Source organism: Salmo trutta, unplaced genomic scaffold (genome assembly GCF_901001165.1).
Source record: "Salmo trutta unplaced genomic scaffold, fSalTru1.1, whole genome shotgun sequence".
Taxonomy (NCBI): Eukaryota; Metazoa; Chordata; class Actinopteri; order Salmoniformes; family Salmonidae; genus Salmo; species Salmo trutta.
In genome coordinates, this window is record NW_021822722.1 from 7,523 (window position 1) to 72,350 (window position 64,828).

Here is a 64,828-nt window from a genome sequence, read left to right on the forward strand (position 1 = left end):
AAACATCTCACTTCGGTGCCTTTATCTCTCTCTCCGTCAGGCCTTCATCCGCCTTTACCTCGCCCACCACAAGGAGGAGCGCATCGACGTGCTGCAGCTGGCCCAAGAACCCTTCCTCATGCCCCCCTTCCGCAAGGCCCTGGCCACCGGTCCTGGGCCGTTGGCATCGGGCTCCACGCCCTCCACCTCCAGCGCATACACAGCAGTGCCTCGAACTGAGGCGCCCAACACCATCCCAGAGGGACCCTGTGGGGGCCACATTACTCAAACGCCCTCCCTTCTAGATAGGGGGATGGGGGAAGGAGGATGGAGGGGGTAAAAACAGACTAAAGGATGGAGGAGGAATATCTGAAGTGCCCTCCCTATCCTCACCCCTCCTAAGACATGAAGGGGCAGTGCCAGTCTATGGCTTGTCTGTAAGACCCAATGGCTGTACATGTACACACCCCTGCCACAATGAAGAGAAAGACCTTGCTTGGCCTGTCCAGTGGGCTGCATCACAGGGTCATAGGAAAACGGACTGAAGTCACAGTATGTTGTGTGTGTGCATACCTGTTTTCAGGAAAACCAAACAGCTCAAATCAAATTGTATTTGTCACATATATGTGTTTAGCAGATGTTATTGCGGGTGTAGTGAAATGCTTGTAAGCTAGAAGCATTGCAGCCCTATCTGTCGGCACCATTTTCTTACGTATCCATTCCATTTGATATTTTGAGAGAAAGGCTTTTTTATAAATTATTGCTTGAGTTGTATCATAAGTTGAACTCTATATATTTCCCAATAATAGAATCAATTGCCCCCCTCCCTCTTTTTGAAGGGCACAAATGAAGGGGGAGTTTCTATTTTTGATGACCAAAGTTGAAGGCATGCCTGGCTGATACAAAAATGTTACGTTTTACACACGTCTAACTGTCAAGTGAAAGAAAGAAATAATTTTCACTAGGATCATCACTTTTAACTGATTTGATCAGATTTAAATATTTTCTTGGATATTGGACTGGGAGTTTACTTTGTTATTTGGATGGTTGTCCATCTTTTTTTCATGAGGCTTTCCCCCAAAATGGAGAGGGAGAGACTTAATAGAAATGCATATAAACCATTTAACCGACTTTTGGTATAACTTTGTGGTTCGTTAGCAAGGAGTTACGTCAAAGATAATTCTCATTCATTGCAAATTGTGCAGTGTAACATTCTAAATTCCAACATGACTTAAATAATAGCAAAGTTATTTTAGTATATTGTGAAACATGATTTCACGCTTGAGCATAGGTGTGTTGTTTACCAGAGAAAAGCAGAATAGCTATGGTAATACTCAAATATACACAGCCATACAGAGCTAGCTACATGCTACGTACAAGGCTAGAAACACAATGACTGCCTGAAGAGCCAATCTAAAAGTGCCTTCAGAAAGTATTCACACCACTTGACTTTTTCCACATTTTGTTGTATGGATTAAATTGAGTTTCACTGGCCTACACACAATCCCCCATAATGTGAAAGTGGAATTATGTTTATAGAGATTTTTACAAATTAATGAATTGAAAGTATTGTGTAAATACGTATTCAATCCCTTTGTTATGGCAAGCATGATGTTCAGGAGTAAAAATGTGCTTAACAAGTCACAAATTGCATGGACTCATCTGATAAGTGTTTAACAGGATTTTTGAATTACGACCTCATCTCTGTACCCGGCCCATACAGATAATTGTAAGGTCCCTCAGATGAGCAGTGAATTTCAAACACAGATTCAACCACAAACACCAGGGAGGTTTTCCCAAGCCTCGCAAAGCAGTGCACCTATTGGTAGGTGGGTAACAAAACAAACATACGTTGAATATCCCTTTGAGCATGGTGAAGTTGATAATTACACTTTGGATGGTGTATCAATATACCCAGTCAGTACCAAGACATTGGTGTCCTTCCTAACTCAGTTGCCGAAGAGGAAGGAAAACGCTCAAGGATTTCACCATGAGGTCAATGGTCACTACTATTGATATTTTTGAAACTTTTACTTTTACTTCACTACATTCCTAAAGAAAATAATGTACTTTTTACGCCATACATTTTCCCTGACAGCCAAAAGTACTACTTACATTTTGTCAGGAAAATGGTCCAATTCACGCACTTATCAAGAGAACATCCCTGGTCATCCCTACAGCCTCTGATCTAGCGGACTCACTAAACACAAATGCTTTGTTTGTAAATTAATGTCAGAGTGTTGTAGTGTGCTCCTGGCTATCCGTAAATAAAACAATAAAATATAAATTGTGCTGGCTGGTTTGCATAATATAAGGAATTTGAAATTATTAATACTTTTACTTTTGAAACTTAAGTATATTTTAAACCAAATACTTTTAGACTTTTGCTCATGTAGTATTTTACTGGGTGACTTCCAGTTTACCTGAGTCATTTTCTATTAAGGTATCTTTACTTTTACTCAAGTATGACGTTTCAGTACTTTTCCCACACTGCTCTCCAGCAACTAAGTTAGGAATGACGCCTGTATTTTGTAGTGACGGTGTATTGATACACCATCTAAAGTGTCATTAATAACTTCACCATGCTCAAAGGAATATTCAATGTCTGCTTTTCCTATTTTTACCCATCTAACAATAGGTGCCCTTCTTTGCGAGGCATTGGAACCCTCCCTGGTCTTTGTGCTTGAATTTGTGCTTGAAATTCAGCTGCTCGACTGAGGGACCTTACAGATTCATTAATTATCTGAATTAATGAATAAAATGAAGAGCAGGTTACAGAGTTGTTGATTGTCCACTGTCAACATTCTGGAACTCTTGATGTCATAATCGACTCTTCTATTACATCATGTTGGGTCCATATCTTATGTATCTTTGACAGTGAACAGTAAACCCAAATCACTTTTACAAAGCACAGCTGACCAGTTAGTAGTTTGACTTGTAATTTGTACTGCCTACTTTTGAAAGACAATTTCTTTCATCAAAATGGCACAGCTCGCCCAGAAAGGTGGGCTGTGCAACATGAAGATGTTATTTTTGGCTGTTATTTTCTGTCTCCTATCGCCTGCTGCTACAAATGTGTTGGCTTCTTCGTCTTCGGACCAGAAGACTTTGATGCCAGTGAAGGACCACTCTGTTCGGAACAACCCTGACGCTACAAAAGAGACCAATTTTAAGACATTGCTGGAACAACTTGAGAGTTTACGGGTGAAAGACGATTCTTCTCCAGGTAATGTGGGCCAGTTGACAAAAGGATATTCCTCAAAAATTGCCAAGTACCCCTCGGAGCTTGTGGAGCCCCTGATTTCTGTTCCAGAGCACAAGCCTTTGATGCCAGTGAAGGACCACCCTGTTCAGGACATCCCCAATGTTGCAAAACTGACCAAAATGGTGCAAGTGGACCAGATGCTGGAACAACTTGAGAGGGTGAAAGATGATACTTTCACAGGTAAAGCTAAAGTCCCCCAGAAGATTGTGGAGAAACTTATTCCTTATCTACTGGCTTACAAGCAAACAGCATTACATGGTGACGATGACGTCTTCAAAGAAAATGTTCAGGCTTCAGCTCCAAAAGCTCAGAAGAGCACCCTGAAGATCAAACCCAGAGTCAACATATTGACCGACCCTTCTTACTCCGAGCCACTTGTGAAGGTGAACCTGATTTTGGGGATCTTTTTCTATGGCTTCATCGTAATAGTGGTTCTCTATGATGCTGTGAGAATCTCCAAGGAGGCTAGAAGGAGATCTGATGCTATGGCCGCTGCCAGGCTGAAGAAAAGACAACCAGCCACCGATGAACCACAGACACTGGTGTCCAGAGTTCGGGAGAGCATATCTTCACACTTTGGTTTGAAACAGGCCTCATCCACACCACAGTGTGCCCACATTTCTGACAATTCGGCAAAAGAGTTGCACAAGTCAAAGGAGTCAACCTCCACCAAGGACAAATCTGAAACGGTAAAGAGACCCGGAAAGAGTGCCGTCAGCCTGAGAGAGTGTGAGCCACCTCTGCCTAGCATCCCAGAGAACTTTCTTGTGCCTGACTCTGAGCCTGCCATCCAGGTGGCATTGAACCCATTCGACACCAAGCTAGCCGAAGTTGTATCTCACAATACTGAGGCATCCAACTACGAGGCAACCGAGAAGCCCTGCTACACACATTCCGGACTCACTGAGGTTTGTGTCGATTAAGACTGAGGACTACTTCTTAAACCAAGTGACATTGAATAAAAGCAGCAGATATTGAATCACCAAATGAGATCACATGGAGACTGCCACCTTTGAAGACTTATTTTTTCTGTTTGTAAATGAATATAATTACTTTAGAATAGTAATAAAAATATATTGCATTTAAAATGTATGTTTTAAGTCATTTTTGGGTATTTTGATTTGTTGTTGTACATGAATAAGAACCATTATTTAATTGATAAAATAGATTTTTTGGAGAAAAAAATAGTTTAACAAATGATTCTTCTGTACTGTTGTATAGTTTTTTGCCAGTAGTTCTGAATATAGCCCTCACAAGCCCAAAGTGTCCCTGAAAATGTTGTGCTATGTCAGATATGTGCAGATACAGTGCCTTCAGAATGTATTCATACCACTTGACTCAATTCACATTTTGTTGTGTTACAGCCTGAATTCAAAATGGATTAAATATATTTTTTTCTCACTCATCTACACATAAGACCCCATAATGATAATGTGAAAACATGTTTTTTTGAAATTTTTGCACATTTATTGAAAATAAAATATACAATATCTAATTTACATAAGTATTCACACCCCTAAGTCAATACATGTTATTATCCCCTTTGGCAGCAATTACAGCTGTGGGTCTTTCTGGGTAAGCCTCTCAGTGTTTTGTACACCTCGATTGTACGATATTTGCCCATTATTATAAAAAAAGTCTTCAAGCTCTGTCAAATTGATTGTTGATCATTGATAGACAACCATTGTGAAGTCTTGCCATATATTTATTTTATTCTTTATTTTTATTTGACCCATGTCATAGTGGTTAATAAGTCAGTATTTGTGAATTGGGTTGTGTTTTTCTGTGGATTCATGTTTATTGTATTGCTATTGAACTTTGACCATTGAAATCTGAGAGACCCTCAGATTAAGATAGAGTTGGGTGCACCCTAGTAAACTATAGGCAGGATATTTGGCCGGTATCTAAGTCTATTGTACTGTTGATGTATTTCATTCATATTGAGCTCATTGTACAAATTTCACATATCAATATTTCCTCAAGGTGATTAATTTTTTTTCTAAGTATTTTTATTTACAAAATACACGCCGGCATTATTTTTCTAAATTATTCAGTTATGTGGTTTTCATTTCTCCCTACTGCTCCAGTAGTGAACCTAACTGGTCCAATAGAGTTTAAGCTTAAACATAGTGTTTAGAGTGTTTAGCAATTGTTACATAAGCAACTCCAGTATAGATTTGGCCTTGTGTTGTAGGTTATTGTCCTGCTGAAAGGTGAATTAATCTCCCAGTGTCTAACGGAACCAGGTTTTTCTCTAGGATTTTGCCTGTGCTTAGCTCCATTCCCTTTCTTTTTTATCCTGAAAAACTCCCCAGTCCTTAACTATTACAAGCATACCCATAACATGATGCAGCCACCACTATGCTTGAAAATATGGAGCGTGGTACTCAGTAATGTGCTGTATTGGATTTGCCCCAAATATAACGCTTGTATTAGGGACAAAAAGTTAATTGCTTTGCCACATTTTTTGCAGTATTACTTCAGTGCCTTGTTGCAAACAGGATGCATGTTCTGGAATATTTTTTATTCTGTACTGTCTTCCTTCTTTTCACTCTGTCAATTAGGTTAGTATTGTGGAGTAACTACAATGTTGTTGATCCATCCTCCATCACAGCCATTCAACTCTGTAACTGTTTTAAAGTCACCATTGGCCTCATGGTGAAATTCCTGAGCAGTTTACTTCCTCTCCAGCAGTGGTGTAAAGTAGTTAAGTAAAACTACTTTAAAGTACTACTTAAGGAGTTTTTGTGGGTATCTGTACATTACATGAGTAGTGTGTCCAAATGTTTATCTGGTTCTGTGTGTGTGTATCTACCTATCTATCTGTCTATTGGGGGATTGGAAATGATGCAGACAATTACATTGATGGAAGCCACAATCTATATGCGATATTAAAGCTGATCTACCCCCTAAAAAACAAATAAACATCTCACTTCGGTGCCTTTATCTCTCTCTCCGTCAGGCCTTCATCCGCCTTTACCTCGCCCACCACAAGGAGGAGCGCATCGACGTGCTGCAGCTGGCCCAAGAACCCTTCCTCATGCCCCCCTTCCGCAAGGCCCTGGCCACCGGTCCTGGGCCGTTGGCATCGGGCTCCACGCCCTCCACCTCCAGCGCATACACAGCAGTGCCTCGAACTGAGGCGCCCAACACCATCCCAGAGGGACCCTGTGGGGGCCACATTACTCAAACGCCCTCCCTTCTAGATAGGGGGATGGGGGAAGGAGGATGGAGGGGGTAAAAACAGACTAAAGGATGGAGGAGGAATATCTGAAGTGCCCTCCCTATCCTCACCCCTCCTAAGACATGAAGGGGCAGTGCCAGTCTATGGCTTGTCTGTAAGACCCAATGGCTGTACATGTACACACCCCTGCCACAATGAAGAGAAAGACCTTGCTTGGCCTGTCCAGTGGGCTGCATCACAGGGTCATAGGAAAACGGACTGAAGTCACAGTATGTTGTGTGTGTGCATACCTGTTTTCAGGAAAACCAAACAGCTCAAATCAAATTGTATTTGTCACATATATGTGTTTAGCAGATGTTATTGCGGGTGTAGTGAAATGCTTGTAAGCTAGAAGCATTGCAGCCCTATCTGTCGGCACCATTTTCTTACGTATCCATTCCATTTGATATTTTGAGAGAAAGGCTTTTTTATAAATTATTGCTTGAGTTGTATCATAAGTTGAACTCTATATATTTCCCAATAATAGAATCAATTGCCCCCCTCCCTCTTTTTGAAGGGCACAAATGAAGGGGGAGTTTCTATTTTTGATGACCAAAGTTGAAGGCATGCCTGGCTGATACAAAAATGTTACGTTTTACACACGTCTAACTGTCAAGTGAAAGAAAGAAATAATTTTCACTAGGATCATCACTTTTAACTGATTTGATCAGATTTAAATATTTTCTTGGATATTGGACTGGGAGTTTACTTTGTTATTTGGATGGTTGTCCATCTTTTTTTCATGAGGCTTTCCCCCAAAATGGAGAGGGAGAGACTTAATAGAAATGCATATAAACCATTTAACCGACTTTTGGTATAACTTTGTGGTTCGTTAGCAAGGAGTTACGTCAAAGATAATTCTCATTCATTGCAAATTGTGCAGTGTAACATTCTAAATTCCAACATGACTTAAATAATAGCAAAGTTATTTTAGTATATTGTGAAACATGATTTCACGCTTGAGCATAGGTGTGTTGTTTACCAGAGAAAAGCAGAATAGCTATGGTAATACTCAAATATACACAGCCATACAGAGCTAGCTACATGCTACGTACAAGGCTAGAAACACAATGACTGCCTGAAGAGCCAATCTAAAAGTGCCTTCAGAAAGTATTCACACCACTTGACTTTTTCCACATTTTGTTGTATGGATTAAATTGAGTTTCACTGGCCTACACACAATCCCCCATAATGTGAAAGTGGAATTATGTTTATAGAGATTTTTACAAATTAATGAATTGAAAGTATTGTGTAAATACGTATTCAATCCCTTTGTTATGGCAAGCATGATGTTCAGGAGTAAAAATGTGCTTAACAAGTCACAAATTGCATGGACTCATCTGATAAGTGTTTAACAGGATTTTTGAATTACGACCTCATCTCTGTACCCGGCCCATACAGATAATTGTAAGGTCCCTCAGATGAGCAGTGAATTTCAAACACAGATTCAACCACAAACACCAGGGAGGTTTTCCCAAGCCTCGCAAAGCAGTGCACCTATTGGTAGGTGGGTAACAAAACAAACATACGTTGAATATCCCTTTGAGCATGGTGAAGTTGATAATTACACTTTGGATGGTGTATCAATATACCCAGTCAGTACCAAGACATTGGTGTCCTTCCTAACTCAGTTGCCGAAGAGGAAGGAAAACGCTCAAGGATTTCACCATGAGGTCAATGGTCACTACTATTGATATTTTTGAAACTTTTACTTTTACTTCACTACATTCCTAAAGAAAATAATGTACTTTTTACGCCATACATTTTCCCTGACAGCCAAAAGTACTACTTACATTTTGTCAGGAAAATGGTCCAATTCACGCACTTATCAAGAGAACATCCCTGGTCATCCCTACAGCCTCTGATCTAGCGGACTCACTAAACACAAATGCTTTGTTTGTAAATTAATGTCAGAGTGTTGTAGTGTGCTCCTGGCTATCCGTAAATAAAACAATAAAATATAAATTGTGCTGGCTGGTTTGCATAATATAAGGAATTTGAAATTATTAATACTTTTACTTTTGAAACTTAAGTATATTTTAAACCAAATACTTTTAGACTTTTGCTCATGTAGTATTTTACTGGGTGACTTCCAGTTTACCTGAGTCATTTTCTATTAAGGTATCTTTACTTTTACTCAAGTATGACGTTTCAGTACTTTTCCCACACTGCTCTCCAGCAACTAAGTTAGGAATGACGCCTGTATTTTGTAGTGACGGTGTATTGATACACCATCTAAAGTGTCATTAATAACTTCACCATGCTCAAAGGAATATTCAATGTCTGCTTTTCCTATTTTTACCCATCTAACAATAGGTGCCCTTCTTTGCGAGGCATTGGAACCCTCCCTGGTCTTTGTGCTTGAATTTGTGCTTGAAATTCGCTGCTCGACTGAGGGACCTTACAGATTCATTAATTATCTGAATTAATGAATAAAATGAAGAGCAGGTTACAGAGTTGTTGATTGTCCACTGTCAACATTCTGGAACTCTTGATGTCATAATCGACTCTTCTATTACATCATGTTGGGTCCATATCTTATGTATCTTTGACAGTGAACAGTAAACCCAAATCACTTTTACAAAGCACAGCTGACCAGTTAGTAGTTTGACTTGTAATTTGTACTGCCTACTTTTGAAAGACAATTTCTTTCATCAAAATGGCACAGCTCGCCCAGAAAGGTGGGCTGTGCAACATGAAGATGTTATTTTTGGCTGTTATTTTCTGTCTCCTATCGCCTGCTGCTACAAATGTGTTGGCTTCTTCGTCTTCGGACCAGAAGACTTTGATGCCAGTGAAGGACCACTCTGTTCGGAACAACCCTGACGCTACAAAAGAGACCAATTTTAAGACATTGCTGGAACAACTTGAGAGTTTACGGGTGAAAGACGATTCTTCTCCAGGTAATGTGGGCCAGTTGACAAAAGGATATTCCTCAAAAATTGCCAAGTACCCCTCGGAGCTTGTGGAGCCCCTGATTTCTGTTCCAGAGCACAAGCCTTTGATGCCAGTGAAGGACCACCCTGTTCAGGACATCCCCAATGTTGCAAAACTGACCAAAATGGTGCAAGTGGACCAGATGCTGGAACAACTTGAGAGGGTGAAAGATGATACTTTCACAGGTAAAGCTAAAGTCCCCCAGAAGATTGTGGAGAAACTTATTCCTTATCTACTGGCTTACAAGCAAACAGCATTACATGGTGACGATGACGTCTTCAAAGAAAATGTTCAGGCTTCAGCTCCAAAAGCTCAGAAGAGCACCCTGAAGATCAAACCCAGAGTCAACATATTGACCGACCCTTCTTACTCCGAGCCACTTGTGAAGGTGAACCTGATTTTGGGGATCTTTTTCTATGGCTTCATCGTAATAGTGGTTCTCTATGATGCTGTGAGAATCTCCAAGGAGGCTAGAAGGAGATCTGATGCTATGGCCGCTGCCAGGCTGAAGAAAAGACAACCAGCCACCGATGAACCACAGACACTGGTGTCCAGAGTTCGGGAGAGCATATCTTCACACTTTGGTTTGAAACAGGCCTCATCCACACCACAGTGTGCCCACATTTCTGACAATTCGGCAAAAGAGTTGCACAAGTCAAAGGAGTCAACCTCCACCAAGGACAAATCTGAAACGGTAAAGAGACCCGGAAAGAGTGCCGTCAGCCTGAGAGAGTGTGAGCCACCTCTGCCTAGCATCCCAGAGAACTTTCTTGTGCCTGACTCTGAGCCTGCCATCCAGGTGGCATTGAACCCATTCGACACCAAGCTAGCCGAAGTTGTATCTCACAATACTGAGGCATCCAACTACGAGGCAACCGAGAAGCCCTGCTACACACATTCCGGACTCACTGAGGTTTGTGTCGATTAAGACCGAGGACTACTTCTTAAACCAAGTGACATTGAATAAAAGCAGCAGATATTGAATCACCAAATGAGATCACATGGAGACTGCCACCTTTGAAGACTTATTTTTTCTGTTTGTAAATGAATATAATTACTTTAGAATAGTAATAAAAATATATTGCATTTAAAATGTATGTTTTAAGTCATTTTTGGGTATTTTGATTTGTTGTTGTACATGAATAAGAACCATTATTTAATTGATAAAATAGATTTTTTGGAGAAAAAAATAGTTTAACAAATGATTCTTCTGTACTGTTGTATAGTTTTTTGCCAGTAGTTCTGAATATAGCCCTCACAAGCCCAAAGTGTCCCTGAAAATGTTGTGCTATGTCAGATATGTGCAGATACAGTGCCTTCAGAATGTATTCATACCACTTGACTCAATTCACATTTTGTTGTGTTACAGCCTGAATTCAAAATGGATTAAATATATTTTTTTCTCACTCATCTACACATAAGACCCCATAATGATAATGTGAAAACATGTTTTTTTGAAATTTTTGCACATTTATTGAAAATAAAATATACAATATCTAATTTACATAAGTATTCACACCCCTAAGTCAATACATGTTATTATCCCCTTTGGCAGCAATTACAGCTGTGGGTCTTTCTGGGTAAGCCTCTCAGTGTTTTGTACACCTCGATTGTACGATATTTGCCCATTATTATAAAAAAAGTCTTCAAGCTCTGTCAAATTGATTGTTGATCATTGATAGACAACCATTGTGAAGTCTTGCCATATATTTATTTTATTCTTTATTTTTATTTGACCCATGTCATAGTGGTTAATAAGTCAGTATTTGTGAATTGGGTTGTGTTTTTCTGTGGATTCATGTTTATTGTATTGCTATTGAACTTTGACCATTGAAATCTGAGAGACCCTCAGATTAAGATAGAGTTGGGTGCACCCTAGTAAACTATAGGCAGGATATTTGGCCGGTATCTAAGTCTATTGTACTGTTGATGTATTTCATTCATATTGAGCTCATTGTACAAATTTCACATATCAATATTTCCTCAAGGTGATTAATTTTTTTTCTAAGTATTTTTATTTACAAAATACACGCCGGCATTATTTTTCTAAATTATTCAGTTATGTGGTTTTCATTTCTCCCTACTGCTCCAGTAGTGAACCTAACTGGTCCAATAGAGTTTAAGCTTAAACATAGTGTTTAGAGTGTTTAGCAATTGTTACATAAGCAACTCCAGTATAGATTTGGCCTTGTGTTGTAGGTTATTGTCCTGCTGAAAGGTGAATTAATCTCCCAGTGTCTAACGGAACCAGGTTTTTCTCTAGGATTTTGCCTGTGCTTAGCTCCATTCCCTTTCTTTTTTATCCTGAAAAACTCCCCAGTCCTTAACTATTACAAGCATACCCATAACATGATGCAGCCACCACTATGCTTGAAAATATGGAGCGTGGTACTCAGTAATGTGCTGTATTGGATTTGCCCCAAATATAACGCTTGTATTAGGGACAAAAAGTGGCTCAGTGCTAGTAAATGACACTCAACCTGTCTTCATCATAAGGGAGGTTTCTGAGTCAAAGGTGAACAAGGTGATTATCTCACTAAAGAACTCTAAAGCCAAAGATGTGTTTGGGCTGGACTCTACCTTTCTTTTTTTTTCAATTTAAAGTTGTCTTGTTTTTCAATCAATCAACAAAACTCATTCCACATTCACAGATGTGACAGACTTCAAAAAAAAAAAATAACTAACAATAATAATACAAATATAATAAACATAATAAAAAATAATGATTAAAAAAAAAATATATATATATATATATATATAAAAAAAAAAACTTGCAGCAGCACTATCAAGGTTCTTATTAGCTATTTCCAGCCTTAGCTGAGATGACGAACAAATAAGTAGTTTTTACAGCACCTTAACACAACATGTATCTGCTCATTTCCCTAATCACCCCATTCACTCTGTCCAATTTGAAAAATAGTTCAGTAGTGGAGACCAGAGTCTATCAAACTTGGACTGTCTCTTGCAGAGGTCATAAGTGAGCTTTTCAATAGGGAGAAAGTCAACAATCTGGTCAATCCACATTTTAAATGTAGGAGAAGTTTTAGAGGCCCACAATAGAAGAATACATTTCTTAGCAAAGTATGTAATAGTCATAAAATAAATTCTCTGTCAGGATCAAGAACAAAGTCCTGCTGGGCATTAAGAAGATAGAGAGACGGGGTCAGATCAAACTGTACACCTAGTATTTTCTGTGCAGCAGTATGTATAGATTGCCAAAATCTGGCAATCGCTCTACAGCTCCAAAATACATGCATATACAGTGAGGGAAAAAAGTATTTGATCCCCTGCTGATTTTGTACGTTTGCCCACTGACAAAGAAATGATCAGTCTATAATTTTAAATGGTAGGTTTATTTGAACAGTGAGAGACAGAACAACAATAAAAAAATCCAGAAAAAAGCATGGCAAAAATGTTAGAAATTGATTTGCATTTTAATGAGGGAAATAAATATTTGACCCCCTCTCAATCAGAAAGATTTCTGGCTCCCAGGTGTCTTTTATACAGGTAACGATCTGAGATTAGGAGCACACTCTTAAATGGAGTGCTCCTAATCTCAGTTTGTTACCTGTATAAAAGACACCTGTCCACAGAAGCAATCAATCAAATCAGATTCCAAACTCTCCACCATGGCCAAAATTTTTGACATGCATTTTTCTGGATTTTTTGTTGTTGTTATTCTGTCTCTCACTGTTCAAATAAACCTACCATTAAAATGATAGACTGATCATTTCTTTGTCAGTGGGCAAACATACAAAATCAGCAAGGGATCAAATACTTTTTTCCCTCACTGTAGGTATTCTTAGTTGATCCGGCTTTCTAACAGTAGAGAGGTTAAACCTGTTCTTAGCCTCTACGGGCCACGGGGGCAGTATTGAGAATTTTGAAAGAAATATGTGCCCATTTTTAACTGCCTCCTACACCAACTCAGAAGCTAGGATATGCATATTATTAACACATTCGGATAGAAAACACTCTGAATTTTCTAAAACAGTTTGAATGGTGTCTGTAAGTATAACAAAACTCATATTGCAGGCAAAAACCTGTGAAAAATAGATTAAAAAAAAATGAGAATTTTGTGACTGTACTATTTAGTGTCATTGTTTTAAAGATACCACAGTGAGAAAGGATTCAGTTCGCAACTCCTACTGCTTCCACTAGATGTCAACGATCTTTAGAAAGTTGTTGGAAGCATCTGTCATGAATACAGACCGAATTAGAAAGCTTACAAGTTGACACGTCATCACTTCATTTTTTGCGCCTGTGCATGAATCTGAGAAGAGTGCCTTTGTCATTATCGTTTATTCTAGACACTTGATAGGTTGTGTGAAAATATTACTGATGTTTACTGATGTTTCACGTTAAAAATGGAACAAAAGATTAGTGCTAAACAACGTTTGACATGTTTAAACAAACGTAAATAGATTATTTACTAGGTTTTCTTTAGCTTTTCGACGTGACTTTACACTGCCCACCTCATTTTGTGGGAGCCTACTGAACGCTAAATATTTGGACATAAATTATGAACTTTGTCAAAAGAAACCACATTTGTTCTGGACCTGGGATCTCTGGCAGCGCCTTCTGATGGAGATAATCAAAGGTAAGGGGATATTTAGAATGTTATTATCGATATTAGATGATGCTAATGCTAACGGTATAGCTTAGCTTAGCATATAGCTTATTGTTGTTAGCATAGTACCCAGTTTATGCAAAATGTGATTTCCCAGTAAAGTTATTTTGAGATCTGGCCATTCGGTAGCAATTACGAGATGATAATATATTATTCTTTGAATGACAATATTATAATTTACCAATGTTTTCGAATAGCAATTCCGTGATTTGTAATGCTGGATTCACTGGGTGCATTCGAGCCGAAAAAAAATCTGAATTTCACCGCGACTGTAAATGCTGTTTTTGGATATAAATATGAACTTGATGGAACTAAAAATGCATGTATTGTATAACATAATGTCCTATGAGTGTCATCTGATGCAGATTGTCAAAGGTAAGTGCATAATTCTAGCTAGTTTTCTGTCTGTTGATGCCCTTCTTTGAATTGGCTAAACATTACACGCAGCTATTGTCAATGTACTCTCCTCACATAACCTAACTTTATGCATTCTCCGTAATGCCTCTGAAAATCGGACAGCGTGGTTAGATTTAGGAGATATATCTTTCAAATGGAGGAAAATAGTTGATTATTTGATTTTTTGAAATGATTACTCTTGCAGTTTTGAATTCCCCGCCATGGTCACATGACAATGAATCCCAATACCGGGATAAGATCGGGATAAGATCCTCAACAGGTTTTAAAGAAAGCTTTCTGGCTTTAAGTGTCAGATTATGATCAGATAGCCCAGTAACCATATTGAATGATTTAGTCACTCTCTCTGGTTTATTACTGAACACCAAATCAATCTGTGTTTTAGAGCAACAAGTCACCCTGGTTGGCCCTTTAACTAGCTGTGTAAGGTCAAAGGTATTAGTGATCCGTTTGAGGGTTTTCCTACAAGACTTGTCTTCATAATTAATGTTAAAATCTCCCATTAAACTGACCTCTTTCCCAAAATCACATTCCCTAAGCATGTTATTAAACTGATCAAAAACACACTTTTGGTGGAAGGTGGTCTATACATTCCAATTAGGGTAAAATACATTTGGGGAGACAGTGTAACATTCAGGCCAATACATTCTAGTTCATTATCACATGACCACTCAATTTGTTTATATCGGATATGTTCTTTAATGTAAATCATCAGACCCCCTCCTCTTCCTTCAGTCCTGTCTCTCCTGAAAACATTGTAGCCAGGCACAATCAAAGCAGCATACGGATAGTTTTTATGGAGCCATGTCTCTGAAAGGCAGAGGAAGTCAAGGTTAGAGTCTGTGAGAAGATGTTGAATTTGATCACTTTTTGGAATGACATTACGAATGTTCAAGTGCCCCCCTAGTAGTCCCTTGGGCTTAGCTCGTGGATCCCTGATGACTCGAGTGATTGACAAATTGAAAAAAGTACAATTTTCTGTTTTCTGACGGCTGGGTTTAGGCCATTTTCATTAGGGGCAGTTCGGTAGCACAATTAACTATCCCTCCCGCAATGCACTGGATGCGGGGAACTAATTAAATCAGCTTGCATACCAGAAGCAGAGTCAGGGATCGCATATAGCGACTTGGGTATGTTTGAAGAGTCAAATTCCATCCTGGAGTCGAGAGAAACCATGGGACCATAGCACTCACCCACTTCCTCAGCGGCGACGATCAGTGGACGAGGCCATCCACTGCTTTCCACTCTGGTGAGTATCGCTGGCTCGGTGATGTTAGGCCCAGGTTTGTGTTGCACATCCCCGGAGAACAGGAAGGTAGTGAACAGGTAGTTTAACAGTTTCCGATAAATGGTTGGACTTGTGTTTGTTACGCCTAAGCGGTTCAGTGGAATAGAGAGCGAGGTAGACTTGGCCATTATTCAGAACATTATGGTATGCTGTGCACTGTCCGTTCCCGTGGAACGGTGAACCAATGTGTTTGGTGTTGATATTCTCCGGCAGTAGATTGATTGTGTCATCCCAGCAAGGACGCACTGAGATCATCAGTAGAGCAGCTACATAACTGACAATCGTGGCAAAGTACTGGAGATAAAACGCATAAACGCACTTCAAATCTTTGCATGAGTTAAGTGGTGCGCGCTAATAGCGTTTCAATCAGTGACGTCATTCGCTCTGAGACTTGAAGTACGGCCGCGGCTTTTGTGGCGCGATGGGTAACGATGCTTCGTGGGGTGTCAGTTGTTGATGTGTGCAAGGGTCCCTGGTTCGAGCCCAGGTTGGGGCGAAGAGAGGGACGGAACCTACACTGTTACATAAGCTGAGGTCGGCGTACACCTGATGTTTTAGATAAAATAACAGCGTTCGTAGGAGAAGCCGCACCACCTTCCCTTCTGTCTGCCATTTTTTTCTCCAGCAGTTGGCTGGCAGTCCTCAGTTTTGAAAGAAAGGCTTTTTAATAAATTCTTGCTTGAGTTGTATCATAGGTTGAACTCTATATATTTCCAAATAATATAATCAATTGCACCCCCCCTCAAATGAAGGGGGAGTTTCTATTTTTGATGACCAAAGTTGAAGGCATGCCTGGCTGATACAACACTGTTACGTTTTACACACATCTAACTGTCAAGTGAAAGAAATAAGTCATTTTCACTAGGATCATCACTTTTGACTGATTTTGATCAGATTTAAATATTTTCTTGGATATTGGACTGGGAGTTTACTTTATTTGGATGGTTGTCCATATTTTTTCATGAGGCTTTCCCCCAAAATGGAGAGGGAGAGACTTAATAGAAATGCATATAAACCATTTAACCATTTGACTTTTGGTCTGACTTTGTGGTTGGTTAGCAAGGAGTTACGTCAAAGATAATTCTCATTTATTGCAAATTGTGCAGTATAAAAAAGTTATTTTTGTGAAATGTGATTTCACGCTTGAGCATAGATGTGTTGTTTACCAGAGAAAAGCAGAATAGCCTAACTGGTAATACTTAAACATACAGTCATACAGAGCTAGCTACATGCTACGTACAAGGCTAGCAACCCAATGACTGCCTGAAGAGCCAATCTAAAAGTGCCTTCAGAAAGTATTCACACCACTTGACATTTTCCACATTTTGTTGTTTGGATTAAATTGAGTTTCACTGGCCTACACACAATCCCCCATAATGTGAAAGTGGAATTATGTTTCTAGAGATTTTTACAAATTAATTAAAAGTATTGTGTCAATAAGTTTCAATTCCTTTGTGATGGCAAGCATGAAGTTCAGGAGTAAAAATGTGTTTAACAAGTCACAAATTGCATGGACTCATCTGATAAGTGTTTAACAGGATTTTTGAATTACTATCTCATCTCTGTACCCGACACATACAGACAATTAAGGTCCCTCAGATGAGCAGTGAATTTCAAACACAGATTCAACCAAAGACCAGGGAGGTTTTCCCATGTCTCGCAAAAAAGTGCACCTATTGGTTGGTGGGTAAAAAAACAAACAGGCATTGAATATCCCTTTGAGCATGTTGAAGTTATTAATTACACTTTGGATGGTGTATCAATATACCAAGTCAGTACCAATATATAGGCGTCCTTCCTCATTCAGTTGCCGGAGAGGAAGGAAACCGCTCAGGGATTTCACTGAGGCCAATGGTGACTTTAAAACAATTTAACGGCTGTGATAGAAAACTGAGGATGGATCAACTACATTGTAGTTACTCCACAATACTAACCTAAATGACATAGTGAAAAAGAAGTTTGTACAGAATAAAAAATATTCCAAAACATGCATCCTGTTTGCAATAAGGCACAAGTAATACTGCAAAAAATGTGGCAATAAAATTGACTTTATGTCCTGAATACAAAGCGTTATATTTGGAGCAAATCCAACAACAAATAACTGAGTACCACTCTTCAAATTTTCAAGCATGGTGGTGGCTACATGCCTGTCATCGGCAAGGATGTTTATGATGAAAATAAACAGAATAGCTCTAAGCACAGGCAAAGTCCAAGAGGAAAACCTGGTTCAGTCTGCTTTACAGACACTGGGAGATATTCAACTTTTAGCAGGACGATAACCTAAAACACAAGGCCAAATACACACTGGAGCTGCTTACCAAGACGACATTGAATGTTCCAGAGCGCCCCAGTTAGTTTTGACTTAAAATTCTATGGCAAGACTTAAATGGCTTTGTAGCAATGATCAACAACCAACTTGACAGAGCTTGAAGACTAACATGCAATCCTGGAGTGCAAAGCATTTAGAGATTTACCCAGAAAGACTCTCAGCTGTAATCGCTGCCAAAGGTGATATTAACATGTATTGACTCAGGAGGTTGAATACTTACGTAATCAATAAATCAAATCAGTCTATCATCTATACAATTTGATTACCTTTTTTTTATACAAATGTTAGAATTGGAAATATCCTTTTACATAAGGCGTTCTGTGTGGGTCCATTATTGGAATGTTCATATGTGTAATGAACCTGAAAAACCAAATCATACAGTGATATGGGCATTAAATACTGCCACAAGCCTCCTTGTCTACATTTAAATCCACACCAAGAAGTCACTTGTAGTAAAAGGATTGCCTTGTCGAATTTGCCAATGAACAAAAGCACAGCATAATCCTGACGCCAAAGCTTTCGGTCGACACTTGGTGCGCCCTGCAAGTGGGGAGACAGAACAGACAAGGCAAACATTCCAATGCTGTTCCAACGCATGGTGAACTTAAACCATCTTTACCTTGTCAGCACAGTAAAAGAAACTATTAAAACATACATGTACATTATTCTGTGGCTAGAGTGTAGTTGAACCACAAAGACACAAACCAATCTGTGCCAAGCTCTCCTCCAAGAGCTCTAGACGAGGGGTCTATGACTCCACCAAGCACCGTCTCAAAGGCACTGTACTGGCTGGCTACGTGAAGCGATCCGTGGTGTGATGCCCAAGGGACCTGAGTCTGTCGCTCTTTTGTATTTTAGATTGAACAGACAGACATACAGTGACTGATAAACCACCTGCTGCCCAAATGAGGACTTCTACCTTGGAATCTGTGAGGGTTCCAATAAGAGGCAGTACTACTAGGAGGCAGTATTGTATCCAGAAACATCTAAACCAACAGTGTTCAGCAGTTCCTCAAATCTACAGAAACACCTGTATAAAACACCTCAATAAAATCAAATCCAAACATTCATCTAAATCATTCTGTCAGATGTGTTACTAGTGCAGGAAAGTAGAATAAACTAAATATTAAGAAACAAGGGAACGTATTTGTCAAATCTGAATATGAAAAGGAATGATTTTGTTTCATGCGTTTTAAAAAAGAAAGATAAACGAATTAATTTAGTTGTATAACTTACCAAATTTACACAAATAACTGAAGTTGGTCAGCTTTTGACAGCTTAATCCTTGGACTCTCGACATAATCCATGGATGATTACAATTATAATTCGATGATGTCTGCTAGACTAGTTGACTGACCTGTAGGGCAGGCAGAATCCCGTGTCTCCCTTCTCCACCTCCTCCTTGAACTGCTGCACACAGTCCAGGAAGGCCACCATGGCATGGTCAAACTTGTTGTCCCAGAAGAAGCGCAGGCAGTACAGTGGTAGCTCCTACACACGCAAGAAGAAAGAGAGAGTGGAATGTACCATATACAACATGGCTTATTCACTGGTATTGGCTTCGGCCAGTCTAATGAGCATTGGAAAATAGTTCACTCTTTTTTTCACAGCTCATTAAAAAAGGTTTGTTTGTCTCCATATAGTAGCCAGCGGTAAGTGTGTTCATGTACTGGACCTTTTAGTTCGAGACCTCACTTGTTGGTAACAACCATCACACCTCCTCATCCATGCTTCACGGTGGGAACCAAACATGCAGAGATCATCCGTTCACCTACTCCTCGTCTCACAAAGACACGGCGGTTGGAACCAAATCTCAAATTTGGACTCAACAGACCAAAGGATAGATTTCCACCGGCCTAATGTCCATTTCTCGTGTTTCTTGGCCCAAGCAAGTCTCTTTTTCTTATTGGTGTCCTTTAGCAGTGGTTTCTTTGCAGCAATTCGACTATGAATGCCTGATTCACAAAGTCTCCTCTGAACAGTTGATGTTAAGACGCGTCTGCACTGCAAAAATTGAAATCTAAGTGAGATTAAATATCTTAAATACTGGCAATATATGCTTGTTTTTGGTCTGACAAGATATTTCTTCTTATCAGCCAGTTTGTATGTTGGAGCATTTCACTTGTTTCAAGCTTTTTTGTCCTTAATTATCTTAAGATAATATAACTTGTTACTGAGATTGTGTTATTGGTTCTGAGTAACTTAATGCTCAAAACTAAAAATACCAGAATTATAAAGCTTTTTGATCAACACTGACAAGTACAAAACTGCTTTGTCAAAGTCAAAATTTCTTATTTCAAGCATCTTATCCTTTTCATCTCTTCACATATTAAGAACAGATAATGACCAAATGGAATTCACTGTTTTATTGTTAATCTTACACACAGCACAGCAATCATGTAGACAAAATACAGTACAGAACAAAGACAGTACACTTTTCATATCTGGTGAACACACTGAGTCATTTGAAGTGTTGTCCAATTCTATTACTTCCCCAAGATGGTATTTGACTTGTACATAAGTTTGGCTCTTGTTGCTAATTGTGTAATGAGAGGTAAAATCAATCAGCTTTTCAGCATCCACTAACTCAGTGGCCTGTGCAAATTGTGGGACCTCAACTTGATAAGACATGATGTTTCTATCAAAGCATATAGTTTGAAATGGTTGATATTCCAAACAATAAAGCCGAGAATCAACAACAAATATGTTTTTGACAGTCCAAATTCTGGCATATTACCATTCAGTACTTTTGCAAAGATCATGGACTTCTGAGTTATGTATTTATTACAACCCATTTGACTGATACAGCATGGTTAACTTCATTGAAACCTAGGAAGTCCCTCAATTTTCCACGTAACTATTGTAGATCTTTAACCTCTGATACAGGTCTCATCTCCCTTTCATTTGAAAAAGTGGGTGCATTGAACTGTCAACATTTTGGCAACTTTCATATATTTGGTTCTGATTGATCAAAGACTTGCAAATATTTTTTTTTATATTGAGCTTGGAAGCCCATTGTTTAAAGAAACATTGTTTAGACTCGAACCGCATACACATATGTCTAATCATTGGACCCAATGACTTTATCTGTGATGGCAAATGTATCATATAAAGCTGTTTAGGTGTAACATTGCGGTCTGGAAAAAGCTCCTTCCAATACTTCAAATGATTTACAATGAGTAACTTCAACCTAGACACAGTCACAATGGAAAGAACAGGTGCAAATACTATCTGTACAATCTCTATTAGCTCAATTGTCAGTCGTATATATGCATTGACTTCCAAACTCTCCAAAACAAATGGCAATATCCTTAGCAGGACAAGCATTTGCCCAGATGACTGTTTTAGTTTTCCATCACTTGACGTTAATGTACTAACAGAAATTGGGGATGGCCGATCGCTAACATCTAGAGGGGAATAAGAGAAACCAAGAATAGCAGAATTCACTGAGTCCAGATCAATCTGTCATGACACAACAAGATGATTCAAAATACATTGGGGCTATGCCCTCCAGAATTACATGCATAATGTCTTGCGGAGTTTGTTGTATGATATCAAAGGCTGAGAATTCAACTAACTTGCTCCTTCTATTGATCCCATATGTTGTTCTCAGGCTGTTGCGAAGCAAGTCAGTCTGTGCCTTTTCTATTTCATCACACTGTCTGACATGCTTCTCCAATGTCCTTTCAGTATATGCATCCTCATTGAAGTGTGACTGCATGTCCTCAAAAGAACACTCAGTGTCTGCACTTACTGTAGGCAAAGCCCACACCCTCTGAACCCTGCTAGTTCATGTTGTGCCAGGGTGTCTCCAGACAGAGAGACCATGGCACCATATATCGTTTTCTCGCCGTTAATAGTTAGCATTTTAACCCCACTGTACAATGAATGCATTCATGTCTTCCTTGATTCTATTCAATATTACATCTACACCAGATTGACAGAGGTCTGCTGATCTAGCCATGGCAAGTAGCCTGATAGCAGCCAGTTTAGACCTGTATTTTGGATTCATATTTCCTAGGGTGTAGTACACCATTAACAACTTGTTTTTTGATGCAAAGGATCCTAGTGGATTACAGATCCAGATGACAGATTCTCTGAAAATAAGGGATGTGATTTTAGAAGAGCACCATCAATAATTAAATTTAATTAAAAAAAAATGTAATCTTTAATTTAACAGGGAAAACAGACTGAGACCTGGATCTCTTTTACGGCTGTTGACATGTACAGTTTTAGGTTTACAGACAAGAACATTTCAAACATACAAAACAAAGACACAATTCAACAGAAACAATCACAGACAACATCATATTGATCCTCCATAACATTTTTGACATGGGCAAGGGACACCAGAGTGTCTAACTTAAGTTGGATCTGCAGTTTGTTCCATAAATAAGGTGCAAAGGAACTAAAGGCAGTCCTACCCAACTCTGTGGAGACCACAGGAGTCTCTAATGTAATCCACATCTGTGATCTGGTTTTAAAATTAGTATATCTAGTGGAAATTAATGATGATATATATGGAGGTAGATTTAAAAGAAGTGCTTAATAAATAAACAAGAGAGCATGTTGCTCTCGCCTCACAGATAGAGAGGCCCAACCCACATGTTGATAAAGGATACAGTGATGAGTTTTGTAACTATCACCCGTGATAAACCTGAGTGCACAATGGTAAATAGCATCCAGTGGTTTTAATGTGTTTGCCGATGCATGCATATAGATAATATCACCATAATCTAAAACGGACATAAAAGTAGCCTGCACAATTTGTTTTCTATTTACGGAGGACAGACAAGCCCTGTTTCTGTCAAGGAACCCTATCTTGAATTTGAGCTTTTTTCCCAATTCAGTAACATGGTTTTTAAAAGAAAGCCTATCATCTCACCATACCCCTAAGTATTTATATGCAGAGACCTGTTTGATTTGAGTACCATCCAAGCTAGTGATTACAAAAGTGTTTCTAACTGAGAGTTTAGACCTAGAAAAAAACAGGACGTTTGTTTTCTTAGCGTTTAAAACAAGTTTAAGCTGTAAAGGAGACCCCTGTAGTATCCTAAAATCAGACTCCAACTGCATTAAAGCTTGGTCCGCTGTTGGAGCAATAGAGTACATCACTGTGTCATCTGCATATAAATGGAATTTACAATATCTGACATCATCACCAATGTTTTTTATATAAAGTGAGAACAATAGTGGGCCAATTATTGAACCCTGAGGAACCCCTTTAAGTAACTGTAGGGGGTCAGACTTGACCCCGTCGACCATGACGGCCTGAGTTCTATCTTTAAGATAGTCATAAAACCATCGGCAGGCATCAGTGCCCAGTCCTATAGATGACAGCTTACTCAAAAGGATAGCATGGTCTACAGTGTCAAAAGCTTTTGACAAATCTACATGGGGGTAGCATGCTAACTTGGTTTGCCAACTTTCCAATTCAAATGAACGTTAGCTAACGTTAGCTTGCTAAGGAGAAAGATAGACGGGTGTAAACAAATGAACATTACCTTTTAATTCTGCGGTTGATATATGGTCCATGCCTGGATATGTGTCATCCATTCCATCTTCATTCATGGTGTTGTTAGATGACTCAAAGATTTGGACCGTATTTGACTTTTTAGTTTTTTAGGCCTCTCTCATTTAGCTAGATAATGTGATGAACGTACGTCAGTTAAGCAATATCACAAGAGAGGGAGTGCTGAATATCAGCACGGCTGTGATTCGGTCGTAGGTACGAGGCCGCAGGCCAAAGATAATAATATTCAGTATAACAGCACGACCTCGAGTGTGATATTGCTTTTATAAAACAGTTCTACAAGCGCAATTTCATAGTTAACAGTAATAAGCAACAACAGATTATGATTTGTTTATTTATTTCATCATTTATTTGGCTCCGCCAACACACATAGTTCCCCAACTGGTCTGGGACTGGACTGTTGCCAAGCAACACATATACATTTTCCTCCACACTAGCTTGCTACTGCTACTTTGTGTAGGTCTACACGTTACCGTCCTCTCCTGACGACCATTCATCATTTAACTCAAATGTTATTTGTAGAAATATGTTCATATTTGCCGTGCGAAGTTTGTTACAATTTAAGATAGATAACGATTGTTAATGTAATTAACGGTTATTAGAACACCTGTAAAGCGGAGTGATACATGTATAGTTAAAAGTCCCAGTGGTGTTGTTCTCTACTCCAATAAATTACTTGGTTTTATTATAAATACTGAACATCATTTTCACTTCTTTCTGCCCTTTTCATCGAAAGCAGTGGGAACGTTTTACTTGCGTTTAGTAACGTTCAAGATGCTTTGACGGTGCGTTATCTGCTGCGTTTTTATTACTTTTTCATTGAAACTGTTATTGAGCCATATCAATAGATTTCACAGTCGCAGCCCTGATTTCTGGCTGCTCTGTGGTATTGACGGATGCACTGAGGAATATAGTGTACAATTCCTTCCATCATGTAAAGAGAAACCACCTTCAACACCTACTTGATTGCACCCGACCAGATGAACATCCATCGGAGGAAAGCCAAGCACCACCGGAACAAGTAAGTAGCTAGCTAGCATTTTTTTTGTTCTCTGGACTTAACATTTTTTTTATGAACAGACGATACACGGACCAAAGTCATACTGTCCATTAGGCTATTCGATCATTGTAGCCATAATGACTCTTATGGCTAAAGCTGGGTTTATGTGAAATAATCGATGATAAATAGGAACAAAACACTTGAATAGCACTATTGGTGACACTAAATACAATTTCAAATCATCTGTTTCTTTGATGTGTGGTACACAGGACAACATTCAACCCGATAGTCTTCTAGCTAACTCCAGCATCACTGATCAGCAACTCCATCCATCTGACTCAGATGATGGGCAAAGGGGCATTGACCAACATGGAGCTGTCACAGTGCAACAGGTAAGTTACTCGGTTGGTGGCAATCTACTGAAATTTACCATATTTTTTTTACTTAGATTTGCTAATAGCATTCATAGTCAGTCTTCACAACCACTTCTCCTGTCACAAACATTATACTTGTCATGAACTTGTAATGTCCAGCCTCAGGATACTACATTCAATGTCAACATTTTTTTTAGAATCTGACAACACATGCCACTGCTTTTGTGATAAATGCCAGAGCCAAGCATCATCTCTCACAGGTAAGATACTTTTTCTGAACAGAGCAGAGCATTTGGTTTGTTACATTATGCAGATCATTTTGTAGTGGTTCAGTGATGGTTTAGTTCATTCTCAGTGCTAGGTTGTCCACCTTACTATTGTTGATCCCTTATGTCCTTATGTTAATGAATATGTCATAAGAAAATGTGAATATCATAGGTATACATGATGGTGTGTTCCAACCTCCATGATTGATGACATCCCCACCTCTCTCACTGTCTCATTTTCAGAAAGGTGTGAATGACATTGTTGCTGGGGTACAGCAGTATCAATCATCACTATTGGACAACCTCAGGAAGCAGATGGAGGCAGTGCTAAAGAAGCATTCAGGAAGCACATCAGGTCAACTTGAAAAAGATGCAATGGATATAGTTGACAATTTCATTGACCCTTTTGCTGGCGTTGCAACATTTAGATAGGACAGTGTTACTAAGAAGCAGTTTACTGTTTGGACGCAGAGGAAATTCCAATTGCTGGAACCATATGCAGGATGAAATGTGGAGGATCAAAAGACATTTTCATCAAAGACAAATTATTTTATTATGTACCATTAGTCAAAAGTCTAGAGCAGTTCTTATCACACCCAACGATTTTGTCTATGGTTGAAAAGGGACCCCGCAGGGCAAGTTTTTTTCATGACATTGTTGATGGTGCTCTTCTAAAATCACATCCCTTATTTTCAGAGAAACCAAATGCATTGCAGATTTTTCTGTACACGGATGAAATAGAGATCTGTAACCCACTAGGATCCTTTGCATCAAAAAACAAGTTGTTAATGGTGTACTACACCCTAGGAAATATAAATCCAAAATACAGGTCTAAACTGGCTGCTATCAGGCTACTTGCCATGGCTAGATCAGCAGACCTCTGTCAATCTGGTGTAGATGTAATATTGAATAGAATCAAGGAAGACATGGATGTATCCATATGTGAACTGATTGCTCCCTATCTATCGTCAGAGCTCGTGCTGCTAGGTGACCTAAACTGGGACATGCTTAATACCCCAGCCATCCTACAATCTTAGCTTGATGCCCTCAATCTCACACAAATTATCAATAAACCTAACAGGTACCACCCCAAAGCTGTAAACACGGGCAACCTCATAGATATCATCCTAACCAACTTGCCCTCTAAATACATCTCTGCTGTTTTCAACCAAGATCTCAGCGATCACGGCCTAATTGCCTGCAACCGTAATAGGTCAGCGGTCAAACGACCTCCCCTCATCACTGTCAAACGCTCCCTGAAACATTTCAGCGAGTAGGCCTTTCTAATCAACCTGGCCTGGGTATCCTGGAAGGATATTGACCTCATCCCTTCAGTAGAGGATGCCTGGTTATTTTTTTTCAATGCCTTCCTCACCATCTTAAATAAGCATGCCCCATTCAAGAAATTTAGAACCAAGAACAAATATAGCCCTTGGTTCTCTCCAGACCTGACTGCCCTTAACCAACACAAAAACATCCTGTGGTGTTCCGCATTAGCATCGAACAGCCCCCGTGATATGCAACTTTTCAGGGAAGTTAGAAACCAATATACACAGGCAGTTAGAAAAGCCAAGGCTAGCTTTTTCAAGCAGAAATTTGCTTTCTGCAACACAAACTCAAAAAAGTTCTGGGACACAGTAAAGTCCTTGGAGAATAAGAGCACCTCCTCCCAGCTGCCCACTGCACTGAGGATAGGAAACTCTGTCACCACCGATAAATCCACTATAATTGAGAATTTCAATAAGCATTTTTCTACGGCTGGCCAAGCTTTCCACCTGGCTCCCCCTACCCCGGTCAACAGCACCGCACCCCCACAGCAACTTGCCCAAGCCTTCCCCATTTCTCCTTCTCCCAAATCCAGTCAGCTGATGTTCTGAAAGAGGTGCAAAGTCTGGACCCCTACAAATCAGCCGGGCTAGAGAATCTGGACCCTTTCTAAAATTATCTGCCGAAATTGTTGCAACCCCTATTACTAGCCTGTTCAACCTCTCTTCCGTGTCATCTTAGATTCCCAAAGATTGGAAAGCAGCTGCGGTCATCCCCCTCTTCAAAGGGGGATACACTCTTGACCCAAACTGCTACAGACCTTTATCTATCCTACCCTGCCTCTCTAAAGTCTTCGAAAGCCAGGTCAACAAACAGATTACCGACCATTTCGAATGCCACCGGACCTTCTACACTATGCAATCTGGTTTCAGAGCTGGTCATGGGTGCACCTGAGCCACGCTCAAGGTCCTAAACGATATCTTAATCGCCATCGATAAGAAACAATACTGTGCAGCTGTATTCATTGACCTGGCCAAGGCTTTCGACTCTGTCAGTCATCACATCCTAATCGGCAGACTCAACAGCCTTGGTTTCTTAAATGATGGCCTCGCCTGGTTCACCAACTACTCTGATAGAGTTCAGTGTGCAAATCAGAGGGCCTGTTGTCCGGGCCTCTGGCAGGCTCTATGTGGGTGCCACAGGGTTCAATTCTTGGGCCGACTCTTTTCTCTGTATACATCAATGATGTCGCTCTTGCTGCTGGTGAGTCTCTGATCCACCTCTACGCAGACGACACCATTCTGTATACTTCGGGCCCTTCTTTGGACACTTTGTTAACTACCCTCCAGACGAGCTTCAATGCCACACAACTCTCCTTCCGTGGCCTCCAACTGCTCTTAAATACAAGTAGAACTAAATGCATGCTCTTCAACCGATTGCTGCCTGCACCTTCCCGCCCGTCCAGCATCACTACTCTGGACGGTTCTGACTTAGAATATGTGGACAACTACAAATACCTAGGTGTTTGGTTAGACTGTAAACTCTCCTTCCAGATTCATATCAAACATCTTCAATCCAAAGTTAAATCTAGAATTGGCTTCCTATTTCGCAACAAAGCATCTTTCACTCATGCTGCCAAACATACCCTTGTAAAACTGACCATCCTACCGATCCTCGACTTCGGCGATGTCATTTACAAAATAGCCTCCAATACCCTACTCAATAAATTGGATGCAGTCTATCACAGTGCCATCCGTTTGTCACCAAAGCCCCATATACTACCCACCACTGCGACCTGTACGCTCTCATTGGCTGGCCCTCGCTTCATACTCGTCGCCAAACCCACTGGCTCCAGGTCATCTACAAGACCCTGCTAGGTAAAGTTCCCCCATATCTCAGCTCGCTGTTCGCCATAGCAGCACCCACCTGTAGCACGCGCTCCAGCAGGTATATCTCTCTGGTCACGCCCAAAGCCAATTCCTCCTTCGGCCGCCTCTCCTTCCAGTTCTCTGCTTCCAATGACTGGAATGAACTACAAAAATCTCTAAAACTGGAAACGCTTATCTCCCTCACTAGCTTTAAGCACCAGCTGTCAAAGCAGCTCACAGAGTACTGCACCTGCACATAGCCCATCTATAATTTAGCCCAAACAACTACCTCTTCCCCTAATTTATTTATTTATTTATTTTGCTCCTTTGCACCCCATTATTTGTACTTTGCACTTTCTTCTACTGCAAATCTACCATTCCAGTGTTTTACTTGCTATATTGTATTTACCTCGCCACCATGGCATTTTTTGCCTTTACCTCCCTTATCTCACCTCATTTGCTCACTTTGTATATAGACTTATTTTTCTACTATATTATTGACTGTATGTTTGTTTTACTCCATGTGTAACTCTGTGTTGTATGTGTCAAACTGCTTTGCTTTATCTTGGCCAGGTCGAATCTGTAAAGGAGAACTTGTTCTCAACTTGCCTACCTGGTTAAATAAAGGTAAAATAAAAAAAAATTGTACAGTGGGGTTAAAATGCTAACTATTAAAGGAGAGAAAACGATATATGGTGCCATGGTCTCTCTGTCTGGAGACACCCTGGCACAACATGAACTAGCAGGGTTCAGAGGGTGTGGGCTTTGCCTACAGTAAGTGCAGACACTGAGTGTTCTTTTGAGGACATGCAGTCACACTTCAATGAGGATGCATATACTGAAAGGACATTGGAGAAGCATGTCAGACAGTGTGATGAAATAGAAAAGGCACAGACTGACTTGCTTCGCAACAGCCTGAGAACAACATATGGGATCAATAGAAGGAGCAAGTTAGTTGAATTCTCAGCCTTTGATATCATACAACAAACTTCGCAAGACATTATGCATGTAATTCTGGAGGGCATAACCCCATTGGAAATCAAATGTGTTTTGAATCATCTTGTTGTGTCAGGACAGATTGATCTGGACTCAGTGAATTCTGCTATTCTTGGTTTCTCTTATTCCCCTCTAGATGTTAGAGATCGGCCATCCCCAATTTCTGTTAGTACATTAACGTCAAGTGATGGAAAACTAAAACAGTCATCTGGGCAAATGCTCGTCTTGCTAAGGATATTGCCATTTGTTTTGGAGAGTTTGGAAGTCAATGCATATATACGACTGACAATTGAGCTAATAGAGATTGTACAGATAGTATTTGCATCTGTTCTTTCCATTGTGACTGTGTCTAGGTTGAAATTACTCATTGTAAATCATTTGAAGCATTGGAAAGAGCTTTTTCCAGACTGCAATGTTACACCTAAACAGCATTATATGATACATTTGCCATCACAGATAAAGTCATTGTGTCCCATGGTTAGACATACAGTGAGGGAAAAAAGTGTTTGATCCCCTGCTGATTTGTATGTTTGCCCAATGACAAAGAAATTATCAGTCTATAATTTTAATGGTAGGTTTATTTGAACAGTGAGAGACAGAATAACAACACAAAAATCCAGAAAAACACATGTCAAAAATGTTATAAATTGATTTGCATTTTAATGAGGGAAATAAGTATTTGACCGCTCTGCAAAACATGACTTAGTACTTGGTGGCAAAACCCTTGTTGGCAATCACAGAGGTCAGACGCTTCTTGTAGTTGGCCACCAGGTTTGCACACATCTCAGGAGGGATTTTGTCCCACTCCTCTTTGCAGACCTTCTCCAAGTCATTAAGGTTTCGAGGCTGATGTTTGGCAACTCGAACCTTCAGCTCCCTCCACAGATTTTCTATGGGATTAAGGTCTGGAGACTGGCTAGGCCACTCCAGGACCTTAATGTGCTTCTTCTTGCGCCACTTCTTTGTTGCCTTGGCCATGTGTTTTGGGTCATTGTCATGCCGGAATACCCATCCACGACCCATTTTCAAGGCCCTGGCTGAGGGAAGGAGGTTCTCACCCAAGATTTGACGGTACATGGCCCCGTCCATCATCCCTTTGATGCGGTGAAGTTGTCCTGTCCCCTTAGCAGAAAAACACCCCTAAAGCATAATGTTTCCACCTCCATGTTTGACGGTGGGGATGGTGTTCTTGGGGTCATAGGCAGCATTCCTCCTCCTCCAAACACGGCGAGTTGAGTTGATGCCAAAGAGCTCCATTTTGGTCTCATCTGACCACAACACTTTCACCCAGTTGTCCTCTGAATCATTCAGATGTTCATTGGCAAACTTCAGACGGGCATGTATATGTGCTTTCTTGAGCAGGGGGACCTTGCGGGCGCTGCAGGAATTCAGTCCTTCATGGCGTAGTGTGTTACCAATTGTTTTCTTGGTGACTATGGTCCCAGCTGCCTTGACATTCTTTACAAGATCCTCCCGTGTAGTTCTGGTCTGATTCCTCACCGTTCTCATGATCATTGCAACTCCACGAGGTGAGATCTTGCATGGAACCCCAGGCCGAGGAAGATTGAAGTACTTTTGTGTTTCTTCCATTTGCGAATAATCGCACCAACTGTTGTCACCTTCTCACCAAGCTGCTTGGCAATGGTCTTGTAGCCCATTCCAGCCTTGTGTAGGTCTACAATCTTGTCCCTGACATCCTTGGAGAGCACTTTGGTCTTGGCCATGGTGGAGAGTTTGGAATCTGATTGATTGCTTCTGTGGACAGGTGTCTTTTATACAGGTAACACGATGGGATTAGGAACACTCCCTTTAAGGGTGTGCTCCTAATCTCAGCTCGTTACCTGTATAAAATACACCTGGGAGTCAGAAATCTTTCTGATTGAGAGGGGGTCAAATACTTATTTCCCTCATTAAAATACAAATCAATTTCTAACATTTTTGACATGCATTTTTCTGGATTATTTTGTTGTTATTCTGTCTCTCACTGTTCAAATAATACCTACCATTAAAATTACAGACTGATAATTTCTTTGTCAGTGGGCAAACGTACAAAATCAGCAGGGGATCAAACACTTTTTTCCCTCACTGTATGTGTATGCGGTTTGAGTCTAAACATTGTTTCTTTAAACAATGGGCTTCCAAGTTGAATTTAAAAAGTATTTGTAAGTCTTTGATCAATCAGAACCAAATATATGAAAGCTGCCAAAATGTAATCAGTTCAATGCACCCAGTTTTTTCAAATGAAAGGGAGATGGGACCTGTATCAGAGGTTAAAGATCTACAATAGTTACGTGGGAAATTGAGGGACTTCCTAGGTTTCAAAGAGGTAAACCATGCTGTATCACTGAAATGGCTTGTAATCAATTCTAATAAATACATAACTCAGAAGTCCATGATCTGAATGGTAATATGGCAGAATTTGGACTGGTCAAAAACATATTGCTTATTGATTCTGGGCTTTATTGTTTGGAATTTCAACCATTTCAAACTAGACGCTTTGATAGAAACATAATGTCTTATCAAGTTGAGGTCCCACACTTTGCACAGGCCACTGAGTTAGGTGGATGCTGAAAAGCTGATTGATTTTACCTCTCATTACACAATTAGCAACAAGAGCCAAACTTATGTACAAGTCAAATATATATGGAGACAAACAACAAACCTTTTTTAATGAGCTGTGAAAAAAAGAGTGAACTAATTTCCAATGCTCATTAGACTGGCCCAAGCCAACCCCAGTGAATAAGCCATGTTGTATATGGCACATTCCACTCTCTCTTTCTTCTTGCGTGTGTAGGAGCTACCACTGTACTGCCTGCGCTTCTTCTGGGACAACAAGTTTGACCATGCCATGGTGGCCTTCCTAGACTGTGTGCAGCAGTTCAAGGAGGAGGTGGAGAAGGGAGACACGGGATTCTGCCTGCACTACAGGTCAGTCAACTAGTCTAGCCTGGACTGTCGACATAATCCATGGATGATTACAATTATAATTCGATGATGTCTGCAGAATCCCGTGTCTCCCTTCTCCACCTCCTCCTTGAACTGCTGCACACAGTCCAGGAAGGCCACCATGGCATGGTCAAACTTGTTGTCCCAGAAGAAGCGGAGGCCCCCTGTACAGTACAGTGGTAGCTCCTACACACGCAAGAAGAAAGAGAGAGTGGAATGTACCATATACAACATGGCCTATTCACTGGGGTTGGCTTCGGCCAGTCTAATGAGCATTGGAAAATAGTTCACTCTTTTTTTCACAGCTTATTAAAAAAGGTTTGTTTGTCTCCATATAGTAGCCAGTGTTAAGTGTGTTCATGTACTGGACCTGTTAGTTCGAGACCTCACTTGTTGGTAACAACCATCACACCTCCTCATCCATGCTTCACGATGGGAACCAAACATGCAGAGATCATCCGTTCACCTACTCCTCGTCTCACAAAGACACGGTGGTTGGAACCAAATCTCAAATTTGGACTCAACAGACCAAAGGATAGATTTCCACCGGTCTAATGTCCATTTCTCGTGTTTCTTGGCCCAAGCAAGTCTCTTTTTCTTATTGGTGTCCTTTAGCAGTGGTTTCTTTGCAGCAATTCGACTATGAAGGCCTGATTCACAAAGTCTCCTCTGAACAGTTGATGTTAAGACGCGTCTGCACTGCAAAAATTGAAATCTAAGTAAGATTAAATATCTTAAATACTGGCAATATATGCTTGTTTTTGGTCTGACAAGATATTTCTTCTTATCAGCCAGTTTGTATGTTGGAGCATTTCACTTGTTTCAAGCTTTTTTGTCCTTAATTATCTTAAGATAATATAACTTGTTACTGAGATTGTGTTATTGGTTCTGAGTAACTTAATGCTCAAAACTAAAAATACCAGAATTATAAAGCTGTTTCATCAACACTGACAAGTACAGAACTGCTTTGTCAAAGTCAGAATTTCTTATTTCAAGCATCTTATCCTTTTCATCTCTTCACATATTAAGAACAGATAATGACCAAATGGAATTCACTGTTTTATTGTAAATCATACACACAGCACAGCAATCATGTAGACAAAATACAGTACAGAACAAAGATAGTACACTTTTCATATCTGGGGAACACACTGAGTCATTTGAAGTGTTGTACAATTCTATTACTTCCCCAAGATGGTATTTAACTTGTACATAAGTTTGGCTCTTGTTGCTAATTGTGTAATAAGAGGTAAAATCAACCAGCTTTTCAGCATCCACTAACTCAGTGGCCTGTGCAAAGTGTGGGACCTCAACTTGATAAGACATTATGTTTCTATCAAAGTGTATAGTTTGAAATGGTTGATATTCCAAAAAATAAAGCCTAGAATCAACAAGAAATATGTTTTTGACCAGTCCAAATTCTGGCATATTACCATTCAGTACTTTGGCAAAGATCATGGACTTCTGATTTATGTATTTTATTTGTATTGATTACAAGCCATTTGAGTGATACAGCATGGTTTACTTCATTGAAACCTAGGAAGTCCCTCAATTTTCCACGTAAATATTGTAGATCTTTAACCTCTGATACAGGTCCCATCTCCCTTTCATTTGAAAACACTGGGTGCATTGAACTGTCAACATTTTGGCAGCTTTCATATATTTGGTTCTGATTGATCAAAGACTTGCAAATATTTTTTTAAATTGAGCTTGGAAGCCCATTGTTTAAAGAAACAATGTTTAGACTCGAACCGCATACACATATGTCTAACCATTGGACCCAATGACTTTATCTGTGATGGCAAATGTATCATATAATGCTGTTTAGGTGTAACATTGCGGTCTGGAAAAAGCTCCTTCCAATGCTTCAAATGATTTACAATGAGTAACTTCAACCTAGACACAGTCACAATGGAAAGAACAGGTGCAAATACTATCTGTACAATCTCTATTAGCTCAATTGTCAGTCGTATATATGCATTGACTTCCAAACTCTCCAAAACAAATGGCAATATCCTTAGCAGGACAAGCATTTGCCCAGATGACTGTTTTAGTTTTCCATCACTTGACGTTAATGTACTAACAGAAATTGGGGATGGCCGATCGCTAACATCTAGAGGGGAATAAGAGAAACCAAGAATAGCAGAATTCACTGAGTCCAGATCAATCTGTCATGACACAACAAGATGATTCAAAATACATTGGGGCTATGCCCTCCATAATTACATGCATAATGTCTTGCGGAGTTTGTTGTATGATATCAAAGGCTGAGAATTCAACTAACTTGCTCCTTCTATTGATCCCATATGTTGTTCTCAGGCTGTTGCGAAGCAAGTCAGTCTGTGCCTTTTCTATTTCATCACACTGTCTGACATGCTTCTCCAATGTCCTTTCAGTATATGCATCCTCATTGAAGTGTGACTGCATGTCCTCAAAAGAACACTCAGTGTCTGCACTTACAGTAGGCAAAGCCCACACCCTCTGAACCCTGCTAGTTCATGTTGTGCCAGGGTGTCTCCAGAGAGACCATGGCACCATATATCGTTTTCTCGCCGTTAATAGTTAGCATTTTAACCCCACTGTACAATGAATGCATCCATGTCTTCCATGATTCTATTCAATATTACATCTACACCAGATTGACAGAGGTCTGCTGATCTAGCCATGGCAAGTAGCCTGATAGCAGCCAGTTTAGACCTGTATTTTGGATTTATATTTCCTAGGGTGTAGTACACCATTAACAACTTGTTTTTTGATGCAAAGGATCCTAGTGGATTACAGATCTCTATTTCATCCGTGTACAGAACAATCTGCAATGCATTTGGTTTCTCTGAAAATAAGGGATGTGATTTTAGAAGAGCACCATCAACAATGTCATGAAAAAAACTTGCCCTGCACATCTGGGGTCCCTTTTCAACCATAGACAAAATCCTTGGGTGTGACAAGAACTGCTCTAGACTTTTGACTAATGGTACATAATAAAATAATTTGTCTTTGATGAAAATGTCTTTTGATCCTCCACATTTCATCCTGCATATGGTTCAGGCAATTGGAATTTCCTCTGCGTCCAAACAGCTTCTTAATAACACTGTCCTGTCTAAATGTTGTTGCAACGCCAGCAAAAGGGTCAATGAAATTGTCAAATATATCCATTGCATCTTTTTCAAGTTGACCTGATGTGCTTCCTGAATGCTTCTTTAGCACTGCCTCCATCTGCTTCCTGAGGTTGTCCAATAGTGATGATTGATACTGCTGTACCCCAGCAACAATGTCATTCACACCTTTCTGAAAATGAGATAGTGAGAGAGGTGGGGATGTCATCAATCATGGAGGTTGGAACACACCATCATGTATACCTATGATATTCACATGTTCTTATGATATATTCATTAACATAAGGACATAAGGGATCAACAATAGTAAGGTAGACAACCTAGCACTGAGAATGAACTCAACCATCACTGAACCACTACAAAATGATCTGCATAATGTAACAAACCAAATGCTCTGCTCAGAAAAAGCATCTTACCTGTGAGAGAAGATGCTTGGCTCTGGTATTTATCACAAAAGCAGTGGCATGTGTTGTCAGATTCTAAAAGAATGTTGACATTGAATGTAGTATCCTGAGGCTGGACATTACAAGTTCATGACAAGTATAATGTTTGTGACAGGAGAAGTGGTTGCGAAGACTGACTATGAATGCTATTAGTAAATCTAAGTACTTAAAAAAATATGGTACATTTCAGTAGATTGCCACCAACCGAGTAACTTACTTGTTGCACTGTGACAGCTCCATGTTGGTCAATGCCCCTTTGCCCATCATCTGAGTCAGATGGATGGAGTTGCTGATCAGTGATGCTGGAGTTAGCTAGAAGACTGTTGTCCTGTGTACCACACATCAAAGAAACAGATGATTATTTGAAATTGTATTTAGTGTCACCAATAGTGCTATTTAAGTGTTTTGTTCCTATTTATCATCAATTATTTTCACATCAACCCAGCTTTAGCCATAAGAGTCATTATGGCTACAATGATCGAATAGCCTAATGGACAGTATGATTTTGGTCCGTGTATCGTCTGTTCATTAAATTATTTTTTTAAATCCAGAGAACAAAAAAAATGCTAGCTAGCTACTTACTTGTTCCGGTGGTGCTTGGCTTTCCTCCGATGGCTGTTCATCTGGTCAGGTGCAATCAAGTAGGTGTTGAAGGTGGTTTCTCTTTACATGATGGAAGGAATTGTACACTATATTCCTCAGAGCATCCGTCAATACCACAGAGCAGCCAGAAATCAGGGCTGCGACTGTGAAATCTATTGATATGACTCAATAACAGTTTCAATTAAAAAGTAATAAAAACGCAGCAGATAACGCACCGTCAAAGCATCTTGAACGTTACTAAACGCAAGTAAAACGTACCCACTGCTTTCGATGAAAAGGGCGGAAAGAAGTGAAAATGATGTTCAGTATTTATAATAAAACCAAGTAATTTATTGGAGTAGAGAACAACACCACTGGGACTTTTAACTATACATGTATCACTCCGCTTTACAGGTGTTCTAATAACCGTTAATTACATTAACAATCGTTCTCTATCTTAAATTGTAACAAACTTCGCACCGCAAATATGAACATATTTCCACAAATAACATTTGAGTTAAATGATGAATGGTCGTCAGGAGAGGACGGTAACGTGTAGACCTACACAAAGTAGCAGTAGCAAGCTAGTGTGGAGGAAAATGTATATGTGTTGCTTGGCAACAGTCCAGTTCCAGACCAGTTGGGGAACTATGTGTGTTGGCGGAGCCAAATAAACGATGAAATAAATAAACAAATCATAATCTGATGTCGCGTATTACTGTTAACTAAGAAATTGCGCTTGTAGAAGTGTTGTATAAAAGCAATATCACACTCGAGGTCGTGCTGTTATACTGAATATTATTATCTTTGGCCTGCGGCCTCGTACCTACGACCGAATCACAGCCGTGCTGATATTCAGCACTCCCTCTCTTGTGATATTGCTTAACTGACGTACGTTCATCACATTATCTAGCTAAATAAGGGAGGCCTAAAAAACTAAAAAGTAAAATACGGTCCAAATCTTTGAGTCATCTAACAACACCATGAATGAAGATGGAATGGATGACACATATCCAGGCATGGACCATATATCAACCGCAGTATTAAAAGGTAATGTTCATTTGTTTACACCCGTCTACCTTTCTCCTTAGCAAGCTAACGTTAGCTAACGTTCATTTGAATTGGAAAGTTGGCAAACCAAGTTAGCATGCTAATTTTAACTAGGTAACGTTGCCTTTTTTGCAGTTAATAACTGCACGAACGGCCATTCGTTGAAAAAACTTGAACTTTGGTTAGATTGAGTGCTTTATTGCCAGAAATAGTGTTAATGAGGTGTAAATGTGCCCTAATGACTGACGCCGTCGATTATTTAGCTTCGCCGTCTTTGGCACCCTTTCTATTGACAATAGAAAATAAATAGAAATGGCGCCAAAGACGGCGAAGCTAAATTATCGATGGTGTCAGTCATTGTCTACAATCTTAGCTAGGCAAGCAAAGATTAACTAAGGTTTTCAATATGGGAGACAATTTAGCGTTAACGTTAGTTTCATTAGCTTGCACTTTTGGTTTAAAGTAATTGACTTAACCGTTCATGATATACTAGTAAACTCATTTTGTTAGCTAACATGAGCTATCTTGGTAAATCATTCCTGCATTAACTGGAAAGGGAAGACAGCATGCTAATGTCTCATAACCTATATCAACCTGACACTTTGCGTCTATAAACTATGATTTAGTTGCTAATTACTTAACTATTTTCCATGTGGTTTCATGTATTTTTCAGCTGCTAATATAAGCACAGACATGCTGCCCAGCCTCTAAGGAGGATTTACATGATCTCTTTCCCGGTCCAGAGCACTTCTTCAGAAGGAGAACCATTTGGAGATTTACTCATGGTGAAAATGAGGTCATGTTAGATTTTGACATTTGGGAGACATTTAATCTAACCATGCAGACAGTGTTTCCTGTTATCAAAGTAGCATTTCCTGGCCATCATTACAATACATGTATCTACAGATCTACTTGTTTTGGTGTTTGCTGTTAGGTTGTTGTTACAGTGTGGTGTTCTTTGCCTTTATAATTACTATAGAATAAATGTATGTCTTATACAGGGTGAAGAATCAGACCTGTGTAGACCAGGCACCTCCTCTGGGACCTGGAGAGATCCCCACTATCTAGATGCAGCACCCCAGAGGTTGAACAGTTGGGTGGTAAGTACACAAATTGAAATAGTGGATAGTGTTTCCTTATAAATGCAACTTCTACTACTACTCTAAATGAGGGACTAGAAACCAAGTGACTATTTAGTCTTCAGTGTTTCCTGTGGAATGAGAGGTTTGGGGTGGTAGTACCAGCGGAATCACTGGTCTTAATTTCAGTCTACATTTTTAAATGTTAATTGGTCGGGTTTGTTATGTTTTCTGGCATCAGAAACTACTGAGAGCCTACAGAACCAGGCGAGACATTATAAAACTCTACAGGAGATGTACAAAACCAAGGCCAGACCCAACCAGAAGGATGTTTCCCAGCTCCTGGACCTTGAATTCCAAGCAAGACGGGCCTTCATCGACTCTGATGCTACTAAGGAGCAGGACAGGCCTACCAAGATACTTCCCTGTATCTCTGCTTCAGAGAACTGGATCATGTAAGCAAATGTATTCATTTTAAGTAGGCCTATGCTTCTTTATCCTGGTTAACACCAGACCGAATCTCAAATGAGATGCGGTGTGGGAACTGAGCAGCGTGAGAAGCCATAGCAGGGACGGGGGTAAACTACTTCAGGCAAATGTAAAACAGTTAGCTCGCGAGAATTCGGTCTGGTTGTCTGTATGTCTGTATGTCTGTCATGTTATGGATGAACTCCGGCGGATCCCTCGATCGAGGGAACTGCTTTATACCTGAACTGAAGACCTGCTGGGGGACCTTTTACAACAAGGCACAGTTTTATGTAGTGTTCAAAAAGGTAATGAAGCCACCGCTGCTGGACAAAGGTAATTACTGGCTCTGTTGACAATGGAGAATCCCATGAACAGATTCATTTTTGTTTAAATAACTGGCTGCAGTAAATCAAATGAAACTATTTTTGTTTTTAACAGTGAAGCACTCAATCGCTATGATGAAGGCTTTACCAGATATATTCCCATCACCTGTGGCTCCACCAAAGAAGTTAGGACATGCAAGTGAGGCTATGCTTCACATCCTTGAGGTAAGAAATGTGTGCATGTATTAGAATTTTCATTACTTAACCATAACATACAAAAAGTGTGAATTGTCTTTGTTGTCATATTTGTTTTTCTCTTTGTGTTTGTGTCAGTCTGCAGAAGACCCCAACACCTTTCTTCAGGAGAGACTACTCTTCAGCCGTGTCGTGATTATCTGCGAAACCAACTGCGTACTGGCCATTGGAACCATGCCTGTGGTGACCTTCCCAAATGAGGACATCTATGCCAGCGTGACGTATCTCATGGCGCGTTATTACAGTAGTGGGTGTGGAGTCAGGCGCAGGAAACAGGAGTAGTTGCTAACGGGCTTTTAATGAATTGCACCATAAAAGAAAAGTACACCCACGAAAACACAACTGGGTGTGATCCAACAAACACAATGATCCAATAACACGTACCACTGCATCAACAACAGTCGACAACAGAAAGTAAGCCCGCACACAGAACAGGTGGGGAAACGGGCTTAAATACTCAACTAAACACTAATCATATACAGGTGCAAACAATCAAGACAAAACCAACAGAAAAGGGAAAAAGGGATCGGTGGCAGCTAGTAGGCCGGTGACGACGACCGCCACCCGAACAGGGAGAGGAGTCACCCTCGGCAGGAGTCGTGACACATATTGCCTTATTTCAAGACGATTGCAATAGCATTGGATTCTAAATTTAAGCACATTTTCCTACATATTGAGAAGATAAATCTTAAATATTTTCTTTGTATCCAGACAAATGTACTTGTTTTTAGTGTAGCTGTACTGGTTTTAAGAAATATTTACTAAACATACAGCCTTATTTCAAGATGATGGCACTAGCATTTTCTAAATTTAAGCACATTTTCCTACATATTCAGAAGATTATTCTTAAATATTTTCTTTGTATCCAGACAAATTACTTGTTTTTAGTCGAAACGCACTAGGTTTAAGATATCTGTGCGTTCTTTGAGACTAGATATTTTTACTTGTTTAAAACATCTTGGCAAGTAAAATTTTCCAGTTCTGTTAGCAGATAATTTTGCTTATTGTCACGACTCCTGCCGAGGGTGACTCCTCTCTCTCCCTGTTCGGGTGGCGCTCGGCGGTCGTCGTCACCAGCCTACTAGCTGCCACCGATGCCTTTTTCCTTTTCTGTTGGTTTTGACTTTATTGGTATCACCTGTGTTCCATTAGTGATTAGTTGGGTACTTAAGCCCGTTTCCCCACCTGTTCTGTGTGCGGGCTTTTTTCTTTCTTGCACTGTGTATTGTGTAAGTGGAATGTGTTTTTGGGTCATTGTATTTTCATTACACCCTGTTGTTATTTTGGGTGTATACTCTCTTTGATGGTGCATTTATTAAAGCACGATAGCAAACGCTCTTGTTTCCTGCGCCTGACTCCACACCCACTACATCAAGCGTTACACTTATTTAAGGTAATATTTCCTGCATTTTTTTGTTTTTTTTTGTTTTTGAGAGCTGACTTTTTGCAGTGTATGTTGATTTGTTTAACCCTTTTGGGTTACTACATGATTCCAAATGTGTTATTTCACAGTTTTGATGTGTAGACTATTATTCTGCAATGTAGAAAATAGTTTAAAAATAGAAAAGCCCTTGAATGAGTAGTGTGTCCAAATGTTTATCTGGTTCTGTGTGTGTGTATCTACCTATCTATCTGTCTATTGGGGGATTGGAAATGATGCAGACAATTACATTGATGGAAGCCACAATCTATATGCGATATTAAAGCTGATCTACCCCCTAAAAAACAAATAAACATCTCACTTCGGTGCCTTTATCTCTCTCTCCGTCAGGCCTTCATCCGCCTTTACCTCGCCCAGCACAAGGAGGAGCGCATCGACGTGCTGCAGCTGGCCCAATAACCCTTCCTCATGCCCCCCTTCCGCAAGGCCCTGGCCACCGGTCCTGGGCCGTTGGCATCGGGCTCCACGCCCTCCACCTCCAGCGCATACACAGCAGTGCCTCGAACTGAGGCGCCCAACACCATCCCAGAGGGACCCTGTGGGGGCCACATTACTCAAACGCCCTCCCTTCTAGATAGGGGGATGGGGGAAGGAGGATGGAGGGGGTAAAAACAGACTAAAGGATGGAGGAGGAATATCTGACGTGCCCTCCCTATCCTCACCCCTCCTAAGACATGAAGGGGCAGTGCCAGTCTATGGCTTGTCTGTAAGACCCAATGGCTGTACATGTACACACCCCTGCCACAATGAAGAGAAAGACCTTGCTTGGCCTGTCCAGTGGGCTGCATCACAGGGTCATAGGAAAACGGACTGAAGTCACAGTATGTTGTGTGTGTGCATACCTGTTTTCGGGAAAACCAAACAGCTCAAATCAAATTGTATTTGTCACATATATGTGTTTAGCAGATGTTATTGCGGGTGTAGCGAAATGCTTGTAAGCTAGAAGCATTGCAGCCCTATCTGTCGGCACCATTTTCTTACGTATCCATTCCATTTGATATTTTGAGAGAAAGGCTTTTTTATAAATTATTGCTTGAGTTGTATCATAAGTTGAACTCTATATATTTCCCAATAATAGAATCAATTGCCCCCCTCCCTCTTTTTGAAGGGCACAAATGAAGGGGGAGTTTCTATTTTTGATGACCAAAGTTGAAGGCATGCCTGGCTGATACAACAATGTTACGTTTTACACACGTCTAACTGTCAAGTGAAAGAAAGAAATAATTTTCACTAGGATCATCACTTTTAACTGATTTGATCAGATTTAAATATTTTCTTGGATATTGGACTGGGAGTTTACTTTGTTATTTGGATGGTTGTCCATCTTTTTTTCATGAGGCTTTCCCCCAAAATGGAGAGGGAGAGACTTAATAGAAATGCATATAAACCATTTAACCGACTTTTGGTATAACTTTGTGGTTCGTTAGCAAGGAGTTACGTCAAAGATAATTCTCATTCATTGCAAATTGTGCAGTGTAACATTCTAAATTCCAACATGACTTAAATAATAGCAAAGTTATTTTAGTATATTGTGAAACATGATTTCACGCTTGAGCATAGGTGTGTTGTTTACCAGAGAAAAGCAGAATAGCCTAACTGGTAATACTCAAATATACACAGCCATACAGAGCTAGCTACATGCTACGTACAAGGCTAGCAACACAATGACTGCCTGAAGAGCCAATCTAAAAGTGCCTTCAGAAAGTATTCACACCACTTTACTTTTTCCACATTTTGTTGTATGGATTAAATTGAGTTTCACTGGCCTACACACAATCCCCCATAATGTGAAAGTGGAATTATGTTTATAGAGATTTTTACAAATTAATGAATTGAAAGTATTGTGTAAATACGTATTCAATCCCTTTGTTATGGCAAGCATGATGTTCAGGAGTAAAAATGTGCTTAACAAGTCACAAATTGCATGGACTCATCTGATAAGTGTTTAACAGGATTTTTGAATTACGACCTCATCTCTGTACCCGGCCCATACAGATAATTGTAAGGTCCCTCAGATGAGCAGTGAATTTCAAACACAGATTCAACCACAAACACCAGGGAGGTTTTCCCAAGCCTCGCAAAGCAGTGCACCTATTGGTAGGTGGGTAACAAAACAAACATACGTTGAATATCCCTTTGAGCATGGTGAAGTTGATAATTACACTTTGGATGGTGTATCAATATACCCAGTCAGTACCAAGACATTGGTGTCCTTCCTAACTCAGCAGTTGCCGGAGAGGAAGGAAAACGCTCAAGGATTTCACCATGAGGTCAATGGTCACTACTATTGATATTTTTGAAACTTTTACTTTTACTTCACTACATTCCTAAAGAAAATAATGTACTTTTTACGCCATACATTTTCCCTGACAGCCAAAAGTACTACTTACATTTTGTCAGGAAAATGGTCCAATTCACGCACTTATCAAGAGAACATCCCTGGTCATCCCTACAGCCTCTGATCTAGCGGACTCACTAAACACAAATGCTTTGTTTGTAAATTAATGTCAGAGTGTTGTAGTGTGCTCCTGGCTATCCGTAAATAAAACAATAAAATATAAATTGTGCTGGCTGGTTTGCATAATATAAGGAATTTGAAATTATTAATACTTTTACTTTTGAAACTTAAGTATATTTTAAACCAAATACTTTTAGACTTTTGCTCATGTAGTATTTTACTGGGTGACTTTCAGTTTACCTGAGTCATTTTCTATTAAGGTATCTTTACTTTTACTCAAGTATGACGTTTCAGTACTTTTCCCACACTGCTCTCCAGCAACTAAGTTAGGAATGACGCCTGTATTTTGTAGTGACGGTGTATTGATACACCATCTAAAGTGTCATTAATAACTTCACCATGCTCAAAGGAATATTCAATGTCTGCTTTTCCTATTTTTACCCATCTAACAATAGGTGCCCTTCTTTGCGAGGCATTGGAACCCTCCCTGGTCTTTGTGCTTGAATTTGTGCTTGAAATTCACTGCTCGACTGAGGGACCTTACAGATTCATTAATTATCTGAATTAATGAATAAAATGAAGAGCAGGTTACAGAGTTGTTGATTGTCCACTGTCAACATTCTGGAACTCTTGATGTCATAATCGACTCTTCTATTACATCATGTTGGGTCCATATCTTATGTATCTTTGACAGTGAACAGTAAACCCAAATCACTTTTACAAAGCACAGCTGACCAGTTAGTAGTTTGACTTGTAATTTGTACTGCCTACTTTTGAAAGACAATTTCTTTCATCAAAATGGCACAGCTCGCCCAGAAAGGTGGGCTGTGCAACATGAAGATGTTATTTTTGGCTGTTATTTTCTGTCTCCTATCGCCTGCTGCTACAAATGTGTTGGCTTCTTCGTCTTCGGACCAGAAGACTTTGATGCCAGTGAAGGACCACTCTGTTCGGAACAACCCTGACGCTACAAAAGAGACCAATTTTAAGACATTGCTGGAACAACTTGAGAGTTTACGGGTGAAAGACGATTCTTCTCCAGGTAATGTGGGCCAGTTGACAAAAGGATATTCCTCAAAAATTGCCAAGTACCCCTCGGAGCTTGTGGAGCCCCTGATTTCTGTTCCAGAGCACAAGCCTTTGATGCCAGTGAAGGACCACCCTGTTCAGGACATCCCCAATGTTGCAAAACTGACCAAAATGGTGCAAGTGGACCAGATGCTGGAACAACTTGAGAGGGTGAAAGATGATACTTTCACAGGTAAAGCTAAAGTCCCCCAGAAGATTGTGGAGAAACTTATTCCTTATCTACTGGCTTACAAGCAAACAGCATTACATGGTGACGATGACGTCTTCAAAGAAAATGTTCAGGCTTCAGCTCCAAAAGCTCAGAAGAGCACCCTGAAGATCAAACCCAGAGTCAACATATTGACCGACCCTTCTTACTCCGAGCCACTTGTGAAGGTGAACCTGATTTTGGGGATCTTTTTCTATGGCTTCATCGTAATAGTGGTTCTCTATGATGCTGTGAGAATCTCCAAGGAGGCTAGAAGGAGATCTGATGCTATGGCCGCTGCCAGGCTGAAGAAAAGACAACCAGCCACCGATGAACCACAGACACTGGTGTCCAGAGTTCGGGAGAGCATATCTTCACACTTTGGTTTGAAACAGGCATCATCCACACCACAGTGTGCCCACATTTCTGACAATTCGGCAAAAGAGTTGCACAAGTCAAAGGAGTCAACCTCCACCAAGGACAAATCTGAAACGGTAAAGAGACCCGGAAAGAGTGCCGTCAGCCTGAGAGAGTGTGAGCCACCTCTGCCTAGCATCCCAGAGAACTTTCTTGTGCCTGACTCTGAGCCTGCCATCCAGGTGGCATTGAACCCATTCGACACCAAGCTAGCCGAAGTTGTATCTCACAATACTGAGGCATCCAACTACGAGGCAACCGAGAAGCCCTGCTACACACATTCCGGACTCACTGAGGTTTGTGTCGATTAAGACTGAGGACTACTTCTTAAACCAAGTGACATTGAATAAAAGCAGCAGATATTGAATCACCAAATGAGATCACATGGAGACTGCCACCTTTGAAGACTTATTTTTTCTGTTTGTAAATGAATATAATTACTTTAGAATAGTAATACAAATATATTGCATTTAAAATGTATGTTTTAAGTCATTTTTGGGTATTTTGATTTGTTGTTGTACATGAATAAGAACCATTATTTAATTGATAAAATAGATTTTTTGGAGAAAAAAATAGTTTAACAAATGATTCTTCTGTACTGTTGTATAGTTTTTTGCCAGTAGTTCTGAATATAGCCCTCACAAGCCCAAAGTGTCCCTGAAAATGTTGTGCTATGTCAGATATGTGCAGATACAGTGCCTTCAGAATGTATTCATACCACTTGACTCAATTCACATTTTGTTGTGTTACAGCCTGAATTCAAAATGGATTAAATATATTTTTTTCTCACTCATCTACACATAAGACCCCATAATGATAATGTGAAAACATGTTTTTTTGAAATTTTTGCACATTTATTGAAAATAAAATATACAATATCTAATTTACATAAGTCAATACATGTTATAATCCCCTTTGGCAGCAATTACAGCTGTGGGTCTTTCTGGGTAAGCCTCTCAGTGTTTTGTACACCTCGATTGTACGATATTTGCCCATTATTATAAAAAAAAATCTTCAAGCTGTCAAATTGATTGTTGATCATTGATAGACAACCATTGTGAAGTCTTGCCATATATTTATTTTATTCTTTATTTTTATTTGACCCATGTCATAGTGGTTTATAAGTCAGTATTTGTGAATTGAGTTGTGTTTTTCTGTGGATTCATGTTTATTGTATTGCTATTGAACTTTGACCATTGAAATCTGAGAGACCCTCAGATTAAGATAGAGTTGGGTGCACCCTAGTAAACTATAGGCAGGATATTTGGCCGGTATCTAAGTCTATTGTACTGTTGATGTATTTCATTCATATTGAGCTCATTGTACAAATTTCGCATATCAATATTTCCTCAAGGTGATTAATTTTTTTTCTAAGTATTTTTATTTACAAAATACACGCCGGCATTATTTTTCTAAATTATTCAGTTATGTGGTTTTCATTTCTCCCTACTGCTCCAGTAGTGAACCTAACTGGTCCAATAGAGTTTAAGCTTAAACATAGTGTTTAGAGTGTTTAGCAATTGTTACATAAGCAACTCCAGTATAGATTTGGCCTTGTGTTGTAGGTTATTGTCCTGCTGAAAGGTGAATTAATCTCCCAGTGTCTAACGGAACCAGGTTTTTCTCTAGGATTTTGCCTGTGCTTAGCTCCATTCCCTTTCTTTTTTATCCTGAAAAACTCCCCAGTCCTTAACTATTACAAGCATACCCATAACATGATGCAGCCACCACTATGCTTGAAAATATGGAGCGTGGTACTCAGTAATGTGCTGTATTGGATTTGCCCCAAATATAACGCTTGTATTAGGGACAAAAAGTTAATTGCTTTGCCACATTTTTTGCAGTATTACTTCAGTGCCTTGTTGCAAACAGGATGCATGTTCTGGAATATTTTTTATTCTGTACTGTCTTCCTTCTTTTCACTCTGTCAATTAGGTTAGTATTGTGGAGTAACTACAATGTTGTTGATCCATCCTCCATCACAGCCATTCAACTCTGTAACTGTTTTAAAGTCACCATTGGCCTCATGGTGAAATTCCTGAGCAGTTTACTTCCTCTCCAGCAGTGGTGTAAAGTAGTTAAGTAAAACTACTTTAAAGTACTACTTAAGGAGTTTTTGTGGGTATCTGTACATTACATGAGTAGTGTGTCCAAATGTTTATCTGGTTCTGTGTGTGTGTATCTACCTATCTATCTGTCTATTGGTGGATTGGAAATGATGCAGACAATTACATTGATGGAAGCCACAATCTATATGCGATATTAAAGCTGATCTACCCCCTAAAAAACAAATAAACATCTCACTTCGGTGCCTTTATCTCTCTCTCCGTCAGGCCTTCATCCGCCTTTACCTCGCCCACCACAAGGAGGAGCGCATCGACGTGCTGCAGCTGGCCCAAGAACCCTTCCTCATGCCCCCCCTTCCGCAAGGCCCTGGCCACCGGTCCTGGGCCGTTGGCATCGGGCTCCACGCCCTCCACCTCCAGCGCATACACAGCAGTGCCTCGAACTGAGGCGCCCAACACCATCCCAGAGGGACCCTGTGGGGGCCACATTACTCAAACGCCCTCCCTTCTAGATAGGGGGATGGGGGAAGGAGGATGGAGGGGGTAAAAACAGACTAAAGGATGGAGGAGGAATATCTGAAGTGCCCTCCCTATCCTCACCCCTCCTAAGACATGAAGGGGCAGTGCCAGTCTATGGCTTGTCTGTAAGACCCAATGGCTGTACATGTACACACCCCTGCCACAATGAAGAGAAAGACCTTGCTTGGCCTGTCCAGTGGGCTGCATCACAGGGTCATAGGAAAACGGACTGAAGTCACAGTATGTTGTGTGTGTGCATACCTGTTTTCAGGAAAACCAAACAGCTCAAATCAAATTGTATTTGTCACATATATGTGTTTAGCAGATGTTATTGCGGGTGTAGTGAAATGCTTGTAAGCTAGAAGCATTGCAGCCCTATCTGTCGGCACCATTTTCTTACGTATCCATTCCATTTGATATTTTGAGAGAAAGGCTTTTTTATAAATTATTGCTTGAGTTGTATCATAAGTTGAACTCTATATATTTCCCAATAATAGAATCAATTGCCCCCCTCCCTCTTTTTGAAGGGCACAAATGAAGGGGGAGTTTCTATTTTTGATGACCAAAGTTGAAGGCATGCCTGGCTGATACAAAAATGTTACGTTTTACACACGTCTAACTGTCAAGTGAAAGAAAGAAATAATTTTCACTAGGATCATCACTTTTAACTGATTTGATCAGATTTAAATATTTTCTTGGATATTGGACTGGGAGTTAACTTTGTTATTTGGATGGTTGTCCATCTTTTTTTCATGAGGCTTTCCCCCAAAATGGAGAGGGAGAGACTTAATAGAAATGCATATAAACCATTTAACCGACTTTTGGTATAACTTTGTGGTTCGTTAGCAAGGAGTTACGTCAAAGATAATTCTCATTCATTGCAAATTGTGCAGTGTAACATTCTAAATTCCAACATGACTTAAATAATAGCAAAGTTATTTTAGTATATTGTGAAACATGATTTCACGCTTGAGCATAGGTGTGTTGTTTACCAGAGAAAAGCAGAATAGCCTAACTGGTAATACTCAAATATACACAGCCATACAGAGCTAGCTACATGCTACGTACAAGGCTAGCAACACAATGACTGCCTGAAGAGCCAATCTAAAAGTGCCTTCAGAAAGTATTCACACCACTTGACTTTTTCCACATTTTGTTGTATGGATTAAATTGAGTTTCACTGGCCTACACACAATCCCCCATAATGTGAAAGTGGAATTATGTTTATAGAGATTTTTACAAATTAATGAATTGAAAGTATTGTGTAAATACGTATTCAATCCCTTTGTTATGGCAAGCATGATGTTCAGGAGTAAAAATGTGCTTAACAAGTCACAAATTGCATGGACTCATCTGATAAGTGTTTAACAGGATTTTTGAATTACGACCTCATCTCTGTACCCGGCCCATACAGATAATTGTAAGGTCCCTCAGATGAGCAGTGAATTTCAAACACAGATTCAACCACAAACACCAGGGAGGTTTTCCCAAGCCTCGCAAAGCAGTGCACCTATTGGTAGGTGGGTAACAAAACAAACATACGTTGAATATCCCTTTGAGCATGGTGAAGTTGATAATTACACTTTGGATGGTGTATCAATATACCCAGTCAGTACCAAGACATTGGTGTCCTTCCTAACTCAGTTGCCGGAGAGGAAGGAAAACGCTCAAGGATTTCACCATGAGGTCAATGGTCACTACTATTGATATTTTTGAAACTTTTACTTTTACTTCACTACATTCCTAAAGAAAATAATGTACTTTTTACGCCATACATTTTCCCTGACAGCCAAAAGTACTACTTACATTTTGTCAGGAAAATGGTCCAATTCACGCACTTATCAAGAGAACATCCCTGGTCATCCCTACAGCCTCTGATCTAGCGGACTCACTAAACACAAATGCTTTGTTTGTAAATTAATGTCAGAGTGTTGTAGTGTGCTCCTGGCTATCCGTAAATAAAACAATAAAATATAAATTGTGCTGGCTGGTTTGCATAATATAAGGAATTTGAAATTATTAATACTTTTACTTTTGAAACTTAAGTATATTTTAAACCAAATACTTTTAGACTTTTGCTCATGTAGTATTTTACTGGGTGACTTCCAGTTTACCTGAGTCATTTTCTATTAAGGTATCTTTACTTTTACTCAAGTATGACGTTTCAGTACTTTTCCCACACTGCTCTCCAGCAACTAAGTTAGGAATGACGCCTGTATTTTGTAGTGACGGTGTATTGATACACCATCTAAAGTGTCATTAATAACTTCACCATGCTCAAAGGAATATTCAATGTCTGCTTTTCCTATTTTTACCCATCTAACAATAGGTGCCCTTCTTTGCGAGGCATTGGAACCCTCCCTGGTCTTTGTGCTTGAATTTGTGCTTGAAATTCACTGCTCGACTGAGGGACCTTAAAGAATCATTAATTTTCTGAATTAATGAATAAAATGAAGAGCAGGTTACAGAGTTGTTGATTGTCCACTGTCAACATTCTGGAACTCTTGATGTCATAATCGACTCTTCTATTACATCATGTTGGGTCCATATCTTATGTATCTTTGACAGTGAACAGTAAACCCAAATCACTTTTACAAAGCACAGCTGACCAGTTAGTAGTTTGACTTGTAATTTGTACTGCCTACTTTTGAAAGACAATTTCTTTCATCAAAATGGCACAGCTCGCCAAGAAAGGTGGGCTGTGCAACACGAAGATGTTATTTTTGGCTGTTATTTTCTGTCTCCTATCGCCTGCTGCTACAAATGTGTTGGCTTCTTCGTCTTCGGACCAGAAGACTTTGATGCCAGTGAAGGACCACTCTGTTCGGAACAACCCTGACGCTACAAAAGAGACCAATTTTAAGACATTGCTGGAACAACTTGAGAGTTTACGGGTGAAAGACGATTCTTCTCCAGGTAATGTGGGCCAGTTGACAAAAGGATATTCCTCAAAAATTGCCAAGTACCCCTCGGAGCTTGTGGAGCCCCTGATTTCTGTTCCAGAGCACAAGCCTTTGATGCCAGTGAAGGACCACCCTGTTCAGGACATCCCCAATGTTGCAAAACTGACCAAAATGGTGCAAGTGGACCAGATGCTGGAACAACTTGAGAGGGTGAAAGATGATACTTTCACAGGTAAAGCTAAAGTCCCCCAGAAGATTGTGGAGAAACTTATTCCTTATCTACTGGCTTACAAGCAAACAGCATTACATGGTGACGATGACGTCTTCAAAGGAAATGTTCAGGCTTCAGCTCCAAAAGCTCAGAAGAGCACCCTGAAGATCAAACCCAGAGTCAACATATTGACCGACCCTTCTTACTCCGAGCCACTTGTGAAGGTGAACCTGATTTTGGGGATCTTTTTCTATGGCTTCATCGTAATAGTGGTTCTCTATGATGCTGTGAGAATCTCCAAGGAGGCTAGAAGGAGATCTGATGCTATGGCCGCTGCCAGGCTGAAGAAAAGACAACCAGCCACCGATGAACCACAGACACTGGTGTCCAGAGTTCGGGAGAGCATATCTTCACACTTTGGTTTGAAACAGGCATCATCCACACCACAGTGTGCCCACATTTCTGACAATTCGGCAAAAGAGTTGCACAAGTCAAAGGAGTCAACCTCCACCAAGGACAAATCTGAAACGGTTAAAGAGACCCGGAAAGAGTGCCGTCAGCCTGAGAGAGTGTGAGCCACCTCTGCCTAGCATCCCAGAGAACTTTCTTGTGCCTGACTCTGAGCCTGCCATCCAGGTGGCATTGAACCCATTCGACACCAAGCTAGCCAAAGTTGTATCTCACAATACTGAGGCATCCAACTACGAGGCAACCGAGAAGCCCTGCTACACACATTCCGGACTCACTGAGGTTTGTGTCGATTAAGACCGAGGACTACTTCTTAAACCAAGTGACATTGAATAAAAGCAGCAGATATTGAATCACCAAATGAGATCACATGGAGACTGCCACCTTTGAAGACTTATTTTTTCTGTTTGTAAATGAATATAATTACTTTAGAATAGTAATAAAAATATATTGCATTTAAAATGTATGTTTTAAGTCATTTTTGGGTATTTTGATTTGTTGTTGTACATGAATAAGAACCATTATTTAATTGATAAAATAGATTTTTTGGAGAAAAAAATAGTTTAACAAATGATTCTTCTGTACTGTTGTATAGTTTTTTGCCAGTAGTTCTGAATATAGCCCTCACAAGCCCAAAGTGTCCCTGAAAATGTTGTGCTATGTCAGATATGTGCAGATACAGTGCCTTCAGAATGTATTCATACCACTTGACTCAATTCACATTTTGTTGTGTTACAGCCTGAATTCAAAATGGATTAAATATATTTTTTTCTCACTCATCTACACATAAGACCCCATAATGATAATGTGAAAACATGTTTTTTTGAAATTTTTGCACATTTATTGAAAATAAAATATACAATATCTAATTTACATAAGTCAATACATGTTATAATCCCCTTTGGCAGCAATTACAGCTGTGAGTCTTTCTGGGTAAGCCTCTCAGTGTTTTGTACACCTCGATTGTACGATATTTGCCCATTATTATAAAACAAAATCTTCAAGCTGTCAAATTGATTGTTGATCATTGATAGACAACCATTGTGAAGTCTTGCCATATATTTATTTTATTCTTTATTTTTATTTGACCCATGTCATAGTGGTTTATAAGTCAGTATTTGTGAATTGAGTTGTGTTTTTCTGTGGATTCATGTTTATTGTATTGCTATTGAACTTTGACCATTGAAATCTGAGAGACCCTCAGATTAAGATAGAGTTGGGTGCACCCTAGTAAACTATAGGCAGGATATTTGGCCGATATCTAAGTCTATTGTACTGTTGATGTATTTCATTCATATTGAGCTCATTGTACAAATTTCGCATATCAATATTTCCTCAAGGTGATTAATTTTTTTTCTAAGTATTTTTATTTACAAAATACACGCCGGCATTATTTTTCTAAATTATTCAGTTATGTGGTTTTCATTTCTCCCTACTGCTCCAGTAGTGAACCTAACTGGTCCAATAGAGTTTAAGCTTAAACATAGTGTTTAGAGTGTTTAGCAATTGTTACATAAGCAACTCCAGTATAGATTTGGCCTTGTGTTGTAGGTTATTGTCCTGCTGAAAGGTGAATTAATCTCCCAGTGTCTAACGGAACCAGGTTTTTCTCTAGGATTTTGCCTGTGCTTAGCTCCATTCCCTTTCTTTTTTATCCTGAAAAACTCCCCAGTCCTTAACTATTACAAGCATACCCATAACATGATGCAGCCACAACTATGCTTGAAAATATGGAGCGTGGTACTCAGTAATGTGCTGTATTGGATTTGCCCCAAATATAACGCTTGTATTAGGGACAAAAAGTTAATTGCTTTGCCACATTTTTTGCAGTATTACTTCAGTGCCTTGTTGCAAACAGGATGCATGTTCTGGAATATTTTTTATTCTGTACTGTCTTCCTTCTTTTCACTCTGTCAATTAGGTTAGTATTGTGGAGTAACTACAATGTTGTTGATCCATCCTCCATCACAGCCATTCAACTCTGTAACTGTTTTAAAGTCACCATTGGCCTCATGGTGAAATTCCTGAGCAGTTTACTTCCTCTCCAGCAGTGGTGTAAAGTAGTTAAGTAAAACTACTTTAAAGTACTACTTAAGGAGTTTTTGTGGGTATCTGTACATTACATGAGTAGTGTGTCCAAATGTTTATCTGGTTCTGTGTGTGTGTATCTACCTATCTATCTGTCTATTGGTGGATTGGAAATGATGCAGACAATTACATTGATGGAAGCCACAATCTATATGCGATATTAAAGCTGATCTACCCCCTAAAAAACAAATAAACATCTCACTTCGGTGCCTTTATCTCTCTCTCCGTCAGGCCTTCATCCGCCTTTACCTCGCCCACCACAAGGAGGAGCGCATCGACGTGCTGCAGCTGGCCCAAGAACCCTTCCTCATGCCCCCCTTCCGCAAGGCCCTGGCCACCGGTCCTGGGCCGTTGGCATCGGGCTCCACGCCCTCCACCTCCAGCGCATACACAGCAGTGCCTCGAACTGAGGCGCCCAACACCATCCCAGAGGGACCCTGTGGGGGCCACATTACTCAAACGCCCTCCCTTCTAGATAGGGGGATGGGGGAAGGAGGATGGAGGGGGTAAAAACAGACTAAAGGATGGAGGAGGAATATCTGAAGTGCCCTCCCTATCCTCACCCCTCCTAAGACATGAAGGGGCAGTGCCAGTCTATGGCTTGTCTGTAAGACCCAATGGCTGTACATGTACACACCCCTGCCACAATGAAGAGAAAGACCTTGCTTGGCCTGTCCAGTGGGCTGCATCACAGGGTCATAGGAAAACGGACTGAAGTCACAGTATGTTGTGTGTGTGCATACCTGTTTTCAGGAAAACCAAACAGCTCAAATCAAATTGTATTTGTCACATATATGTGTTTAGCAGATGTTATTGCGGGTGTAGTGAAATGCTTGTAAGCTAGAAGCATTGCAGCCCTATCTGTCGGCACCATTTTCTTACGTATCCATTCCATTTGATATTTTGAGAGAAAGGCTTTTTTATAAATTATTGCTTGAGTTGTATCATAAGTTGAACTCTATATATTTCCCAATAATAGAATCAATTGCCCCCCTCCCTCTTTTTGAAGGGCACAAATGAAGGGGGAGTTTCTATTTTTGATGACCAAAGTTGAAGGCATGCCTGGCTGATACAACAATGTTACGTTTTACACACGTCTAACTGTCAAGTGAAAGAAAGAAATAATTTTCACTAGGATCATCACTTTTAACTGATTTGATCAGATTTAAATATTTTCTTGGATATTGGACTGGGAGTTAACTTTGTTATTTGGATGGTTGTCCATCTTTTTTTCATGAGGCTTTCCCCCAAAATGGAGAGGGAGAGACTTAATAGAAATGCATATAAACCATTTAACCGACTTTTGGTATAACTTTGTGGTTCGTTAGCAAGGAGTTACGTCAAAGATAATTCTCATTCATTGCAAATTGTGCAGTGTAACATTCTAAATTCCAACATGACTTAAATAATAGCAAAGTTATTTTAGTATATTGTGAAACATGATTTCACGCTTGAGCATAGGTGTGTTGTTTACCAGAGAAAAGCAGAATAGCCTAACTGGTAATACTCAAATATACACAGCCATACAGAGCTAGCTACATGCTACGTACAAGGCTAGCAACACAATGACTGCCTGAAGAGCCAATCTAAAAGTGCCTTCAGAAAGTATTCACACCACTTGACTTTTTCCACATTTTGTTGTATGGATTAAATTGAGTTTCACTGGCCTACACACAATCCCCCATAATGTGAAAGTGGAATTATGTTTATAGAGATTTTTACAAATTAATGAATTGAAAGTATTGTGTAAATACGTATTCAATCCCTTTGTTATGGCAAGCATGATGTTCAGGAGTAAAAATGTGCTTAACAAGTCACAAATTGCATGGACTCATCTGATAAGTGTTTAACAGGATTTTTGAATTACGACCTCATCTCTGTACCCGGCCCATACAGATAATTGTAAGGTCCCTCAGATGAGCAGTGAATTTCAAACACAGATTCAACCACAAACACCAGGGAGGTTTTCCCAAGCCTCGCAAAGCAGTGCACCTATTGGTAGGTGGGTAACAAAACAAACATACGTTGAATATCCCTTTGAGCATGGTGAAGTTGATAATTACACTTTGGATGGTGTATCAATATACCCAGTCAGTACCAAGACATTGGTGTCCTTCCTAACTCAGTTGCCGGAGAGGAAGGAAAACGCTCAAGGATTTCACCATGAGGTCAATGGTCACTACTATTGATATTTTTGAAACTTTTACTTTTACTTCACTACATTCCTAAAGAAAATAATGTACTTTTTACGCCATACATTTTCCCTGACAGCCAAAAGTACTACTTACATTTTGTCAGGAAAATGGTCCAATTCACGCACTTATCAAGAGAACATCCCTGGTCATCCCTACAGCCTCTGATCTAGCGGACTCACTAAACACAAATGCTTTGTTTGTAAATTAATGTCAGAGTGTTGTAGTGTGCTCCTGGCTATCCGTAAATAAAACAATAAAATATAAATTGTGCTGGCTGGTTTGCATAATATAAGGAATTTGAAATTATTAATACTTTTACTTTTGAAACTTAAGTATATTTTAAACCAAATACTTTTAGACTTTTGCTCATGTATTATTTTACTGGGTGACTTTCCAGTTTACCTTGAGTCATTTTCTATTAAGGTATCTTTACTTTTACTCAAGTATGACGTTTCAGTACTTTTCCCACACTGCTCTCCAGCAACTAAGTTAGGAATGACGCCTGTATTTTGTAGTGACGGTGTATTGATACACCATCTAAAGTGTCATTAATAACTTCACCATGCTCAAAGGAATATTCAATGTCTGCTTTTCCTATTTTTACCCATCTAACAATAGGTGCCCTTCTTTGCGAGGCATTGGAACCCTCCCTGGTCTTTGTGCTTGAATTTGTGCTTGAAATTCACTGCTCGACTGAGGGACCTTAAAGAATCATTAATTTTCTGAATTAATGAATAAAATGAAGAGCAGGTTACAGAGTTGTTGATTGTCCACTGTCAACATTCTGGAACTCTTGATGTCATAATCGACTCTTCTATTACATCATGTTGGGTCCATATCTTATGTATCTTTGACAGTGAACAGTAAACCCAAATCACTTTTACAAAGCACAGCTGACCAGTTAGTAGTTTGACTTGTAATTTGTACTGCCTACTTTTGAAAGACAATTTCTTTCATCAAAATGGCACAGCTCGCCCAGAAAGGTGGGCTGTGCAACATGAAGATGTTATTTTTGGCTGTTATTTTCTGTCTCCTATCGCCTGCTGCTACAAATGTGTTGGCTTCTTCGTCTTCGGACCAGAAGACTTTGATGCCAGTGAAGGACCACTCTGTTCGGAACAACCCTGACGCTACAAAAGAGACCAATTTTAAGACATTGCTGGAACAACTTGAGAGTTTACGGGTGAAAGACGATTCTTCTCCAGGTAATGTGGGCCAGTTGACAAAAGGATATTCCTCAAAAATTGCCAAGTACCCCTCGGAGCTTGTGGAGCCCCTGATTTCTGTTCCAGAGCACAAGCCTTTGATGCCAGTGAAGGACCACCCTGTTCAGGACATCCCCAATGTTGCAAAACTGACCAAAATGGTGCAAGTGGACCAGATGCTGGAACAACTTGAGAGGGTGAAAGATGATACTTTCACAGGTAAAGCTAAAGTCCCCCAGAAGATTGTGGAGAAACTTATTCCTTATCTACTGGCTTACAAGCAAACAGCATTACATGGTGACGATGACGTCTTCAAAGGAAATGTTCAGGCTTCAGCTCCAAAAGCTCAGAAGAGCACCCTGAAGATCAAACCCAGAGTCAACATATTGACCGACCCTTCTTACTCCGAGCCACTTGTGAAGGTGAACCTGATTTTGGGGATCTTTTTCTATGGCTTCATCGTAATAGTGGTTCTCTATGATGCTGTGAGAATCTCCAAGGAGGCTAGAAGGAGATCTGATGCTATGGCCGCTGCCAGGCTGAAGAAAAGACAACCAGCCACCGATGAACCACAGACACTGGTGTCCAGAGTTCGGGAGAGCATATCTTCACACTTTGGTTTGAAACAGGCATCATCCACACCACAGTGTGCCCACATTTCTGACAATTCGGCAAAAGAGTTGCACAAGTCAAAGGAGTCAACCTCCACCAAGGACAAATCTGAAACGGTAAAGAGACCCGGAAAGAGTGCCGTCAGCCTGAGAGAGTGTGAGCCACCTCTGCCTAGCATCCCAGAGAACTTTCTTGTGCCTGACTCTGAGCCTGCCATCCAGGTGGCATTGAACCCATTCGACACCAAGCTAGCCGAAGTTGTATCTCACAATACTGAGGCATCCAACTACGAGGCAACCGAGAAGCCCTGCTACACACATTCCGGACTCACTGAGGTTTGTGTCGATTAAGACCGAGGACTACTTCTTAAACCAAGTGACATTGAATAAAAGCAGCAGATATTGAATCACCAAATGAGATCACATGGAGACTGCCACCTTTGAAGACTTATTTTTTCTGTTTGTAAATGAATATAATTACTTTAGAATAGTAATAAAAATATATTGCATTTAAAATGTATGTTTTAAGTCATTTTTGGGTATTTTGATTTGTTGTTGTACATGAATAAGAACCATTATTTAATTGATAAAATAGATTTTTTGGAGAAAAAAATAGTTTAACAAATGATTCTTCTGTACTGTTGTATAGTTTTTTGCCAGTAGTTCTGAATATAGCCCTCACAAGCCCAAAGTGTCCCTGAAAATGTTGTGCTATGTCAGATATGTGCAGATACAGTGCCTTCAGAATGTATTCATACCACTTGACTCAATTCACATTTTGTTGTGTTACAGCCTGAATTCAAAATGGATTAAATATATTTTTTTCTCACTCATCTACACATAAGACCCCATAATGATAATGTGAAAACATGTTTTTTTGAAATTTTTGCACATTTATTGAAAATAAAATATACAATATCTAATTTACATAAGTATTCACACCCCTAAGTCAATACATGTTATAATCCCCTTTGGCAGCAATTACAGCTGTGGGTCTTTCTGGGTAAGCCTCTCAGTGTTTTGTACACCTCGATTGTACGATATTTGCCCATTATTATAAAAAAATCTTCAAGCTCTGTCAAATTGATTGTTGATCATTGATAGACAACCATTGTGAAGTCTTGCCATATATTTATTTTATTCTTTATTTTTATTTGACCCATGTCATAGTGGTTTATAAGTCAGTATTTGTGAATTGGGTTGTGTTTTTCTGTGGATTCATGTTTATTGTATTGCTATTGAACTTTGACCATTGAAATCTGAGAGACCCTCAGATTAAGATAGAGTTGGGTGCACCCTAGTAAACTATAGGCAGGATATTTGGCCGATATCTAAGTCTATTGTACTGTTGATGTATTTCATTCATATTGAGCTCATTGTACAAATTTCACATATCAATATTTCCTCAAGGTGATGAATTTTTTTTCTAAGTATTTTTATTTACAAAATATACGCCGGCATTATTTTTCTAAATTATTCAGTTATGTGGTTTTCATTTCTCCCTACTGCTCCAGTAGTGAACCTAACTGGTCCAATAGAGTTTAAGCTTAAACATAGTGTTTAGAGTGTTTAGCAATTGTTACATAAGCAACTCCAGTATAGATTTGGCCTTGTGTTGTAGGTTATTGTCCTGCTGAAAGGTGAATTAATCTCCCAGTGTCTAACGGAACCAGGTTTTTCTCTAGGATTTTGCCTGTGCTTAGCTCCATTCCCTTTCTTTTTTATCCTGAAAAACTCCCCAGTCCTTAACTATTACAAGCATACCCATAACATGATGCAGCCACCACTATGCTTGAAAATATGGAGCGTGGTACTCAGTAATGTGCTGTATTGGATTTGCCCCAAATATAACGCTTGTATTAGGGACAAAAAGTTAATTGCTTTGCCACATTTTTTGCAGTATTACTTCAGTGCCTTGTTGCAAACAGGATGCATGTTCTGGAATATTTTTTATTCTGTACTGTCTTCCTTCTTTTCACTCTGTCAATTAGGTTAGTATTGTGGAGTAACTACAATGTTGTTGATCCATCCTCCATCACAGCCATTCAACTCTGTAACTGTTTTTAAAGTCACCATTGGCCTCATGGTGAAATTCCTGAGCAGTTTACTTCCTCTCCAGCAGTGGTGTAAAGTAGTTAAGTAAACTACTTTAAAGTACTACTTAAGGAGTTTTTGTGGGTATCTGTACATTACATGAGTAGTGTGTCCAAATGTTTATCTGGTTCTGTGTGTGTGTATCTACCTATCTATCTGTCTATTGGTGGATTGGAAATGATGCAGACAATTACATTGATGGAAGCCACAATCTATATGCGATATTAAAGCTGATCTACCCCCTAAAAACAAATAACATCTCACTTCGGTGCCTTTATCTCTCTCTCCGTCAGGCCTTCATCCGCCTTTACCTCGCCCACCACAAGGAGGAGCGCATCGACGTGCTGCAGCTGGCCCAAGAACCCTTCCTCATGCCCCCCTTCCGCAAGGCCCTGGCCACCGGTCCTGGGCCGTTGGCATCGGGCTCCACGCCCTCCACCTCCAGCGCATACACAGCAGTGCCTCGAACTGAGGCGCCCAACACCATCCCAGAGGGACCCTGTGGGGGCCACATTACTCAAACGCCCTCCCTTCTAGATAGGGGGATGGGGGAAGGAGGATGGAGGGGGTATAAAACAGACCTAAAGGATGGAGGAGGAATATCTGAAGTGCCCTCCCTATCCTCACCCCTCCTAAGACATGAAGGGGCAGTGCAAGTCTATGGCTTGTCTGTAAGACCCAATGGCTGTACATGTACACACCCCTGCCACAATGAAGAGAAAGACCTTGCTTGGCCTGTCCAGTGGGCTGCATCACAGGGTCATAGGAAAACGGACTGAAGTCACAGTATGTTGTGTGTGTGCATACCTGTTTTCAGGAAAACCCAAACAGCTCAAATCAAATTGTATTTGTCACATATATGTGTTTAGCAGATGTTATTGCGGGTGTAGTGAAATGCTTGTAAGCTAGAAGCATTGCAGCCCTATCTGTCGGCACCATTTTCTTACGTATCCATTCCATTTGATATTTTGAGAGAAAGGCTTTTTTATAAATTATTGCTTGAGTTGTATCATAAGTTGAACTCTATATATTTCCCAATAATAGAATCAATTGCCCCCCTCCCTCTTTTTGAAGGGCACAAATGAAGGGGGAGTTTCTATTTTTGATGACCAAAGTTGAAGGCATGCCTGGCTGATACAAAAATGTTACGTTTTACACACGTCTAACTGTCAAGTGAAAGAAAGAAATAATTTTCACTAGGATCATCACTTTTAAACTGATTTGATCAGATTAAATATTTTCTTGGATATTGGACTGGGAGTTAACTTTGTTATTTGGATGGTTGTCCATCTTTTTTTCATGAGGCTTTCCCCCAAAATGGAGAGGGAGAGACTTAATAGAAATGCATATAAACCATTTAACCGACTTTTGGTATAACTTTGTGGTTCGTTAGCAAGGAGTTACGTCAAAGATAATTCTCATTCATTGCAAATTGTGCAGTGTAACATTCTAAATTCCAACATGACTTAAATAATAGCAAAGTTATTTTAGTATATTGTGAAACATGATTTCACGCTTGAGCATAGGTGTGTTGTTTACCAGAGGAAAGCAGAATAGCCTAACTGGTAATACTCAAATATACACAGCCATACAGAGCTAGCTACATGCTACGTACAAGGCTAGCAACACAATGACTGCCTGAAGAGCCAATCTAAAAGTGCCTTCAGAAAGTATTCACACCACTTGACTTTTTCCACATTTTGTTGTATGGATTAAATTGAGTTTCACTGGCCTACACACAATCCCCCATAATGTGAAAGTGGAATTATGTTTTATAGAGATTTTTACAAATTAATGAATTGAAAGTATTGTGTAAATACGTATTCAATCCCTTTGTTATGGCAAGCATGATGTTCAGGAGTAAAAATGTGCTTAACAAGTCACAAATTGCATGGACTCATCTGATAAGTGTTAACAGGATTTTTGAATTACGACCTCATCTCTGTACCCGGCCCATACAGATAATTGTAAGGTCCCTCAGATGAGCAGTGAATTTCAAACACAGATTCAACCACAAACACCAGGGAGGTTTTCCCAAGCCTCGCAAAGCAGTGCACCTATTGGTAGGTGGGTAACAAAACAAACATACGTTGAATATCCCTTTGAGCATGGTGAAGTTGATAATTACACTTTGGATGGTGTATCAATATACCCAGTCAGTACCAAGACATTGGTGTCCTTCCTAACTCAGTTGCCGAAGAGGAAGGAAAACGCTCAAGGATTTCACCATGAGGTCAATGGTCACTACTATTGATATTTTTGAAACTTTTACTTTTACTTCACTACATTCCTAAAGAAAATAATGTACTTTTTACGCCATACATTTTCCCTGACAGCCAAAGTACTACTTACATTTTGTCAGGAAAATGGTCCAATTCACGCACTTATCAAGAGAACATCCCTGGTCATCCCTACAGCCTCTGATCTAGCGGACTCACTAAACACAAATGCTTTGTTTGTAAATTAATGTCAGAGTGTTGTAGTGTGCTCCTGGCTATCCGTAAATAAAACAATAAATATAAATTGTGCTGGCTGGTTTGCATAATATAAGGAATTTGAAATTATTAATACTTTTACCTTTTGAAACTTAAGTATATTTTAAACCAAATACTTTTAGACTTTTGCTCATGTAGTATTTTTACTGGGTGACTTCCAGTTTACCTGAGTCATTTTCTATTAAGGTATCTTTACTTTACTCAAGTATGACGTTCAGTACTTTTCCCACACTGCTCTCCAGCAACTAAGTTAGGAATGACGCCTGTATTTTGTAGTGACGGTGTATTGATACACCATCTAAGTGTCATTAATAACTTCACCATGCTCAACTGGAATATTCAATGTCGCTTTTCCTATTTTTACCCATCTAACAATAGGTGCCCTTCTTTGCGAGGCATTGGAACCCTCCCTGGTCTTGGTGCTTGGAATTTGTGCTTGAAATTCACTGCTCGACTGAGGGACCTTAAAGAATCATTAATTTTCTGAATTAAGAATAAAATGAAGAGCAGGTTACAGAGTTGTTTGATTGTCCACTGTCCACATTCTGGAACCTCTGATGTCATAATCGACTCTTCTATACATCATGTTGGGTCCATATCTTATGTATCTTTGACAGTGAACAGTAAAACCCAAATCACTTTTACAAAGCACGCTGACCAGTTAGTAGTTTGACCTTGTAATTTGTACTGCCTACTTTTGAAAGACAATTTCTTTCATCAAAATGGCACAGCTCGCCAAGAAAGGTGGGCTGTGCAACACGAAGATGTTATTTTTGGCTGTTATTTTCTGTCTCCTATCGCCTGCTGCTACAAATGTGTTGGCTTCTGCTGCAGTCTTCGTCTTGGACAGAAGACTTTGATGCCAGTGAAGGACCACTCTGTTCGGAACAACCCCTGACGCTACAAGAAGAGACAATTTTAAGACATTGCTGGAACAACTGAGAGTTTAGGGTGAAAGACGATTCTTCTCCAGGTAATTGTGGGCCAGTTGGACAAAAGGATATTCCTCAAAAATTGCCAAGTACCCCTCGGAGCTTGTGGAGCCCCTGATTTCTGTTCCAGAGCACAAGCCTTTGATGCCAGTGAAAGGACCACCCTGTTCAGGACATCCCCAATGTTGCAAAACTGACCAAAAATGGTGCAAGTGGACCAGATGCTGGAACAACTTGAGAGGGTGAAAGATGATACTTTCACAGGTAAAGCTAAAGTCCCCCAGAAGATTGTGGAGAAACTTATTCCTTATCTACTGGCTTACAAGCAAACAGCATTACATGGTGACGATGACGTCTTCAAAGAAAATGTTCAGGCTTCAGCTCCAAAAGCTCAGAAGAGCACCCTGACGATCAAACCCAGAGTCAACATATTGACCGACCCTTCTTACTCCGAGCCACTTGTGAAGGTGAACCTGATTTTGGGGATCTTTTTCTATGGCTTAATCGTAATAGTGGTTCTCTATGATGCTGCTGAGAATCTCCAAGGAGGCTAGAAGGAGATCTGATGCTATGGCCGCTGCCAGGACTGAAGAAAAGACAAACCAGCCAACCCGATGAACCACAGACACTGTGTCCAGAGTTCGGGAGAGCATATCTTCACACTTAGTGGTTTGAAAACAGGCATCATCCACACCACAGTGTGCCCACATTTCTGACAATTCGGCAAAAGAGTTTGCACAAGTCAAAGGAAGTCAACCTCCACCAAGGACAATCTGAAGAACGGTAAAGAAGACCCGGAAAGAGTGCCGTCAGCTGAGAGAGTGTGAGCCACCTCTGCCTAGCATCCCAGAGAACTTTCTTGTGCCTGACTCGAGCCTGCCATCCAGGTGGCATTGAACCCATTCGACACCAAGCTAGCCGAAGTTGTATCTCACAATACTGAGGCATCCAACTACGAGGCAACCGAGAAGCCCTGCTACACACATTCCGGACTCACTGAGGTTTGTGCGATTAAGACCGAGGACTACTTCTTAAACCAAGTGACATTGAATAAAAGCAGCAGATATTGAATCACCAAATGAGATCACATGGAGACTGCCACCTTTGAAGACTTATTTTTTCTGTTTGTAAATGAATATAATTACTTTAGAATAGTAAAAAATATATTGCATTTAAAATGTATGTTTTAAGTCATTTTTGGGTATTTTGATTTGTTGTTGTACATGAATAAGAACCATTATTTAATTGATAAAATAGATTTTTTGGAGAAAAAATAGTTTAACAAATGATTCTTCTGTACTGTTGTATAGTTTTTGCCAGTAGTTCTGAATATAGCCCTCACAAGCCCAAAGTGTCCCTGAAAATGTTGTGCTATGTCAGATATGTGCAGATACAGTGCCTTCAGAATGTATTCATACCACTTGACTCAATTCACATTTTGTTGTGTTACAGCCTGAATTCAAAATGGATTAAATATATTTTTTCTCACTCATCTACACATAAGACCCCATAATGATAATGTGAAAACTTTTTTTGAAATTTTGCACATTTATTGAAAATAAAATATACAATATCTAATTTACATAAGTATTCACACCCCTAAGTCAATACATGTTATAATCCCCTTTGGCAGCAATTACAGCGTGGGTCTTCTGGGTAAGCCTCTCAGTGTTTTGTACACCTCGATTGTACGATATTTGCCCATATTATAATAAAAAAATCTTCAAGCTCGTCAAATTGATTGTTGATCATTGATAGACAACCATTGTGAAGTCTTGCATAATTTATTTTATTCTTTATTTTATTTGACCTCAGTCATAGT

At 39.8% G+C, this 64,828-nt stretch overlaps 1 protein-coding gene across 3 annotated transcripts; it reads left to right on the forward strand.

Moving 5' to 3' along the window:
• The first annotated feature begins 37,372 nt into the window (after positions 1-37,372).
• On the forward strand, positions 37,373-40,963 carry LOC115184013 (uncharacterized). Of its 3 annotated transcripts, none has more exons than XM_029745012.1 (6): positions 37,373-37,502; positions 38,176-38,287; positions 38,504-38,602; positions 38,823-39,036; positions 39,488-39,597; positions 39,706-40,963. In XM_029745012.1, the coding sequence occupies exons 2-6, from the start codon at positions 38,225-38,227 to the stop codon at positions 39,907-39,909; spliced, it is 690 nt and encodes a 229-aa protein (XP_029600872.1). In that variant the 5' UTR covers positions 37,373-37,502; positions 38,176-38,224; the 3' UTR covers positions 39,910-40,963. The 3 variants fall into 3 exon arrangements, 1 of the variants encoding a protein (XP_029600872.1); XR_003874160.1 differs by having other exon boundaries at positions 37,375-37,502; positions 38,176-38,298; positions 38,823-39,382; XR_003874161.1 differs by lacking the exon at positions 38,176-38,287 and having other exon boundaries at positions 37,407-37,502; positions 38,823-39,382.
• Positions 40,964-64,828: the final 23,865 nt, after the last annotated feature.

Coding starts and splice junctions, on each gene's coding strand:
- LOC115184013 (XM_029745012.1), top strand. CDS start 38,225: ATGATCTCTTTCCCGGTCCAGAGCACTTCTTCAGAAGGAGAACCATTT. Junction 38,603..38,822: donor AGAGGTTGAACAGTTGGGTG/GTAAGTACACAA, acceptor TTCTGGCATCAG/AAACTACTGAGAGCCTACAG. Junction 39,598..39,705: donor CTATGCTTCACATCCTTGAG/GTAAGAAATGTG, acceptor TGTTTGTGTCAG/TCTGCAGAAGACCCCAACAC.